This window comes from Rosa rugosa, chromosome 1 (genome assembly GCF_958449725.1).
Source record: "Rosa rugosa chromosome 1, drRosRugo1.1, whole genome shotgun sequence".
NCBI lineage: Eukaryota > Viridiplantae > Streptophyta > Magnoliopsida > Rosales > Rosaceae > Rosa > Rosa rugosa.
The window spans coordinates 36,026,229-36,098,052 of NC_084820.1; the positions used below are offsets into that span (position 1 = coordinate 36,026,229).

At 38.4% G+C, this 71,824-nt stretch overlaps 4 protein-coding genes and 1 long non-coding RNA gene across 7 annotated transcripts in view; 2 read left to right on the forward strand and 3 right to left on the reverse strand.

The window, feature by feature from the left end:
* Nucleotides 1-17,077: 17,077 nt before the first annotated feature.
* On the reverse strand, nt 17,078-19,381 carry LOC133736199 (uncharacterized). The gene is made up of 3 exons (XR_009859455.1): nt 19,076-19,381; nt 17,528-17,733; nt 17,078-17,423 (listed from the first exon to the last, which is right to left on the reverse strand). It is a non-coding gene; the product is annotated as an uncharacterized LOC133736199 (long non-coding RNA).
* Nucleotides 19,382-29,300: 9,919 nt separating this feature from the next.
* LOC133724762 (uncharacterized) lies at nt 29,301-32,520 on the reverse strand. The gene is made up of 4 exons (XM_062151611.1): nt 30,678-32,520; nt 30,259-30,516; nt 29,808-29,927; nt 29,301-29,719 (listed from the first exon to the last, which is right to left on the reverse strand). Exons 1-4 carry the CDS (start codon nt 31,848-31,850, stop codon nt 29,669-29,671), a joined length of 1,602 nt encoding a protein of 533 aa, XP_062007595.1. The 5' UTR covers nt 31,851-32,520; the 3' UTR covers nt 29,301-29,668.
* A 10,444-nt stretch (nt 32,521-42,964) lies between these two features.
* On the reverse strand, nt 42,965-46,583 carry LOC133724765 (uncharacterized). Its single transcript, XM_062151612.1, has 4 exons — nt 46,240-46,583; nt 45,995-46,153; nt 45,272-45,490; nt 42,965-43,999 (listed from the first exon to the last, which is right to left on the reverse strand). Exons 1-4 carry the CDS (start codon nt 46,474-46,476, stop codon nt 43,658-43,660), a joined length of 957 nt encoding a protein of 318 aa, XP_062007596.1. The 5' UTR covers nt 46,477-46,583; the 3' UTR covers nt 42,965-43,657.
* Nucleotides 46,584-50,399: 3,816 nt separating this feature from the next.
* LOC133724766 (tetraspanin-19) lies at nt 50,400-56,710 on the forward strand. 3 transcript variants are annotated; one of them, XM_062151613.1, is made up of 6 exons: nt 50,400-50,757; nt 51,602-51,701; nt 52,518-52,598; nt 52,710-52,814; nt 55,524-55,703; nt 56,291-56,702. In XM_062151613.1, the coding sequence occupies exons 1-6, from the start codon at nt 50,588-50,590 to the stop codon at nt 56,300-56,302; spliced, it is 648 nt and encodes a 215-aa protein (XP_062007597.1). In that variant the 5' UTR covers nt 50,400-50,587; the 3' UTR covers nt 56,303-56,702. The 3 variants fall into 3 exon arrangements, with proteins under 3 accessions (XP_062007597.1, XP_062007598.1, XP_062007599.1); XM_062151615.1 differs by having other exon boundaries at nt 50,700-50,757; nt 51,602-51,684; nt 56,291-56,710; XM_062151614.1 differs by lacking the exon at nt 52,518-52,598 and having other exon boundaries at nt 56,291-56,708.
* Nucleotides 56,711-70,666: 13,956 nt separating this feature from the next.
* Nucleotides 70,667-71,824, forward strand: part of LOC133736204 (expansin-B3-like) — a 1,523-nt gene continuing 365 nt past the window's right edge. The window contains exons 1-3 of the mRNA XM_062163653.1: nt 70,667-71,288; nt 71,419-71,548; nt 71,656-71,824. The exon at nt 71,656-71,824 is cut by the window's right edge and continues 365 nt beyond it. Coding sequence (XP_062019637.1) covers nt 70,855-71,288; nt 71,419-71,548; nt 71,656-71,824 — 733 coding nt within the window. The 5' untranslated portion in view covers nt 70,667-70,854. The remainder of the gene's footprint in view (nt 71,289-71,418; nt 71,549-71,655) is intronic.

The following is a 71,824-nucleotide window of genomic DNA, read 5'->3' on the forward strand; positions in this document are numbered from 1 at the left end:
TAAATAGATCATTGTCACTTGTTGGGTGCATCACGAGGAAGAAAATATGTGCAAATTTGTGTGATGTTCCCTACTCCCAAGATTAGGAGGTCAAGTTTTACTAATGGGAAAAAGTAAGAGTATCGTACCCAAGGGATTGAGTAACTCTATCCTAAGCTAGATTACCGCGAAAATAAAACCTAGAAAACACATGCAAGTCTATATTTTTACAAATTAATAGTCTCAGCTCTTTGGAAGCCAAAACTATCAATACTGATATTTACAATGGTAAAGTGGTGAATCGGCTTGGTTGATTTTAATTTCTATAAAGTAAAATAAGTTGCACAAAAATAAACTAATTAAGCTAAGGTTTGGGTTAAATTCAGTTTACCACCCTGAGGTTTGGGTCCAACATCATGTTAGTCCATATAGTTTCAATTTAACAAGTAACACCCCTAAGCTCTCTAATTTGATCAGCCGTGTCCAATTTCACTTACTCCGTCCAAATTGGACATTAACTTTGACGATATGACCCACTTTCAGGGCTGAAATGGTCATTTCAGGATTTTAAAAAAAAATCCCTTCACGACGTCCTCTCTCTCTTTCTAACCTGGTCTGACCTTGATTCCCATTTCACCTCCCTCTGAACCTCCCTCACCCAAAAACTCCAACTCCTCCAAACACTTTAGTGTCCCAATCCTCAAACCCTTCTTCCTCTACCTCAATCCCACAATCCCAACATCTTCTTAATCAAATTTACAGACCCAGATTGCAAAAGGACTCATCTTTGGAGCTCAAAACACCAACCCAGATATCAAATGATCTGAAATTTTCGTACCCAGGCAGCAAAGGAGTTTCACCGGCGACGCTAAAGTCTCTGGATAACAGAGACATGGAGGATGAGGAGGAAGAAGAGTTGGATCCCTCGATGGATTGTTCGATGATGAGCCCAAGAAGATTGTTGATATCAAGAAGCAGCTTGAGTGTCTTGATCAGGTCTATGGATTCAATCTCTTATTTTCATAGCTAGGTTTTTGTTCTTAGTTATGTTTTGTATTGATGCATGTTTGTGGTTGTTCATATTTTCCCGTCTGAGGATTCTCTAATTGAATTACTTCAAAGCCTAGTTGACATGGATATGTCATTCCAAAACCTCAAGGTAATTAGTGGCTTTCTTTGATCAAACATTGGAGATTGTTGAAATCAGATTCATTCATTTTGATTGTTTCGGGTGTTTAGGAGGTAAGTGAATTAATTACTCAAGCAACATCAAAGCAGTGAGGTTGTTCGGACATTGGCCTAGCAACTTATCTGGTTTAAACTTCTTCCATTGCAATTGACTGATTAAATTCTGAGTTCTTCATTTTCAATTATATAATTCATTTTGGGGTTGGTTTTTTTCAAGAAATGGAAAGGTACCGTGGATAAATGGGTGAAATTACTTGGAGAAGAGCCAGCTAATTCAATCATGGGTATAATCACCGTGATAAGGCATTTAATTCTCTTCTTGCAAAAATAGTTAGTTGTTCAGAAATCACTTTTGTGAGTGAATGATAACTTGGGTTGTTCGCAGTTGATGAAGAGGAGAATCAGAGGAAGAGGAAGAAGATGATGTTTTTTTTTTCCTGGGTATTTTTCTTTTGAAATGACAATCTTAGCCCTGAAAGTGAGGTCAATTGTCAGAGTTAACATCCAATTTGGACGGAGAGATCGAAATTGGACACGGCTGATGAAATCAAAATGTTTAGGGGTGTTACAGATCAAATTGAAACCACAGCGACTAACATGATAGTGGACCTAAACCTTAGGGAGCTAAACTGAAATTAATCATAAAAACAAAATAATGTAGAGACTTTGATCAATGAGATAAATAAGAGCATGGGTTTTGCACCTAGCCTCCCTCATGCATATAATGTAACCCATTTTCAAATAACAACATGCTTTAATAAATTTCCCCATAGTGCTTTGATGAAGCTACGAAGAAACCAACTAGTGATGCAATTTAACAATCTCTTCTGAAGCAAAGCTGAATTACATAACCTTTATACCATTCAAATCTTCTGGATCCTAAATGGCCTTTGGTGCCGTGAGCCTAAATTCTTTTGGAACCTAAACCCACAACATCATGCTTTAATTTCTAGGTAAGAAACCCAAGAAATCTAGTTCTTCCCATAAGAATAAGCTAGACCACCACCCTATTAGCTACACATGCTTCTCGGTTACAAAAGATTGTCAAGCTTAAGTTTCTGATTTCATTAATTCCTACAACATGCTTCTAGGTGACAAATTCAGAAACACATGTAAGAAAGCATTAAAGTAAAGTAACTAAAGGATTCAAAACATGCATATTCATCAAAAACATGGCATCACATTATTTTATACATGAGTTCGGCTAGGGCTAAGGCCAAGCCCCAAATTTATTCTACTCACAACCTATAGTTACATACATCAAACCCATAAACAAAATAACATCAAGCAAAAGAGAGGAAGAGTAGAGAAAGTGGGTGGTTACCAAACTAGCTCCCCTTGATGCAAAACTAGTGAGAGATGTTTCAAAGTATGGAAATCTCGGTTCTTTCAAACCCAAATTGCCACACAAATCCACAAAAGTCTTAGAAACTTGAAGAACAAAGGCTTGAGATGACGAAACTAAGGTGTGATTGATCAAAGATGTATAGACTCTTCGGTTTTAGAACAAAACCCAAGAAGCTATATACTTTTCTCTACACAAAAGCTAAGAACTATAACTACATGATGAAGAACTATGGAAAATGGAGAGAGAAAAGAGATGAAATGGATGAAGCAATACATGAAAAACGTCCAAATGAGAGGAGGGTGCTTTTATAGGCCAAAATTGATGAATGGAGGGTGGAGATCAAAGGAAATTAAGGGCTAGATGTGATTGACAAATGTGTAAGCACAAAATGTGGATCTAGTCTTTAATTCCACACATAAATGACCTAGAAAGCCCATAGATATTATGGTGGAGGAGAACAAGTAAGGGTAGAATGGTCATTATGTAGGGGAACAAGGTAATAAATGGGAGACAAAGGTGTAAGGTGTAAGAATGAGACCACTTGTCATCTTTCAAATTTTGAATTTCAAAATTACCTAGACCTAAGGTCTTCCCACATAAAGACTTTAACTCTAGTCAGCTCTTCCTTGTCCTCCACACATGTTCTCGGCCAGCCAACTCGGTCGGAAATGTCCAAAATCTGGCGTTGACCACCGTTGACCCATTATTTTGTTTGTTTGCGCATTTTCTTCTCCTTTCTTCCTTCAATTTAATCTCCACCGAGAGTTCGGAATTGGCCTTTAACTTCTTCATACCAAATGTTACTCCATGAGTTTAGATTATCTTGGTAAAATTTCAGAGCGTTCACCATGATTTGGCAGGAAATTCTGCCGGAATCAGTACAGGTCTGGTTTTGCAGTTTTCATCTTTTAGTCTGAAAGTTGGACCGATTATTTGAAAGCCCTCCACTCTGAACTAGCTCTTGCATTCTTCATGCAAAATGATTGCTCGGATGTCTAGAATGGATCTGACAAGTTTCAACTCATTTGGAGTTCATTTGGTCAGTCTGCCGCTCCTCCCAAGCCTAGCTCGGTTTCTCCTAGCCGGAGTAGGAAAATGTGCTAAAGTTGAGTTTTTAGGGCATTTCCAAGCTTTTCCATTATTTCCTGGCATGATAAGGAAAACACAATAAATATATATAAATAAACACAAAGGTTAAGCAAAAGTGCAAGATTAGGGGAATAATTACTAGGTAATTATGGACCTAACATCACTACTTTTTCGAATTATATAGAGATTATAGCTCTTCACGAAGCCGTTTGTAAATGTATATGACTTCAATCCATAGTTCGGCATATTCGAGGAACATGTGATTTGAAGTCTATCACAAATGAACCTACACGCATTTATGAGGATAATGTTGTTTGCATTGAACAAATGAAGCAAGGGCAACAACACTAAGCATATATCGCCTAAATTCTTCAACAATCAGCAACAACAAACTCTTCTCATGATCAAAGTGAATCAAGTTCAATATGAGGAAAATGTGGCAGACTTATTCACTAAGTCATTGCCTAAATCCACATTCGAGAAACATGTAAAAACTATTGGTCTCTGGAAATTATCCGAACTCCCATGATCATTGCCATCAACGGAAGACGTTGACATTGATGAGACTAATATTGACAATGTTTTTAGTGCATTTCTTTCTACATTTTGCTTAGTTATTTCCTTAACAATATCATTTCTAACTTAATTTGTGTTTTTAGGTACTTTTGAGTCTAGAAATGGAAGGCAAAGAGTTATTTGCGCAGAAATGAGAAAAAATGGAGAAATGAAGTTTTCCAAGTTCTACCAGGAAAAAAATCCAAGTTGAAGTAGGAATCCTAGGTCAACTAGGAGTGATCTCGGAAAAATGATGTTTGGAAATGAGAAATGACATAGTCCTAGTTGAACTAGGAAACCTAATCACACTAGGAGTTCTGATGCTATTAGGAGACTTGGTGAGACTAGGAGATGCTATAGCTTGAAGATGACTCAAGAATGTTCAAGAATGAAGCAATATGGCATCACTTTTCAAGAATGGACTTTGAAAATGTCCAATTGAAGAAGCCTAGCCCAAAGATTGAAGCATGTGACTTGCACATGAGTCTCTAGATCCTTCTTGACATCTTGAAGAGTCCATGTTCCAGATTTATTGGTTTTTGCAGTGAGAAATAAAGAAAATACTAGAAGATTTCGGCAAAGGCATAAAAAGGGAGAGTTTTGGAGAAAATCTACTTCGTGTGAATTATGGAAAAGAAAATAAAGAGAATAAATATTGATTTAGGTTTCTTGATTCCATGAAGGCCAAAATAGAGTCTAGATACATGGTGAATTCGGCAATGACAAAGGTGACTTGTTCTCCAATTCTCATGTAATATTTTTATTGGCCGAATGATGCAGAAGAAGAGAAATCCTAGGAAACCCTAGCCCTAGCCTTGCACTATATATAGGGGGTTTGTGAAGATGTTCTAGACACCACAAAATTCATAATCAAATACACAAACACTTCCCCTTCTCCTACAAAGTTTCGGCAACTTCATTCAATCTCCAAAGTTCAAGACCGTGAGCATCTATCCATCCATTCAAGTATCCTTGCCGTGATCCTCATCTATTCCACTACCTTTTGAAGCTTCTTGCGTCCTTGAAGATCAAAAAGTGTAACCATGAACACCTTTTTATGTTTTCAGTTTTGTATTGAAAAACAATTTCGGTCTCTATGCAATTTGCGATTTCTTTTGTGGATGAAGTGTTGATTTTAGATATGTAGTTTTTGAATACTATGAAGCATGATTTAGGTTTTAAGTTTTCAATCTGAAAATTGCGATTTCTTATATGTTAAGCATGATTGTTAATTTCAAGCTTCAATCCTATCTTTTATGTGTTAATTGATCTTTGGATGCACACTTTGGCTGATGAACATGTAATTGAATCCATATTAAGATGCTAGCATTCTAGGTCTTAATAATTAAAGTGAAAAACCTGTATATACTTAGGTAAAATAACAATGAGTCTTGCATGCTTGATTAGCGTTCTAACTTATGTTTTGGCTTGAATTGATCAATCTTCCAATGTGTTTAATGTGTTGATTGTTGACTTGATACACATTTACGCAAGCCTATGTATCATTGTTAAGATAGGGAAGTATTATGTCCAAAGTTATCATACCATGGGGATTAGTGGCTAACCCACAATCCTTGGGTAACCGGAAATAGAGACACTTAGCAAACAAAAGGAAAAGAAAAAGAAAATAAATAAAAATGCTACTCTAAGGCACCAAGTGACAGGACCCGCCCCGAATTTCACCCTGAAATCCGAGGTGGCACTGTGGGGCCCACCTTAGGAATAAATCTACCGAAAATTTAGCAGAGTCACCCCTAAAAATGGACTACCCAACCTGTAGAATTACAATCACACTTCTAACAATCATCCATAATATCCTGGAGCCACCCTGCTCCCCAAAATCCAACAACTCCACAATTTACAACTAAAATCCAAACAATACAACATAATTCAAACTTACAATATTTGTCCCACAGGTTATCAGAGCAACCTAAAGGAGGAAAAGAAGTCAGGATACAAGTGGGTTCAATAAATAACCTACAATATAGAAAACAACAGCAGCAGATGCTATGCCCCGAATCCTACTATGCCGAACCAGCTATTCTGCAGACTGGGCATTTGAAAACGAAGGGCCCAGGGGAAAAGTATATAAAAGCGTTAGCGTGAGTGGACAAAAATAAGTAATTGCAAAATAAAAAGAGTTTATACTTTCCCACGTATAATTATTTCATTAAAAACAGATGCACGCAACAAGAGTAAAGACAATTAACTTTAAAAACAAGCATCTCGTAAAACCAAGCCAGCCCCGCTGGTATAAGTGAAAACCGGACTAGCCCCGCTAGTCAAAGATAAATAAAGAGTATGGGGAAAGTGTTTTCACCATACGAATAAAAGGGAGCCTCCCAGGCTCGGGTCGGAGTGTCCTACACTCTTGAGCATCCCATGCTCTGCTCTACTCACCCACAAATACATAGTAAGTGGGGAGGAGTACTGATAGGCTAGCTAGCAATATAATATAGCGACCCAGGTATGGTGGGTTAAAACCACGAAAATCGAAAATAGAAGGGCTTCCCCAATATTTCACAAGAAGTAAAATAATATTCCAATGACGTGACCCCGCATGCCAAAACACTCTTGAGTTCATAAACCAATATGCGAGGTTAAAGTAAATTCATGAATCCCAACGAAAATCCCAATTTCAAAGATCCTTTGGGAAACTCAAAAACGGACGAATGAAAACAATATTTAATTCCAGAAATCACCTCGGAAAATACTTCATTGAAAATCAATATAAATCACAAATTCAAAATCGAGCATAACAAATTTTAATTCAAATTACAATCGATATGGTAATGAATACTCAAATCCAATTAATATTCTCGATAACTTAAAACATTAATTTAAATCGCTAATCCATTTCCCAAATCAAAATCAAGATAAATCAATATCAATTTCCCGAAAGTGAATTATAATAATATGATAATTAATTAAATAATTACTTATTTAGAGAAAAACAATTGCATGCATCATTATTTAGAAAACAAAAGTCCACTCACAGTATACGGCTAACGTGGTATCCAAGTATAAGGATCCTCGTCGAGTGATGAGTCAGTACCTCGTCCTGTACACAATCATTCATGCATAAATAATTACCGGACAGAAAATAATTTTACGATAATTAAAATTCAATCCCAAATCCCATAATCTCAACTCCTTCAATCCTCTTCAATATCCATCCAAACTTCACCAAACTTCAAATATAAGTTCTACGACATTTCTAGGATTTAACTAGCCAGAAATCGCAATTAAAAAGCTGCCCTGCGCACCGCCGGCGGCGGCCACAGTGGCGGCGCCACCGCCACCGCCACCAGCTCCAATGGCCACCAAATTTTGGCAGCAGCTTCGTCTCGACCATCCAAACTACTTTCTCAACTACAACAATTTCAGAAAAAGGCTAGAAGTACCTCAACAATTAGGGAGAAGTTTGAACCCGATTTGTGAATAGTGACCCCAAACTTCAAACCGTCGATTCTTCCTCCCCAGTGAGAATTTCAGCTAGAAGCCTTGAGGGAAGATGATCAGTGACTCGAGGCGCTCCTAATAGACCTGATTTCACCACCAGAAGTGGCCGCAAAATGGAGAATTTCGCCGGAGACCAAACTGCTACAATAACGGTTTTGCCCAAAATTGATGGTTTCCCGGCCAAATCGTCATAACCCACGGCCACAGCCGTGTAGAGGAGGAGGAGGCAGTCCTAGCCTAGCCGGTTTTGCGTCGATTGGTCGCCGGATGGTGAAGAAATCCAATAAAGAAGAATGGAGGCCGACACGGAGGAGAGGAAGAAAGAGAGAAATCGGGGAAGAGGAGAGAGGAAAGGCTGGGTAGAAATCTGATCTACCCACAGTAAAATTCTATATATATACTAATTACCATGAACAGTAACTTTCGTATTTTGCTTATAACTTTCGCATACGAACTCTGATTTTTACGTACCACAAATGCACACGCTCAGTTTAACGTCCTCTACAACTTTCATGAATAACATTTTCTCAAATTTTGACCCAAACAAAAAGTCAACTTTTAGGGCCACTAAAAGTATCGAAACAAGGTAAAAAGTGAAAGTAGTTGTCGTTTACCGTCCAAATGACTAGTAAACGGGTAAATTTAGGTTCGGGACGTTACACCAAGCCTTAGCAATGCTCGGCTTTGGTTTGCACCGAAGCCTAATCAAAGCTATGAGCCTAGTAATGACTATTTACAATTAAGTAGAAATTGTCATTGAAAATAGTAATTTGAATTTCTAGAAATTAAAGTACAAGAATTTAAATGAAAACTCAAATAACAACTAAATTAAATAAAGTAATGCAAAGTAAGAAATGAATATAAATTGGGGATTGGTAGCTAGGGATGAATCCTAACCCGAATTCAATGCTCTAGATGCTAATTTAATTGACATGCAATTTACTAAAAATGGTAGAGGTCGTACCCAAGGCTTTTCAAAGCTCAAGGACCAAAATTCCCTTTCATGGTATTCCTACTCTGGTTCAAGGGCCATAGGAACTCACTTGACATGAATTAGAGCCGGTTCAATGGTCACTAATTCACATCAAGAGGCCTAGAGATCGAGGAATTAGGCAACCAAACTCACCATAATTGCGATCAAGCTAATTATGTAGTGAACCATGCTTGGACTTCCCACGAATATTAAATCGGGGTTCTAGCCCTAAAATCTATGGATGTCATCTCCTAAATTTTAATCTAGACTTATTAAAACACATACCCAAGAGTTGACAATTCCTAAGAATGCATTCTAATCAATTATCACAAAACACAAGCATCCTATAATTAACAAATTCCATATATAAATCAAATTAAGCATCCATTAGATCAAATTTGGGCTAAGGCACACAACCCTAACCCCCAACAAAGAAATTACTCACAAGTCACAACCCATAATTGATAGGAGCACAATGTGCGACGATATTAATGAGTATATGCCCCATTTTAGCCTTGTTTCTCCCTTAAGTTTTGTGTTTTGAGTCATCGAGTCATTTTAAGAGTCTTGTAGAGTGTTTGGCGTGAAATAGGCAAAAAACGCAAAATTCATGAAGAATCCTAGCTGGATCAGGATTTCTCACCGTCATGCTAAACTGTGGGCCTTAAGAGAGAATTTATGGGAGTATTTTTCTGAAATTAAATTGTTTTAATTCCTTTTATTTTCTCTAAAAGAATTTAATTTTGTGCCCTTTATTAAATCAAGTTGACCAAGCAATAGAGAAGGAAAATAAGGAGAAAGACGTTTTCAGTTGGGGAATAAATAAGAGAAAGACGTTTCAGCTTGGAAATTAAAGGAATTTCCCCATTATGAGAGGAGTTAAGGCCATAAAGGAGACGTTTCAGTTGGGAAATTAAAGGAATTATGATGCAATCCCATCCATCCAATGATGAAGGGTATGATCGACAAAAGCCAACCAATGCTCCCCTATAAATAGGCAACGTCCAGAACAGAATTGGCATCACTTCCTGGCCAAAAACTTTTCCGAGACTCTGCCCAATTCACTCCTCAAACTTCCATCATCTACAAGACCGTGACCACCACCCATCCATCAATCCAAGAAGCTCCTAGGCGCTAAGTCAAGGACGCTCTACCACCATAGCAGAGACGAGTTCATCACCTTATTGCCAAGCCGCTAAGGAAAACGCTTCAAAGTATAATTAATATTTTTATTAATATTTTTGAGATTTTCAGTTTATTATTGAGTTAATTTCGAGAATTCTTTTATGATGCATGTTACAATCTTGTGCCCTTTTATGTGTTTAGGTAATTTTCAGAGTTAGGTTCATAAGTTTGCATGCTAGAATAATGGTGAGAGTTCTTGTGTGTTTGCTTAATTTGCCAAGAGTAATTGTTATTTGTTAAGGCGCTAAGTTAAACAAGTAGCAATTAGTTCTAAAAAGTGGTAAAAACCATGTTCAATGGTTAGACGATTCTGGAAATTACGTGTTAAATTCTATGTCTAATGGTTAATATGCATGTGTGAGTTGATTCGAGGGTTAGATAATACTACTAGTTAAGAGAATTACGCTGAGTGTTTTCGAAAATTAGTAGTATTAGACTTGGTAAGGACTTTTCCAATCCAAGCCTACATTAGAACGAATTAGATAAATGGATTGACCGCTAAGGCTTTTCATTTGGGCTCTTATCTAGGCATTTAAGATGGGCACATTTTTGTAGCATGTTGAAATGGATTTTCTATTTTTACACTCAGTAATTTCCGAGTGGTATTGGTCTAGGTTAGGGAAGTCGATCATTGTATATAGTTTTATTTTTTTTCGTTTTTATTTTAAGTAGATTAGGAACCAAATCTCAAAACCCCCATTTTATTCTTTTATTTGTTAATTGACCTTTTTGTGCAGGTGTACCCTACAATCCCCGGACTGAACGATCCTTGCTTGTGCTATACTAACCTCGATATTTTTGCAGGGTTAAATTGTGAGGCTATTTTAGCCGCAATTTTTGGCGCCGTTGCTGGGGATTGTTTAAATCCCTAACGCTTAAAGTGTCATCGATTTTGTTGTTAATATAGAATGCATGCCAAATTTTTGTACTACGCTTGTGGAATGGTGACAAATTGCGATTTATGTTAGGCCAAGCTATAATTGTGATTTAGTTTAAGTTTTATGAGTACTACGAAATTAAGCATGTCTTTTATAATTGTTGTGCAATTTGTAGAAGTTTTTAAGCATGTTGTAAATTGTAGAATGAGTTTTTTTTTTTAAGAATGTTGTAAATTGTATGTGTTTTACTTAGATTAATATATTTAGGTTGTTATTAATTTAGTTAAATACTTAATTGTTGTAAGTGTGTAAAATCGTATGAGTAGACAAGGGCCCTTTTGTTAATATTGGCCTAAACCCTTCATTAGTACCTTGCTAAGGTCTCTTAAGGTTGAGGGCGGCCTTTATTAGCACTTGGAGAACGGTCTAACACATAAGTTAATTTCCCAGCTGAGTAAGGGGCGCATACGGATGGTGTCTTAGGTTGGGACCCTGGGTGATGGGTTCAATTGTATCTCAGAGATACTATATAATGAGCCTAAACCACCATGTGGGAGTAGCCAATAGGGGCCTAAACCTCAATGAGGGAGTAGCCTCCGTAGTATCACCAAAATGAGTCCGCCCTCTCACTTACCTCTTAATCTGGCCATCCGGCCTTCTGAAACAAAGGAAAGAGACTTATGTCTAGGCGACTATCCCTATATTGTATCTCACCAATAGTAGTGGTTTCTATTGGGATCGACTTACAACTTGGAATCAATTGAGATATTAACTAAGTACCCTAAAAAAAAATTGATGTGTGACATGCTTAAGGTATATTGGATTAAACATGACCTTGTCGAGAGTAGCTGTTCTATAGTCCCATTGCACAAACGATCGAGGTCCTCTGTTCCAGTACCTAAGTATGTAAATGTCAAAGTAACTTAGAAAGTAGGAAAGACATAATGTTTGTATCTCGAACCTTGTATATGTTACTAACACTTGATTTGGTCTTAAAGGTCCATGAATGTCCACTGTCTCTAATAAGACTAAGGAGCTCTTTGAAAAATTGGAACGTGCTAAGGAAAGGGCAGAACTCACTTTTTCAGACCACCCTCCTCTAGAAAGGAGGGATTCTCAGGACTCTAGCTATTCAGGTTATAACTCCTCAACTAGATCAACCGAGGAGATCAACAAACCTGACCATTCTGAAGAAGGAGAAGAACAAGTCTTTGAAGAGGAAGAAGAGGAGGTCACTGAAGAGGACGTTACAGACACAGAAGAGGAAGAAGAGGAAGAGCACGCCCTTGTAGAGCAAGTACAAGCACCAATGGCTGAGACTATTAGGCAACTGTTTAATCCCACAGGTGGGGGTGCTGCGCCCTTATGCATTGCCTATCCACAACTAGGAGAGGGGCTTATTGATGATTTTGAGTTAAAGAGTGGGTTTCTGCATCACCTCCCCAAGTTTCATGGGTTGAGTAGTGAAGACACCAACAAGCATCTCAAGGAGTTCGAGTTTGTCTGTAGGAGTATATGCCCTAGAGGAGCTGATAACAATATCTTGAAGATGAAGGTATTTCCCTTTACTTTGGAGGACAAGGCAAAGACTTGGCTATTTGAGCTGCCTGCTGGGCCTATCAACACTTGGGATACGATGAAGGGTGAGTTCCTTACGAAGTACTTTCCTGCCTCAAAGGTCACTGTCTTGAGGAAGCAGATTAGTGGAATCACGCAAGGACATGAGGAGAATTTCTGCAATTATTGGGACAAGTTTAAGAGCCTTGTAGCATCATGCCCTAACCATGGGATGAGTAAGGGGTCCCTCCTTACCTATTTTTATGAAGGACTCACCGCTAATGAGCGTGGTCTGTTAGATGCTGCTGCTGGAGGGTCCTTTATGGATAAGACACCTGCTGATGCCAAGGAGCTACTTATTTATCGTGCACTAAACTATCAGCAAAATGAGGGGGTGCTTTCCTCTCAAAGGAGGGTACATGAGGTGTCCACTAACTCTGCTCTTGAAGACAAGGTCAACAAGATGTCTACTCTGCTGTCTCAAGTCTTAAACATTATTGAAGGAGGAGCAATGGCTCAAGTGTGTGGGATGTGCTCGACTCAAGGGCACCCCACTGATAAATGTCCCCAGCTTGCCTCTCCAGAAGGATGGGAATCCGTTAACGCCCTAGGGTATCAAGGAGGTCAAGGAGGCCCAATGTACAACCCTTACTCCAATACGTACAATCCTGGGCTCAGAGACCACCCCAACTTTCGTTGGGCCAACAATGATAACACCTTGAGACCACCTCAAGGTCCAGGTCAGAATTCTCAGCGCCCACCAGGTTTGTTTTTGAGGCCTCAGGTACCTCAAACTTTTGGTATTCCCAATTCTGTCCCTCCACCTCCTATTTCTAATACTTTGAGTGCCCCTAATTATGATGAACTGTTGAAGTCTCTTGCTGCGGGGCAACAACAACTTAACACGGCTACTCAAGCTTTGGTTGTAGGACAGGCGACCCATTCAAAGGATATTGCAGAGCTCAAGAATCAACTGCGCCAAGTGGTGGATTTTATGGGTCGGATTGCTGAAACAGGGATGCTACCAAGCAACACGGTACCTAACCCAAGGAATGAGCAAGCCCAAGCCATCATCACTAGGAGTGGACGCGTGCTAGTGGACCCTTCCAGAGCCCACAAGAAGGCCCAAGCGGCCCATAATGAAGAAGAAGACGTTGTGGAGGTGTCTAAGAAGGATGTTTAGAAGGACCCAGCTACATCAAGGGTGGAAGTTAACGTGCCCCAAGCTGAGGCACCCAAAGGTACAATTCCTAACTCTAGTGGTTTAGTTCAGACTAACCCAGTTGTTTCTATACCTTTCCTGAGCAGGTTTGCCAAGACGAAGAAAGATAAATCTGATCAAGAGATCTTGGAAATCTTCAAGAAGGTTCAAGTGAACATGCCCCTGATCGAGTGCATCAAACAGGTGCCTAAGTACGCCAAGTTCTTGAAGGAGCTATGCACCGCAAGGAGGCAGACAAGAGAGAAGGAGGTGGTGAAAATGAGCGAGACGGTATCAGCCGTTATCCAGAGGACACTACCCCCAAAGTTGAAGGACCCAGAGAGTTTTTCTGTTCCTTGTATCATTGGTGACACCAGGTTTGAAAATGTGATGTTAGACTTAGGGGCGTCCATAAATGTTATGCCTTATAATTTGTATGTGTCCCTAGGTCTAGGCCCTCTTAAAAGGGATAATGTTGTCATTCAACTTGCTGATAGGTCTAACAAATACCCTCAAGGGTATGTTGAGGATGTTCTTGTGCAGGTAAACCATCTGATATTACCTGCGGATTTCTACATATTGGACATGGAGGAATCGCCCCTAAATACCACTCCATTACTTTTAGGGTGTCCCTTTATGAGGACTGCAAGAACGAAGATCGACGTGTACAAAGGGACTCTCACCATGGAGTTTGATGGTGATGTTATATGCTTCAACATTCTTGAAGTCATGAGGTACCCTGTTTCTGATTTGAAACCTTGCTTTGCTATTGATGTAGTTGATTCACTCGCGCAGGTTTTCTCTGAAGCAATGGTTGAGGATGAATTGGCTCTGACCCTAGAGGAGGGGGTCGGATCTGATGCAAATGGGGAACCTATCCCGAAGGTTGAGTGGGACGTTGAGGAGCCTAGAGTGATCAAGACTGTGGCCTCACTGGAGGCTCAGCCTATAAAGAGGTCAATTTCCTATTTGTCAATTCTGGTTTCTACTAATAAAATGCTACCCTCTATGGTTCAGGCACCCAAGTTGGAATTGAAGTTACTCCCTGAGCATTTGAAGTACGCGTACCTAGGAGAAAAGGAAACCCTCCCAGTGATCATATCATCAACGCTGGAGGTAGAGCAAGAAAGGAAGTTGGTGGACGTGTTGAAGAAGCACAAGACTGCCATTGGTTGGACTCTAGCAGATATCAAGGGAATCAGCCCAACCACGTGTGTCCACCGGATCCTGTTAGAAGATGGTGCCAAGACCACAAGAGAAGCCCAAAGACGTCTACATCCGCCCATGATGAAGGTGGTCCAAGACGAGGTGATCAAGTTGCTAGATTGTGGGGTGATCTACCCCATTTCTGATAGTAAGTGGGTCTCTCCAGTGCAAGTAGTGCCCAAGAAGTCTGGGGTGACAGTGGTGAAGAACAAGGATAATGAGCTAGTGCCCCAGAGATTAGTGACTGGTCATAAGGTATGTATCGACTACCGGAAGCTAAATGCCATAACGAGGAAGGATCATATGTCCTTGCCTTTTATAGACCAGATGTTGGAGCGCTTAGCGGGCCATTCCTACTATTGCTTCTTGGACAGATATAGTGGGTACAACCAGATCTGCATAGCCCACGAGGATCAGGAGAAGACGACCTTCACATGCCTCTTTGGGACCTTTGCTTATAGGCGCATGCCCTTCGGCTTGTGCAACGCACCAGGTACTTTCCAAAGATGTATGCTTTCCATTTTCTCAGAATACATTGAAAATATTATTGAAGTCTTTATGGACGACTTTAGTGTCTTCGGTAAAGATTTTGATACTTGTTTAGAGAATCTAGGATTGATACTTGAGAGGTGTGTAGAAACTAACCTTGTGTTGAATTGGGAGAAGTGTCACTTCATGGTGACACAAGGGATAGTGTTAGGACACATAATATCTGCTAGGGGCATTGAGGTAGATAAGGCTAAGGTTGATCTTGTACGTCACTTACCCTCCCCCACAACTGTGAGGGAGGTACGCTCTTTTCTTGGCCATGCAGGATTTTACAGGCGGTTCATCAAAGACTTCTCCAAGGTGGCGAGACCTATGTGTGCCCTATTGCAAAAGGACATGCCCTTTGTGTTCAATGAGGATTGCAAGAAGGAGTTTGAAAAGCTCAAGGAGTTGTTGACCACGGCCCCCATCATATGCCCTCCGGATTGGAGTCTACCCTTCGAGCTTATGTGTGATGCATCGGACTATGCTGTTGGAGCTGTGTTGGGCCAGAGGAAGGATAAGAAGCCCTATGCTATTTACTATGCTTCTCGGACCCTCAACGACGCCCAGCTCAACTACTCCACCACTGAAAAAGAACTCTTGGCTGTAGTTTTTGCTTTAGATAAGTTTTGTTCTTATTTATTGCACTCTAAAGTAATTGTTTACTCTGACCATGCAGCCTTGAGATATCTGATGATCAAGAAGGAGGCCAAGCCCAGATTGATTCGATGGATCCTGTTGCTTCAGGAGTTTGACCTAGAGATCAAGGACAAGAAGGGCAGCGAGAATGTGGTGGCGGACCATTTGAGCAGGATAGTACATAAGGAGGACGTCCAGCCCCTACAGGAAACTTTTCCAGATGAGCAGCTCTTTGGGATAGAGGTTAGTGTTCCCTGGTATGCGGATATAGTTAACTATTTAGTCACTAGGACATTTCCTGACACACTTTCCAAAGCTAGTAAGGATAAATTGAAGAAAATGGCTAGGCGGCAAAGAAGCTAAAAAGACAGGCGGCGAAGGAAGCAACACTCCTTGGAATGCAGCACTTGTGAAAAGATCCATTCATTGTAGTAGATGCAAAGGTGCTGGGCACACATATTGTACATGCAAAAAGCTGACTTCATTGTGAAGTAGTGAGTAGAGATTGTGATAACGATCTTGTGCCAATCTTAGTTCTAGTTGCAAATAGTAGTGAGTAGAGATTGTGATAATGATCTTGTGCCAATCTTAGTGCTAGTTGCAGGTCAAGTTCACCTGACACTTGTAGTGATTTTGCAGTAGTGCCAATTTTATGGGTTAGTGTATGGTCTACTAGTCAAAGCATTCATGTCTCACAAATCGTGTAGGAACAAAATTGGACATATTTGTCACTAGAAACAGAGGCACAGGTTCTTAAGAGCATATAATACAACTATAGTCCGCTGGTTTGGATGTTTGCAAACTCCACCCCTCTGCTCCCCAGCAGCTGAAACAGTAGCCCTGGACTTAACAGCACAAACAACACCACCGCTATCACCACCAGTCCCCAATCTGCAATTACTACTACTGCAGTCTACTTCTTGATCACTTCTGTGTATAGTTGATCAGTTTGTGTGTGTAGTGAAGTTGTCAACTTAGGAACTAAGACTTAATGTTTCTCTCTAGCTGAGCTAGCAAGCTATATATACTGAATCTAAAAGTACAAGGAAAAATGTGTTGGCAATTGAGATACGGAAGGAATATGAAAAAGAGAGAGCAATCACAGTATTAGTGTAGTAGAAGAAATCTTCAACTGAAATAGTATAAATGTGTGTGAACAAATAGTCGGTGGCTTGTGGTGGGATGCAAAAGACACATGGGCCAAAGTGACATGGTCTTGAAAATGAACCCTTTAAAGTTTAATTAACAGGTGTTATGAGTCCTTATAATTTAGACAACATACACACAGAGTTAACTAATCACTCTTTGTAATAATCCCCTGTTATGTTCTTCAAATGAACCATATAATGGTACCAAACAGAATCAACATCTTTCTACATTCCCTTTTCTCAGATCATTTTAGACTCAAAATTCAAAGCACTGACAATAAAGATTTACCATTTTTCGAGTTTCCTGAAGATTTGGGATTGACACCGGGGCTCTCAGTCTGACTCCCGGTTGCATGACCACTCTTATCACCTACCTCATCATCTGAACCGTGCGAACACTCTCATCACCTTCCTCCTCTGTAACCAACCTAACATGTGGCTCGACAACCTCAAGTGACTTGAGTCCTTTCCGGAAGAAGTTCAACTGAATACAAAAATAGAAGAGGTTCTGGAGTGTTAGTTTTGCTTCAAACTATTATAAGAACCGGAGGTGATGACTTTTAAACTTATTGGAGATAGAAAGAAAACCTGAGCAACATGGTGGCGAGCTGCTTGTGTTAGAAGACTTCGGGCTTGCCCTTGCTTCAGGGACTTCAACCGGAAAACACACAGTGTAGCTTCCTCATCATATTCCTCACGAGCTACTTGCAGTTGCTGCAAAGTAAAGCTTTCGCCATTCCCACGTTTTGATCTCCCTTTTTCTTTCTGTTGTGCTACTTGCAGTTGCTACCTCTCTGAAGATAATGTGCCAAACCATATTCAGAAAAACTTTACTTCAAATAGGTAAAAAAAGAAAAAAAAAAGTTAAAAGAGAAAGGAATAAACCGTTTCTCATCACATTGTCGCTTCATTAGGCATCATAGAACAGGAAAGGGACATCTAGTTACTTACAAGCCAATGAACAGAAGGGAACAAATAATAAGTAGGTGCAGAGAACTGGGACCTCCAGGAAGGCAACAACTCTAAGGTGAAAAAGGGCACATCAGGCATTCCTTGACTTTTAAAGCCTACATTTTGATATTACCAGTTAAAGTGTTTGAAAAGCACATAGCCAAGCATCGACCTAGCAGATGGCACATTATGCTCACTGCTTATTTGGCATGCCTAGCTCATCACTATGCTAATCAATTAGTGAAGGACCTGGAAGATCCCACCAAGTTAAATGGTGGCTTATGCAAGTCAAACAAGGTTTTGGTGCAGGTGTGGATCCACCAGACACTAAAAAATCCTTTTGATTTGTAACACATACAGAGTACTTAATGCACAGCAGAAATACCTATCATAAAATTTGAATAATCTGTGTTGCTTTTTGACAAGCATCTCTTTTTATTTGGGCATAGTATTGAAACAAATGAGAGAACGATCACAAATTTTAAGTTTATTATAGTTATGGACAACCAAACATCAACTACCAACAAAAAATTATTACAAAATTGAACTGCAATATGAGGAATCTACCATAATATATTGCAGAAAATCTAATAAAATACTGAAACCAAATCATATTGTGCTATTCACCCCAAGAGAATCACACATATTCTGCTTCTAAAACCCAAAATATGCCCTCAATATATAAACCAGCCCCAAAAGCCACTCTCCGTGTAAACCCCACAAAACCCAAGACCTCATTCATCAAATCTACATAGATAAGCAACTATATCACACACTTGCAATTTGAAATAAAATAAACCCAGTTCCAGACCGAGAGCAATCAACCAAAACCAAGTCTAGAAACCAAAACCGAGCAAAGAGACCAATAAAGACACAAACTTGGCAAGCATAACTCACCAAAATTTAAAGCTTTAAGCTTCGGACTATCAGAAAAGGAACTGAGCAAAACAGTATCACAAACCCAAAAGAACGAGGCTTTATACAAGCATTGAGTCCTTGAGAACCAAACCCACCACCAGAAAACAAAAGTAAACCCAAAACCTAAAAACACCAATCAAATCCTTGGAAGCAAATTAAGAAACAAAAGCAGATCGGTGAATTTTTTTTTTTTTTGAATAAGCAGATCAGTGAATTAAGGACTCACAAGTCCTTCGAAGACATGCATTGAACATAGTCGTGAATTACCTATGAAAGAAAAGCTCAAATTTTCTCCAAATCACCGGCCTCAAACTCGGATTATGTTCACCGTCTTCAAGCAGAGGAGCTGGTCCGACACAAAAAAAAGAAGGAGGACGAGGAGGGTCGGGTTCTGGTTGGAGCTGGAGAACGAAGACGAGGAGGGTTTTGGTCAGAGACGGAGAACGAAGAGGAGGACGGTATTGGTCGAAAGAGGAGAACGAAGAGGAGGAAAGGGAGGTTTGGTCGAATAGTGTTAGGGCAAGCTGAAGTCAATGTTAGTCCAAATATGTCTAAGTGTGGGAATGAGCTTTACCTTCCCCGCGCTTCTTTAAAAATTTTTAACTTAGCCGCTCAGCGTTTTTCTGAAAATTCAAATGAAAGTTTTGTCACCGGCTAATTTCAAAACCGATGTCAGTTATATGCATACAAATCGGTTTTTGAGGAATCGATGTTTATAACATTGTTTTACATCGCGTGTATTTCTCACCGATTTAATTGTCATGATGTCTATGAGCATAATTCTAGTAGTGGGTCTACTTGTAAGCTTAATGGTAAATTGGAAAATAAGTAAACATACTTCAATAAGGGTTTAGAGGTGGAGTTATCCTATTGTAATAAGGAAATCAATATACATCATATGACATTATGTAAGAGATGATGTAATAGCTAATTTTTGTCATAATACAACATAAATCGTACCATATCCCATGACGGATCATAGCAAATATGGATCATCAAGCACAAGGTACCTATTTACAAGGCACCTCCTACTTGTAAATAGTTTGCCTCTATGGTCACTAATGAAGATCCACTATGTCAATCAATTGACTTAGCCCATTTAGGGATTAGGATCAAGGGATAAGTTGATTTCCTACTTGTAAAGGGTTTGCCTCTAGGTGTCACAATGAATCTTCATTAACGTTGATCTATATGCCTCTTATAGTTTAGGATTATGGTTTAGGATCATGAAGCACAAGTATCCTCCTACTTGTAATGGGTTTGCCTCTAGAAGTCACGTCTAAAGATTCATTATGCTATGGTCCATTATTTTGTTCCTTACGGTTTAAGGATCATCAAGCACAAGTGACCTCCTACTTGTAAAGGGTTTGCCCATAGATTTAGGGTTTTAGGATCATCATGAAGATTCATTATGTTGATCAATTATATAGTTGGAAATATGATAGGATTTAGGGTTTAGGATCATCAAACACAAATAACCTTTATGGTATAGGGTTTAGGGTTGACACTTGAGGGAAAACCCTAAATTGCCCAAAACCACAGTTCCCATCCTAGGCAAACTAAAAGTCAAACCCGCAAACCACAAAGACCCTGGTCAAACCTATAAATATCCAAAACGATGTTCAAATAATACAAAACGCTGGGCAACACAGCCCCTTTTTTTGGCAGAAAACCAAGGCAGCAAAGCAAAATTTTGAAATTTTACCATCGAAATTTTGAAATCAAGGCTGAAAAGCACCTTAAATCCCATCGAAACACCAATATAAATCACACTCCACCCTCCTGGTCTGTTCTCTTCACACCAATATAAGTCGCACTCCACACTCTCTCATGTTCTCTTCCATGGCAAAGGTTTCAGCTTTTATCAGTTACTCCTCCTGTTCAGCTAACACTAACTCTCTTTGATCAGTGGCTCGATTTCAAGCACAGAAACATCAAAAACTGTTGTTTAGGAAGTCTGGAGGAAGGCTAGAAAGCGTTTATTTTAGTTCAAGGTCAAAGTAAGCTACTATTATTTCTCTATTTTGTTCACTGCTTTCATTTTGTGTCTCTCATAGCTGAGAATCATGTATATTAATCAACAACAAAAAGATGGTCTACTTGTATTGTTTATGTAGTTGGTATACTCAAAATGAAACAAAGTAGTAAAGATTTGGAGGTTCAAATGAAAATGCACACCACCTGTTCGATTAAATGCTCAACTTTGAGATGTGGCTGTTGCTTTGATGATTGCTCAACCTATTCGATAAATGTAACTGTTAACAATTTCTTGGTTGTTTTGACAGGTATTTTTGGTCCTTTCGCTGTGGCTGCCTATTCTAAAAGCTTTGCCAGATCTTCTTCATCAGGTAAATCATTTTTCCTGAATTACTGAAGTTGATTTTGTTAACTGAAGGAATTGTATACAATGTTCTTTGGCTTTCGGGTTATAACTAGATCTGCATTTTAAATATCATATGCATTTTAAATATTTGAGTTGAGTTTCTGGTATTGAAACTATACGCATGCTTTCCTTATAACCACCACAGTTGTGTGCAAGATGTCTTCACTGGAAGAAACATCCCCCGATGTGAACTCGGATCACAAGAAGCCTAGACTCGATATTGCAGGTAGCCTTATGGTCCCTGCATTGGATAAAAAGCAGAAGCATATCTCTGATGAATATGAGAAGGAAGACGACTCAAACCCAAGACATGCGCACACATGTTCCGTTGCTGAATAAGGATTTTGCATCCATATCGCCGATGTCACTACAAGACCATGCGGCACATGCGCACACCTGTACAACGTCGGTCCAGACAACAAAAAGAGATGTAGTTGTATCTTATGCCACTAGGAAGAGGAACATGATGGGAATGCCAATTCACCTCCCTCAGGTCATTGGTGGTGGCCTAGTGACTCTGAATTCTCTCCAGATATTGATGATTTTCACCAAGCAAGTGTTCTGTAGATGTGACTATAGTCTCCTTAGATTGTTTGTGTAATCATTTTAATGTTAGAAGCTGAACTTCCATCTTTTTGGCATTTCGTTTACAAAATACTAGCTGTATTTGCCTTATAATTAATGTATGTAATTTTTAACCATTAGCCAGTAACCTTATGATGTAGTTCCCTTTTATTGGGCTCCTCAATGGTGTCTACTTGCCTAATGGTGTTGTAGAGTGAAAATGAGTAACCAAAAAAATTACGTTGTTTTGAGTTTCATATGTAGTTCTACTTGCCAGAAAAGTCTACTGGTTTATGTATCTCCACTACTTGGTCATCAATACGTATCTTGATGAAGAGGTGAACCAGGTCTACTTGTATTTTGATCAAACTAGCCCCATCTTGTTGACACGTGGACTGCAGTAGGCCACAGGCTACGAACCATCGAAGATTGGTCTACCCACACCACACTGATACGCTAAAAGCAAGCGCATAATTTAACCCTAAAAATATCATTAGTAGTATAAGCAAGTAGGGATCGTTCTATTCCGGGGATTGAGGGTACACCTGTCAATGTAGGACAATTAAACAATTAAAATTAAAACAAAGTAAAATATTTACAAAGATATTTACAAGTATAAACATTTTACACGAAAAAGGGGGGATTTTGATTTTTAGTTTCCGAAAATTAAACTAAGTAAACAAGACAAATAAAACACAAAAAAAAAACATAAATAAAAGGATGGAATGAGAGAAACAAAGATCAAAACTAAAATTATAATCAAATTCGATTCAACCCTAATATTGTTCATCTAAGTCATGAGAAAGGAGTTGATCATGTGAACCGTTAGAAAGCAAACGATTTCCCATATTTTACTTTTCAATGCTAATTAATCTAAGTGAAAGCACAAAGACTAATCCTATCAAACATGCATTCAAGCTCTAGAAAGCTAGACAATCATAACATGTTAGACGCATTAAAAACATAGAAAGGCTATCAACTCAAGTGTGCAACTTAGTATGAAAAAGTCCACCTAATTGCAATCCTCTTTAATTAAATTCGGTTTTTGCACAAAACTTTTACTACCTTTCGATTTAAGTTACACAAAACCAAAAAGTTGATTCATGTTCTTAAATTCTAGCATCCTTCATATAAAAACCCTAAGTGTTTCGAAGCACATAAGATCAAAATACAAAAGATATCTGTCAAGCAAATTTAATCAAACGAACTCACAAAAGCAACTAAGAATTACAATATAGGATTTGAAAATACTCATTCAATTACATAAATTTCAGAATTAATAATTCGTTCAAACATATATGTCAACTAGTTCATAACCAACGAATTCAAAACAAGGTTTACAAAGGAGAATCGGATTACACCGTGGATGATGATGAGGACAAATGATTAACGTTCTGGCCTCTTGAATCTCGAAAGCAAGCTTCAAGGATGGTGATGGATGATGGATGCTCACGGCTCTTCTTCTCCCTTGGCCTTGCTTGAACCCGTGGAGATGACTAGAGGATGGAGAGAGGGATGAAGATGCTCACGGCAACAAGAGGAATTTTCTGATTTTCTAAAGTGTATGGAGAGTCTAAGGTCCTTTAACGTCACATATGGGAGAGTATATATAGGAGCATGGCCTCCTTGCTCTCCAAGCCGTGTACTTCTCTGAATTTCTCATGGAATTTATGTGATAATTCCACATAGCTTCCTCCAATGCTAGCTTGCCACATAAGCCCTATGAGGTGATCCAACCAATCACAAAATTCTCTAAAATACCTCCCTATTATTTAGTTGCCGAAATTCCTTGATAATATTCTGATTTTCTCTTTTATTTCGGCCAACTACCTTTAGGGATTTTAGCAATGTATCTAGACGCCATTTAGCACTTTTCTTGGTCTCCACACTTTTGCTTTCCTTAAAAGTCTCTTCTCTTGACGTCAATTGCTAGGGTTTCACGTTGCTTCCTTCCTTCTTCTTAGTTTCTCACGGCAAATCCCCAAGATAAGTCTCCAAGTATATTTTCTTTCCATAAAAATTTGCCCTAGAAAATCTCAACCAAAATCTTCTTTTAATTTATGATTTTCACGCCAACTTCCTTGTTTATCTCTTGGCTTTGGACGGCAACATTATCTCTTTGAGCGACACACTAGGGTTTTACTCCAACTCTAACTCTTTGACGTCACAAAACCCTAGTTCACATGGGCTTTTATGGGCCTTGATCCATTTTGCCGAAGATCCAAGTCAATCCATAGAGTTCTTGGGCCTTGTTGCGTCAACTTCAAGCCTTGTCAACCTCCAACGTCATGACACTTCATTTTTCCATTTCCTTTTCATGGTTGCGTTGGAAACTTGCTTGGTAAGCTCTCCTCCTTTTCGCAGGGTTTCCTGGTTGGAACAGGAAAGCTTGTTTCTTCATTTCTACTCATTTCTGCATCCCTTTGTATCTCATTTTTGCTCCCCTTAACGTTCTCTAGCTCCTCTTTCCATTTATGAGTTCATTTCCACTTTTTAGCTCCGAGTTCCTGAAAATAGAAACTTTCCTAAAATGAAAAACGGAAACTTTCCTAAACTAAAATGGGAAACTTTCTAAAAATAAAAAATAAAAACTACAAAATGGAAACTTTCTACAAATAGGAACTTTCCCAATCGAAGAATGGAAACTTTCCTAAACAGAGTTTTATTAAGGAAATAACGCAGAAAATATAGGGAGATAACAGTTAAAACGTTGCATTAAAATGCTCCTATCACACACACACTGCATCGCTTTTCACGTAAACATGCTTTCCTTATGATGTAGTTCCCTTTTATTGGGCTCCTCAATGGTGTCTACTTGCCTAATGGTGCTGTAGAGTGAAAATGAGTAACCAAAAACATTGCGTTGTTTTGAGTTTCATATGCAGTTCTACTTGTCCAAGCATCTGTGTCTCCCTAATTGTGTAGACCTTTTTGAAAAAATTAGTTTGCCAGAAGAGTCTACTGGTTTGAGCAAGGAGGTCTACTCATTGGGGAACACAGATATTGCTGGAAAGGTAAACACGTTCAGAAAACATGTAGGTCTGTTTGAAGAAATCAATTTGCCAGAAAAGTCTACTAGTTTATGTATCTCCACTACTTGGTCATCAATACGTATCTTGATGAAGAGGTGAACCAGATCTACTTGCATTTTGATCAAACTAGCCCCATCTTGTCGACACGTGGACTACAGTGGGCCACAGGCTACGAACCATCGAAGATTGATCTACCCACACCACACACACTGCATCGCTTTTCAAGTAAACATGCTTTCCTTATGATGTAGTTCCCTTTTATTGGGATCCTCAATGGTGTCTACTTGCCTAATGGTGTTGTAGAGTGAAAATAAGTAACCAAAAAAATTACATTGTTTTGAGTTTCATATGTAGTTCTACTTGTCCAAGCATCTGTGTCTCCCTAATTGTGTAGACCTTTTTGAAGAAATCAGTTTGCCAGAAGAGTCTACTGGCTTAAGCAAGGCGGTCTACTCATTGGGGAACAATGATATTGTTTGAAAAAGTTTTCCTCATATGTAGATCTACTAGGCCAAGGATTCATGTTTAGAAAACATGTAGGTCTGTTTGTACAAGGCATCTGTAGGTCTAGTTGTGAGCTTAATGGTAAATTGGAAAATAAGTAAATGACTTCAATGTTGCACAAAATTACAACTCACTTGCCAAAGGATTAACATATTAGAAAGCAAGTACAGTAGGGTGTTACATTCTTAGCCTATAAGTGAACTGAACTAGATCCCAAAAACCTGCAAGTAAACTACATTGCCTATCGAATTGCAAGTACAGTAGGGTGTTACATTCTTAGCCTACAAGTGAACTGAACTAGATCCCAAAAACCAACAAGTCTTCCACAAAACCACAAAAACTTGCAAGTAAACTACATTCCAAAATCACAAAATCCTGCAACCTTCCCTCACCTGCTGCGACGGACATTTGATGCCACACCCCTCTTGGATTGAGCTCTAGTGTGAGGTGGTTGGACGATTGGGTTCTTCACGGTCCCTTTCTTCGGTGCTGATTTAGTTTCCCTTTGTGTCATCTTAGGTGTAGAACATATTGGTGGTGGCCGAGTTTTGATGGCTTCCTTGATCCATTTCCAGCACTCATTGAATTTGTTCCTTACCAATTCAATGGTTAAGTCTATGCGTACCTCTTCTGAGTTAAACTGCAGTGTTATTTGAATAAGTAATGTTAAGCTAAGTTATTACCAACATGCCATCCAGATTCATACCTCATGCAGAAATGACAAACATACCTGATGACACCACTCAGGATTCCCCCACACTTAGCTTTTGTTAGTCCCTTAGCAAAATCAAAACAAAGACACAAACTTAGACTCAACGAAAACAAAGAAAAAGACAAAAACTCTATACATACAATGACTCTATTGCCCTTCAACATTTTGTCTCAAAAATCTCATACTTTCACAACATCAAGATTAGCACTCAACTAAGAATCAATACTTAGATATTCGAGAGTTAATTCAAACACATATTCTACATATAAACAAGTAGGATTTGGTTGTAACAATGGTGATGGGAAGGAGCTCAGCATGTTCGTCTAAGTATGATTCAAATCCTCACAAAGTATATCCACTCTTTCTTCTCACATATTCATGGCAATGCTTAAAAGCTTATTCACTCAATTATATGTGAGAGAAAATATTTTGAGGCAATCAAATAGCTCACATATATAAGAAACGAAAGGCACTTTGTGAATATAATTTTTTAAAACGATCTCATGAAAGATATCAACTACTTGCACAAATGGACCCAAGCCATAGGTTCAACTCTTATAACTCATCTCCACACATCAAAGGCTGTCCCATCTTAAGGATCAAAAAGGTCTTATAAAGGGTTATAATGGGGCCAAGGCTCAAGGTTTTAAGAAACAAAGGGTAAGAAATTTCATAAAGTATCTTAAAAACCTAGTAGAGCTCATATTGATGTAGAGAGACTTCTAGAAATCCACCAAGGCATACAAAACGTCATAACCCATAGAGGCAAAAATAAAAGGGCCTAATGTCTTTATGTTGGGCACAAACTTCATTCTAAACTTCCTTTGAACTCTCGTGAACTGGACAAAGACCAAATTTTTTTTATAGTGGGCCTTCAATTCAAAACAAACTCCAAATCCACCAAGTATGGGGGACTAAAATCCATAAACATTTTTCTTTATCTTTTCTTTTGTCATACACAATATATATTTATTTTTTTTCTTCTTGTTTTTTTTTCAAGGCACTCACATAATATTTTCTTTTCATGGACAAGTCTACCCCCACACTTGAACTTTCACCTCTTCTCAATCTCCATCCTTGTTGCCATCATGTAGTAAGTCTCAAAAGATAGCTCCACTAAGTTTTTAGAAAAAAGGGTAGGATTGTAACTATACTAAGGTTCAGGGGTTAAGGATTTTAAGGGTGATAAAAGAAAAGGCTTAATGTAGGCTCGAAGGGTGCACATCTCGTGTACATAATTTGGGCACATGCTTATTTGGCAATGGTGGTAATTCTTAGGGTGCCTCTATCCTTTCTAGAATCAGGGACATACAGAATCAGGGCATGACATACATTCCGGCTTGTTTTCTGATTTCCAGCCAAACCGTCGACATTTTGGAGAAACCTTGAGATATTTCGGTTGAGCGATCTTCCGATGATGATCTCAAGATGGAACTCACTTAGTAACCCTTTATTGTGAGTGGACCTTTATTTTAATTAAATGCATGCAATTGGATTTTTGTAAATATTTATTCATATTATTTTCGATATTATAATTGGTTTGCATTAATTTGATTTTAAATTACCTTGAGACAATTCTTATGCTTGGATTTGAATTGCGATACTTATGAATTATAAAATATCTCGATGAAATTCATGCTTTGAATTTAAATTATCAATTTAGTAATGAATTGTGATTTCATTAAATCTTTTGGATTTCGAGATTGGTTAAGATTAATTGTTGCGATTTTGTATGATTTTCGACAATTGATTGAGTTGATTTCAAGTATGAAATATGATGATTAATGAAGTCTTGAATTCGGGTTTTGATTATACTTTGAATTGTCTAGATCGATATACGCCTCAGGATGTTAGGAATTATGTTCTTGGAATAATTGTTTGATAATTGGGTTAGTGTCGTATTTGATATATTCGATTGTTTATAGTGTTGGTTTCCAATATTGTTTTGGAATTGGGATTTATATTAATCGAGACACTAGAATTAGTGGTGTTGAAGGAGTTAAGCACCAGGACAGAGGGGATGTACTGGTAGCTATAAATTGATGCGGAGACACTAGAAGATAAATGATGGACTAGTGGTCTTGAAGGAGTGAAGCACCAAGAGTGAGGCGATGTACTGGTAGCTGTAAATTGGTGCGGAGACACTAGAAGAGAGGGGATGGACAAATAGTCTTCATTTGTGGCACCAAGAGAGAAGGGATATACTGGTGGCTTAGATTTGAATGTCATGATGTGAGACTTGTTTGATTTTGGGTGTATGTGTTTCTAACCCAATTACCACAATTGGGTGCTTGGGCGAAGTACTACTCGTTAATCTTGTTTTTTCGGTTTCCGCTCTCGATAAAAATGTTTTTCATAATTTGTTAATCAACGCTTTCCTTTTATGCTAAAGTGAATTGCATGCGTGGTTTTCAAGAAATAACAAGTGGGAAAGTATTAAATTATTTTCGTTTCTTATTTTTACAATATTATTTTTGTCCACTCTACTCTATCTAACGTTTTTCAAATATTTTTTCCTAATCCCTTCGTTTTCAAATGCTTAGTATACAGATCAATTGGTTCGGCATAGTAGGAGTTGAGGCATAGCATCCTTCCGCTACTACAGTTTTGTTGTAGGTTACTCGTTTAACCTACTTGTAATATAATTCGGTCTCTGATTACCTATGAGATATTTGTATTAAATGTGGGAATTTGTATTTGTGTATTTGAAAATTGTTAAATCTTGTTGGATTATTGTTATTGTGTCATTGTGGAGTTGGTGTTATATGTGAGGAGCATGTAGACTCCAAGTGTTGAGGTTGGTTGATGATTTTAGAAGTGTAAATTGAATTTTTACAGATTACCCTTCATAAAGAAACATTGGGAATGTTCAGGCAAAAGTTTAAGAAATGTTACGAATAAAACTATGCCAAAAAAAAAAAAAAAAAAGGGTATCAGACCGTCTAGTTTTTGTTCACCATGTAACATGCCTACGTTTAGTAAATTCACTTTCAGAAACCAGAACAATCAGACGCAGATAACCTTAGGACAGGAATTTATCTGTGTATAGAAAAGATCCTAAAAAAAAAATTTAATAAATAAATAAAAGTATGATGCCGATGGAATACTACTGTTGTTCCAAGTTAGGACAGACGTTGCCTTCTCAACAAGTCTGGGTACCGTATCTCCCTCAAGCTGCTCAGCAGGCTCTGCGTTTCTATTCAATTAACTCCGGCTACCTGGAAAGTTTGGTACTTTATAGTATTCTTTCTATTCTTTGCCCACCAAACAAAAAAATAAATAAAAACAAGCCAAGAGTGCTTCGAAAAGGGCAGAAACCAGAAATATTGTCACATGTCCGTCAGGCATAGCAATAACTCATTAAGTTGCCTGAGAAGGTATTTACAATATAATTACATATATTTAATTCCACACTGAAATGCAGTCTAAGTAGACATATGCCAGGCCAGCAATGTACACCACATATATGTAACCTGTGTTAAGAACACAACTAGGGAACATCCACAAAAGCTAACTGCCCTTTACCAATCTACTTCTGTCCACTCCAAACTCTATTCATCATGCATATACACCTGGGTTACGCATGGAAAGTAAAAGTGAAATATAAATGCTACTCTGAAACTAAACACAGTTGCAGGGTCCCTTCTATTCTTGAAGCCAGCTCTCTATTCATGTGCTCTATAGAAATGCAACAACTTCAGCGTTTTCACCTTCTCCTAGACAAATTAAAAAAGTAAATGTTAATTGGGAACGATGATTGTTATTCTCATTTATAATGGGAATATAGCAAAACCCTAAAGCAACCTGGATTCCTGCTTCAGATTGGGAGGGAAAATGAAAACCAGTCGAGCAATTCTGCAACATTTCAGGACTCTTCATCCATGCTCTACGTGCATCACTCACCTTTATCTTATACGTGAACATCTGACATTAACAATTACAACACAGGTTAGAAGCAACTAACCAAGGTTTTGACCTGCCTACCACTTTATTTCATACAAGAAGGTTTGAAAAGATATCTTATAAAGCTTCACAATACTTGTATTATAAAGGAAAAAACAAAAAACTAAAGAAAAAAATGTGAAAAATAAATGCACACTCATCACAAATCTTGTGTGCTTAATTATTGGGAAACACATTTTCTTTATATTTCTATCCACTTAAAGAGGAAAATAGTGAAAGGAAAAGAAAGAAAGAGGGAAGAGTATAATTGATAAGTTAGACTCAGTTTAAAACTGTACTGCAGAGAGCAAACCTGAGACAAAGGAAGATTCGGTTTCTCCAGTTCATCTCCATCAACGACAATACCAGTACCCTGGCACTCTGGGCAGAACACTGAATAAATTTGTGGGGTCATAGATTTCAACTGAGCATCTGTTCCATTGCACTTGGCTGCAGTTTTTCTCCTAGACCTTCTCCTCACTTTTGAACCAGTATTCTGATTTGTGATTATCTCAACTTCACACAGAAGAATCCAGTGTATAAGGCAGGAAGTATGAAACACATGAAAAGCCTGCATGTAAATAAATTAAACGATGTGAACTACTTGCCAATCCAGATGCACGGACAGACTGTAATGTGGAATTATGAAATAAATAAAAAAGATGGAATTACAGAACATTGGTAAAGGACATGGTCAAAAGCAAAAGGATGCAAGTTGTGTAGGACTCTCACCCCATTCACATTTCGACTACTGCAAGCAAGCCTTCCAGTCTTCACATTCATGAGAGTTGCTACATCTTTCCCAGGAAGCATCCTCTGTTGACAGATATCACACATTCTCCCTGACGCTAAACGCTGTTGCCGTCTTAGCTCTCGCCTTATAGATTTGTTCAAAATAAATCTTGTATTCAGTGATGGTAGCTGATCATCATAATGGTCTAGAAGCAACCTAGATGCTGGACCACTGGAAGCAGAGGAATCTTCCCCAAACAAATCATACTGATTACTTAGAGAGTCACTGATATCCTCAGGGTCAGAAAAGGATTTCTTTCTCTTACAACCGGTGCCTTCACCATTCCCTGATTCCATTGTAGGGCTGGATGAGAGCAACATCCTTACATCATCAAGTAAACCCTTTCTACCCAAATCAATATTATAACTGAAGGTAACAACAGCGAAATCATGCTCAGGAAGTTTGCAAAAATTCTCACTGTCTAAAGATTTTACCCCCAACCATTCACACCATATTCTACTAATGCCATCTTTCCCAAGGAACCTTGCAGCAATTTCTCCTAAACCCACCTCTCTCACTTCTATATCAGTAATTTCATCCCTAACCACAACACCAGGGATCACCACAGAGGAAATTGCTCCATCAGCAGTTGAATTCTCAACAAAGGATTTAACTCCAACATTTGAATGCAAGCCTGGCAAATCTATATACCCATTACATTCACGCCCATCAACACCGCAATGATCATAGCCATTGGTATTCAAATTTTCCCCATATTTGACAATAGCAAGATTGTTCTCATTGTCATGAGACTCCAACAGCCTAAATTTATTGTCATCTGGAGTCACTAACACTCTATCAGTCTCATATGAATTGTCAAAGAAAACCACACCATCATTGAAAGGCCAAGGATTTGGTCGTAAAAGAGTAACCTTAGCAGCAGCCAATCTCTCATTGTGAAGATTACCCTTCAAGTGATCAAACAGCACCTTATCGCTATAGCACGGTGCAAGGCACAGAGTACAGAAGAAAATGAACTTCTTCCCATCTTCCCTGACCTCAACATATGTGTGCCCTTGTGACCTCACATTGCGAAGAATTGTTCTTGTTGCTTGCTCTCGAAGACTACAAGCTTTAGCCTTTGGAAGCCCAAGATCCCACCTTCCCGCCATTAAAATTTCCAGACCACCAAAGATCAACTTCAACCAAGATTTGAGTTCAGAGTGCAGTATCCATGTACAAGTTCAATTTGTATTCAATCCCAAATTTCCTTCTTTTTCAAGGGAAACTAGGCCACACACAATTCACCCTAAAAGCCCAATCCAAACAAACAAACCCTAGAAATTTACCGACCTCAGTCTATTCTTCACAAACATCAGCAATCTAAGAAGAAATTCACCAGAATCTAGAGCACAAATTCACAATAACCCGAAGATTTCCGCTCTAAGTACAACTTGAAAGCGAAAATTAAAACAAGGTAAATCTAGAAATAAGCTTGGAAAATCCTACAACTACATATTCGAGGCGTACTCTGTATAGGATTTTTCAGAAAGCGAGGAGTTCGTCCGTCGTGGCGGGTGAGGAAGAGAAGCGAATGAGAGCACGACTCCTCCATAGCCATCTCCATTGCAATCGAAGCTCAACACAAACTCACTCCGTAGGTCAGGTGTTTGGAGACTCGGAGAAAGTTGAGGGAGAAATCAAATGCTCCAACCGATTTCGCAAAGGGCTGGTCGGAATTCGGGATTCTTTTTTTTTTTTTCAGGATTTTTGGATTTTACCTTTCTCTATAGATTAATAGATTATCCCGGTTAATACGAGTGGTATATTCGTATTCCGACCCAGCATATGTGCCTTTAGTTTAGGTGTGTTCCATTCCATTTCAGATAAGGCGTTGAGCTGTCAACGGTCAGGATGCGGTTTTTGTTAGCGTGAATCAGTTGTCAACCACCCGTTTGCTTGTTCGAAATTATTATTCAAGCAAGAGTAAAACTGTAAAAGAAACTCCTCATTATTATTATTATTATTATCACGATGTGTCTCTCCCAAAACCCAACACGTGTTTTTCTCCTTTTTTTTTTTTTTTTTTTTTTCCCAAACATCTAATATCCTTCCCTTCCTCCACCCATTTCCTATTCATACACAACACCTTTGTTTTCTCTCCCTCTCTCCCTCATCTCTTTAGGCACGTTGATCGGTGTAGACCATAACCATGAGATGTGGGGAAGAAGAGCTTGACATCAAATCAACAGAAACTTGGGATGCAAAATATCAGAAGCGTGGTAGAGGAAGTTGCAAGAAACCCCGAGGAGCATTCTCATGTTTGTAGCAAGCAGAAGCAATAGAGGGAATCTTAGAGTCCTATAGCTTAAAGGAAGATGAGGCAGTTCTGGGGAAGAAAAGTTGTGAGAAGAAAAAGAGAAAGACTGAAAGACTTTGAATTAGGATATAATAAAAGGATTTGAATCGAGTCCGATTCGAAACTGGTAATATCGGATTTGAATCGTCCTCACGCATGCAAGCATATATTGGAAAATCTATGTAATATTGGAGGAAATTCGAAGGAAATGTAACTGGTTTGAGAACATTACCTGGGATTGGATTCTCCGAAAAGCGAATCGAGCTGCGGACATGGCAGCCTCGCTTGCATGCCCTTAGGCCACGTTTGGTTCGCAGAAAGTAAGTATCAGGAAATGAAACTTTTTCCTTTCCTACATTTGGGATGCAAAAGGAAAGGAAATCATTTACTGAAGGAAGGGAAAATAAAGGGGAAAGTGGTTCCTTCCAAACCCCAAATGAATCACTTTCCCCATTTCTTTCCTTGCATTTATTACTCACAACATATTTTTTTATTACATTATTTAACAACTTTTTAACAACTTTCCTGATAACTTTCCTTACGTTACCAAACATCGGAATGGAAAGTTGTTGGGAAATTTCATTTCCCTTCCCATGGGAAAGACAAAAGAATTACTTTGCTTTCCGTGAACCAAACGAGGCCTTATGACGGTGGATACTCAGCGATGGGCTGCACAGCCACCACCATCCTTAATGCTGGTTCTGCGAAATGTCGGGCTTCCATGTTCCCATGATGATGTCTTGGTGGACTGACCACACCTGGAGATCTTTCTCCAGCTTTTTGTGTTCTTCGCTGACTTTATCCTATTTCAATCCGATTTAGGGGCGCATTGGTCTTTTTTTTTTTTTTACTTATTCTCAGTGTTTGTAGCCTTCGTGGCTTCTCAGGGACTGGCCCTTTAATGAAATCTTTCATTACACCAAAAAAAAAAAAAAAAAAAAAAGATATAATAAAAGGAAAAAAGGACATGTGTTTAGCTGTAGGCATGATTAGAAATGATCGACAACATATGGTCAGGCAAGTATTGTCCCAAGTTAAATCTCTGTAGTATGCCAAATCATGTATTGTCTTTAAAGTTGACTAATGTTATAGATAAGTAATCTAGATCTTCCTTTTGGGAATTGTTGGGCACAGGTTTTGTTTGGTTAAAAATTTGAAGAACTCGAACCCAATCCTAAATTTCAGGTCTAGCCCAAATAATGTGCTGCAATTAACGACAAGTGGTCCGTCGAAAGAGTATTGGTAGACAGTGGGTCCGCCGTTAACGTTATATTCAACGGATGCGACAAGCAACTACAGCGCAACAGAATGCTCCTGTAAGACCACGAGCCGCTACTCAGTTTCTCCGGCGATGTGACCCAGCCTCTGGGGTCAAATTATATGCGCCTATCCATTGGGACAGCTTCATATACAGCGGAAATACACACGGAGTTCATTGTGGTAGATTGCTTCAGCTCGTACAATGCCATCATCGGTCGCCCAGCCCTCAACAAACTCAAGTGCATTATCGCCGGATACATGTTACTCATGAAGTTCCCCACCCCTAACGGCATTGGTTCTGTCAGGGGAAGCCAATAAGTTGCACGAGAATGTTACTCAACAACAGTGTCAAGGTCAAGAAGCCGCCATGAAATTTTAACGTAGCCAACACACCACAGTTGATGGACAAAATTGATGACCCTAGAGATGACGAGAAAAAGTACTTCAAGAAAGAGCTCATCAACTCAGAAACATCGCACTGCATTGTAAGCATCTCCGACGAGCACCCAGAGAGAACTGTGTGCATCGGAGCCTAACTCTCCCCTGAGATAGCAGCTGAGCTCACCAGTTCCTAAAAGAAAACGCTGCAGTCTTCACATGGTCATATGCCGACATGCCAGGAATCTCTCCCAACATAATTCAACACAAGCTCAGCATCAAGCCATCCTTCTATCCCGTCAAGCAGAAGCGACGAACCTTTGATGAAGAACGATACAGGGCCATCAGGGAGGAAGTCACCAATAGAACATTTAAAACATACCTTGAAAAGTGTAGCAAAATTGCCAGAGGTGGCTGGAAATCGTCGTCGGAATTTGGTCTGAAATCATCGCCGGAGGTGGTTGGCTGGAATCGTTTGGCTGGTGGGTTGTCCTTCCTTTTTTTTCTTTAGCTTCGGCCCAGGCCTACTGAGGATTAGGTTTTTTTCTAGCTGGGCCTTGACTTCAGCTAAAAATTGTGGGCCGTTCCCTTTTTTTCTTTCTTTTCTTCTTCTGACAGTGGGGTCGTTCCCTTTTTTTCTTTTCTTTTCTTCTTCTGACAGTAGGGCATCGTCCCCTTTTTCTTCTTCTTCCTTTTACTAGGGCGGGGGCAGATGCTTTCTTCCTCTTTTTCTGGGCCGCTACTTCCTCCTTTTTTTTTCTGCCTTCTTGGATCCTAGTTCTTGGGATCGAGAGCTTCAAGGTGGGGGTCGGTGGTTGCTAGGGTTTGAAGGCTACGATTTTAGGGTTTCAGGGTTAGGGCTTCGTGTTGATAACATGTTTAAAGAAAATTGAAATTGGGAGAGAATTGAGTCGTGCTTTCATTGATAATAGGGGCCTCTTTATATAGAGGATTACAAGCAGAGTAATAGAGTCGTATATGGAAAGGTAATCGTACATTGATTGGATATCTACAAATATCTCCGAGAATATCTCTAATGTTAACCATATTACAACTAAAGCAAGTAACCTAAAGTTTAGGCCAGACACATATTCTGGATTTACTTGAACATCTATTAGTTAATTGTTCTATTTTCTTTTTATTGTTATATTGTTCTCTTTTATTTTGGGGAGATAAGAACGGCTAGTGGCTAACTAAAGGAGGGAGAAGGAGACGGGAAAAGGGAGAGGAGAAGAGAAGAAGAAAAAAAAAGGAAAGAAAAAAAAAACAGAAAGAGAAGACAACATACAGAGGAGAAGGGGGAAGAAGAAGGACGCAAGAGGAAAGGAGAAGAGAGGAAGAGGATAGAGTTGGAGAGTTTGGGTTGTTATCGAAGGCTGCGAATTGGGTATTTATGATTTTTGAGGGGAGAGAAGCTAGAGGGTCTAGATTGATTTTCAGAAGCAAAGGTGAACATTTGAGAGTTTGGCTTTCTGCTTTTGATCAGATTTGTAGAAAGGCAAAAGGGGAGAAAGTTTCTGAAGTGGAGGGCTTTGTTTTAGTTTGTTTACTGTCTATGTTTGCCTTGCCTTACGATGAGTGACTTTGTACTTGGTTATGCTTTTGTTACATTGTGTTCATTGTTGGTTTTACTTCGGAAATCTCTGGAGTTTTGCAAAACTATTGAGGTGTTCACTATTGATTATGATAGATGTTTGATAGCACGGTTTTGGAATTATTTTAACTTGGTTGTTCGTTTATAGTTCTATTAGAAGTCATTTAATTGATTATCACTTCTAGTTAGTATTGGATTCATGTTTCTGGAATTGATGCCTTTGTTCAATTGTATAGTTGTGTGAGTGCCTTCGAGGCTTGAAATTGGGTTTTCTTGATATTATGCTTTCCTGATTTTATAGTGTTCATTATGTTCTCTCTGAAATTATTCTTGTGGCTATGAGGTCTCTTATCAATGACTTATTAGACTTGGATTGGGTGGTTTAATTTCCTTATTTTCTCCTTGCACTTTTTCTTGAGAGTCCATTTTTTCACTTTTTGGGTTTTGATCAAATTATCTTTTGTTGCTGCTCGTACATGGTTATTGACTGCGGTTAAAGATGGTAGCTTTTTCAACTTCTCGATTGATTTTCTATGATTATATTGGAAATAAAGTATAGTGAGGATTGGCTGATTTGGAGCTACTGATTGTATGTTTGCTTCATATTGTATTTTTGGCCTAAATGCATCATTCACTCTAGCTTTGTATATCTGTACCTATGTTCATAAACTGTGCCTTTTGGAATTTTCAGATTGGTTAGATCATGATTTTACTTCACTCACTCTCATGACGAGCTTGAGATGTTGTTGTGAGTTACTTGTTCTAGTGATAACTTTGCACAATCTGTAGTTTTAGATGTCTGATTCTTATCATGCAGTTAGTTTAGTGTTGAGTATATTTTGGTCATGAGGTTTAATTTTGGAAACTAGTGTTCTTTGCTTTGTGAGTTAATTCATTTATGATGTTTGAATTGGCTTATTCCAATTGTTTTAGTTTTCTATCTTAGCCTTTGGTTTCCTTGCTAGTGTGACTTCTATGTTTCTTTTCAAAATTGGTATCCTTGTTATTATTATGTCTCTTGTTTTCACAATTCCTGAAAATTGGCCTTGGCTTGCCTACTTGATGGACTACTTAAATTGTGTTATCATTGGTGACATTCGAGCCTTTGAGTGTGGTTTGATTTCAGTGTGTTTTAATGATTACGAACTCTACATTTGATTTTCCCGATTTGTGTGGTGGGAACATGAAAACTATTTATTAATTTAGAATCCTCTAGTCAGTAAGAGAGTGGTACTGGCAATGTGCACATTACTATTATGACGTGACCATGTGTGGCACGATCATTTGGGATGTGCTAACCCTGGGTTGTGGTAACCCATTTTAGCTAATAGATTTGCCGTGACATTCCTAATATTATTTTAGTTAACGGGTTTGCGGTGGCATTCCCATATGATATTCAACCTGTGGCATATCAAATTGATTTATGAGCTTGCAGTGGCAGCTTGATTCTTTTTTATGAAATGATTTTGATCATTGTGTTGATCTGTGGGTATGCAGTGGCATCTCAATTGATTTATGAGCTTGCAGTGGCAGCTTGATTCTTTTTGGTGAAATGTGTTGATCTATTTTCAAGTGGCTGTTTGGTTAGCTAACTAATTACTTCTTGGTGACTTGTTATTGCTATGATTTTGAATCTTGTAGCTGTGATGTTCTTGAGTGATGTTATTGGCTTATTATTCAAATAATTCACTAAGTGTGCTTTTTGCTCATTCCTCGTTTTGTTGTGTTTGCGGGTTCTTTTAATTTCAGTGTCGAAGGAGTGCCCATAAAGTGGAGAGTAGTATTTTCTTATTTCGGTCAACTCTTGTAAAAAGAAAAACATTTTTGTTTGTAAATAGCACTTGGAGTCCTTTTGGAATCTAATTGTTAATTTAGTTCTGCTGTTAACATGTTCTTTACCTTTTTATTTACAGCAATTGTTCTTCCTACTTTTTCTCGTATTTGAAATTTTAAATTCAGCCAGTAAAAATGCTTTGGTTCAGTATTGGGCCAGTGTCTTTACAGTAATAGGCCCAAATTGTTTACTACTTTTATGTATGATAAAATAAAAATTATATACCATCAGTTGAGATTCAAAAAAGTATCTTAAATATCAGTGATATGTAACTTATTATTTAAAATAATCGATATTGTAAAAAACAAGCTAAGCCATTTGCATACAAGTTAAAGAAAAAAAATTGGGTACTAGCATCATAATATTAATATGGATGATGTGTTCTCCTAAAAAGAATATAAAACATATCTTAAATAATGTTCAAGATAGCACTTCCTATAAGTGACACCATGACACTCATGAAATCGCTTTGGACTGTTAGGCTATGTTTGTTTCTCGGAAAGTGGGCATTGGGAAAGGAAAAACTTTCATTTCCTGCGTTTGGGACAGAAGGGAAACACTTTCCCATAGGAAAGGAAAAAGTAGAGGAAATTGGTTCCCTCCCCCCCCCCCCCCCCCCTTCGGATTCACTTTCCCAAAGGAAAGGAAAGTGATTCCTTTCCTTTCCACCAACCAAACAAGGCCTTAGAGTGGTACTGTTATGACGTGATTCCTTTCCTTTCCTTTCCCCCTTCAGTGTGTTTTAATGATTACGAACTCTACATTTGATTTTCCCGATTTGTGTGGTGGGAACATGAAAACTATTTATTAATTTAGAATCCTCTAGTCAGTAAGAGAGTGGTACTGGCAATGTGCACATTACTATTATGACGTGACCATGTGTGGCACGATCATTTGGGATGTGCTAACCCTGGGTTGTGGTAACCCATTTTAGCTAATAGATTTGCCGTGACATTCCTAATATTATTTTAGTTAACGGGTTTGCGGTGGCATTCCCATATGATATTCAACCTGTGGCATATCAAATTGATTTATGAGCTTGCAGTGGCAGCTTGATTCTTTTTTATGAAATGATTTTGATCATTGTGTTGATCTGTGGGTATGCAGTGGCATCTCAATTGATTTATGAGCTTGCAGTGGCAGCTTGATTCTTTTTGGTGAAATGTGTTGATCTATTTTCAAGTGGCTGTTTGGTTAGCTAACTAATTACTTCTTGGTGACTTGTTATTGCTATGATTTTGAATCTTGTAGCTGTGATGTTCTTGAGTGATGTTATTGGCTTATTATTCAAATAATTCACTAAGTGTGCTTTTTGCTCATTCCTCGTTTTGTTGTGTTTGCGGGTTCTTTTAATTTCAGTGTCGAAGGAGTGCCCATAAAGTGGAGAGTAGTATTTTCTTATTTCGGTCAACTCTTGTAAAAAGAAAAACATTTTTGTTTGTAAATAGCACTTGGAGTCCTTTTGGAATCTAATTGTTAATTTAGTTCTGCTGTTAACATGTTCTTTACCTTTTTATTTACAGCAATTGTTCTTCCTACTTTTTCTCGTATTTGAAATTTTAAATTCAGCCAGTAAAAATGCTTTGGTTCAGTATTGGGCCAGTGTCTTTACAGTAATAGGCCCAAATTGTTTACTACTTTTATGTATGATAAAATAAAAATTATATACCATCAGTTGAGATTCAAAAAAGTATCTTAAATATCAGTGATATGTAACTTATTATTTAAAATAATCGATATTGTAAAAAACAAGCTAAGCCATTTGCATACAAGTTAAAGAAAAAAAATTGGGTACTAGCATCATAATATTAATATGGATGATGTGTTCTCCTAAAAAGAATATAAAACATATCTTAAATAATGTTCAAGATAGCACTTCCTATAAGTGACACCATGACACTCATGAAATCGCTTTGGACTGTTAGGCTATGTTTGTTTCTCGGAAAGTGGGCATTGGGAAAGGAAAAACTTTCATTTCCTGCGTTTGGGACAGAAGGGAAACACTTTCCCATAGGAAAGGAAAAAGTAGAGGAAATTGGTTCCCTCCCCCCCCCCCCCCCTTCGGATTCACTTTCCCAAAGGAAAGGAAAGTGATTCCTTTCCTTTCCACCAACCAAACAAGGCCTTAGAGTGGTACTGTTATGACGTGATTCCTTTCCTTTCCTTTCCCCCTTCAGTGTGTTTTAATGATTACGAACTCTACATTTGATTTTCCCGATTTGTGTGGTGGGAACATGAAAACTATTTATTAATTTAGAATCCTCTAGTCAGTAAGAGAGTGGTACTGGCAATGTGCACATTACTATTATGACGTGACCATGTGTGGCACGATCATTTGGGATGTGCTAACCCTGGGTTGTGGTAACCCATTTTAGCTAATAGATTTGCCGTGACATTCCTAATATTATTTTAGTTAACGGGTTTGCGGTGGCATTCCCATATGATATTCAACCTGTGGCATATCAAATTGATTTATGAGCTTGCAGTGGCAGCTTGATTCTTTTTTATGAAATGATTTTGATCATTGTGTTGATCTGTGGGTATGCAGTGGCATCTCAATTGATTTATGAGCTTGCAGTGGCAGCTTGATTCTTTTTGGTGAAATGTGTTGATCTATTTTCAAGTGGCTGTTTGGTTAGCTAACTAATTACTTCTTGGTGACTTGTTATTGCTATGATTTTGAATCTTGTAGCTGTGATGTTCTTGAGTGATGTTATTGGCTTATTATTCAAATAATTCACTAAGTGTGCTTTTTGCTCATTCCTCGTTTTGTTGTGTTTGCGGGTTCTTTTAATTTCAGTGTCGAAGGAGTGCCCATAAAGTGGAGAGTAGTATTTTCTTATTTCGGTCAACTCTTGTAAAAAGAAAAACATTTTTGTTTGTAAATAGCACTTGGAGTCCTTTTGGAATCTAATTGTTAATTTAGTTCTGCTGTTAACATGTTCTTTACCTTTTTATTTACAGCAATTGTTCTTCCTACTTTTTCTCGTATTTGAAATTTTAAATTCAGCCAGTAAAAATGCTTTGGTTCAGTATTGGGCCAGTGTCTTTACAGTAATAGGCCCAAATTGTTTACTACTTTTATGTATGATAAAATAAAAATTATATACCATCAGTTGAGATTCAAAAAAGTATCTTAAATATCAGTGATATGTAACTTATTATTTAAAATAATCGATATTGTAAAAAACAAGCTAAGCCATTTGCATACAAGTTAAAGAAAAAAAATTGGGTACTAGCATCATAATATTAATATGGATGATGTGTTCTCCTAAAAAGAATATAAAACATATCTTAAATAATGTTCAAGATAGCACTTCCTATAAGTGACACCATGACACTCATGAAATCGCTTTGGACTGTTAGGCTATGTTTGTTTCTCGGAAAGTGGGCATTGGGAAAGGAAAAACTTTCATTTCCTGCGTTTGGGACAGAAGGGAAACACTTTCCCATAGGAAAGGAAAAAGTAGAGGAAATTGGTTCCCTCCCCCCCCCCCTTCGGATTCACTTTCCCAAAGGAAAGGAAAGTGATTCCTTTCCTTTCCACCAACCAAACAAGGCCTTAGAGTTCATTTTGGTGCTTGCACCGATACGAATAAACGGCTGTTGGATAACATCAAATATTTATTTATTATTATTAAAAAAAGATGGTGATTATAAATATTAAAAGCTGAGATTATCTATTTAGATCACTCGCGCCGCCTGGGCATAGAAAAATTTCCAATTAAATACCTAAAATATATAATCTGATAATCAACTTGGGCACTATTTTAGAGTTTTATGGCACGTTTACTTATAAATCGGAGACAAATGGAATGTGAGAAGAAAGGAATCGGTATTGATTCCGGAGGAATTATTCCTAAACTCATCTCCCCCCTTCGTAATCGAATTCCTGAGTATTCAGGAATCGATTCCTGATAAGGAGGTGGGACCTACATCCATTCTGATTCCTTCATGTGTTAGTAAACGCAGGATTTCTTTTACCCGGAATCATTCTGATTCCTTTATGTGTTAGTAAACGCAGGAATGTTTTTACCCCGTAATCATTCACTTTCCTTCCAAGTAAATAAACGTGCCCTTCGTCGGAACTTGAGAAAGAGCAGAGTACGACAAAAACAAAAATTATGTCGGCATCTCGATCCGGCCTGTCTAACAAGGTGTTAAACGCAAAAGAAGGCTGAGATTTATGTGCTGGAGTCCTTTAACAAAGACAAGCTGCTCATGCAGCCGATATCTGAGATGAATGGCCGAGATTGGGTCAAATATGCCTCGGATAAAGGGCTTGTTAATTTCTCGGAATTCAATCAAAGAAAAACTAGTAAAGAGTTTTGTTGGGCGATTCAAAACCTAAACAGCCTGCCTAATACTCAAAAGTTAGTGAATCGTATAAGCTGTAAATCATATATTTGTTCAAGAGATGTATTCATGTATATATAAACCGGTCGATTGCCGGAAGATAGCCAATAACATGGATCTGATCAACGTAACTCTGGTGAGAAGAGATTCAATTCAAAAGGCACAACTTTGGACAAAAACAAAAGAAGCTATATATATGAACAACAGGTTACTTTGAAAATCAAAACCAAACCAATACAAGAACCAAAAATAAAAAATTCAATAAACTTTGAGACAAGCAAAATTCAAAGAAAGGATAGAGCAGATGTTTACATAAAAAAAAAAAAAAAAAAAAGCAAAGCACACCTACAGATAGATGTGAAAGTAATGGGGTGGCTAGCGTCTGATGTGCTTGACCTTAAGCCAGCCTTTCTTGCATGAATCCCCCACAACCCTGACACCCTTCTTGACTATGGTCTTGAGCTCATAGGCCCTCTTCTTCACTTGCTGCTCAAACCCACCCATTACTTCCTCTTGATTTCTCTTTCTTTCTTATGTATTAGTCTCGCACAAACTCAGAGCAGGGCGTTGCTTCTGCTTTACAACAAACAGCAAGAGGGACAGGAGAAGACAAGAAGAAGAAGAAGAAGAAGAAGAAGAAAGAGGAGATGTGGTGGTCACCTAGATATCAATGATTCACAGGGGCACACGTGGCGATCATCCAACGGGGAAAGGCATCCATCGTAGTCAAATGACTCATAGGGGCACACGTGGCGGCCATCCAACGAGGAAAGGCTTCCATCGTAAACGTGCTTACGTTGATTGCGGAATAAGCATTAGGTGTCTTTCCACTTACTTATTGTTGGGCCCGAACAAGACGCGTCATTGTGGGTCTTTTTCCTTTTTCTTTATTTGAAAACCACGACCCAACTATGCACTAGTTGCCGATGCACAATTATTGGGACCGCTCCTTCGGCTTCATTTGAATTTGGGTGGGCTGTCAAAGTAAATTTTGACAGGGTGTCTCTGTCTCAACTTAAGGCTTTCTTTACGGTCACAAAAGGTAATAAAAGTAAAGAGGAAGAGACTGGTTTTTGGGGATTAAAACTAGGATGCCATGGTTACAGTGATTAAAAACTCTTAGTCAATGACCTGAGGCAAAATTAGGGTTCCCTTTCAAGAAACATGACAAAACTCTCCATGAGACTTAGATGTGAGCTTAGGATAAGAATGTTATCATTAGGGTCAGGGCGTTGTAAAGGGAATGTATTAAAATGGAGGAACCCAAGTTTCCAGTCCAACAATAAGAGCATCCAAGGACACATCCAATAATAAACAACTGTAGGAAATTCTCACCAGAGAAGTGAGCTGCACTAAATATAGCTGAGCTTATCAAAACAGCTGACTGCCATTTCATGGTGGATGACATTGATGTCAATAAAAAACCTCGGTAAACAGTCTCTTCCAGCAGGGGAGTAATAACGCAGTATACAAAGAAACATGCAGCTTTTGAGATGTCGCTGCTTAGCAGGATTTCCTTCAGTACAGGGTTGTTTATATCCTGCAACCGATTAGTGTAAAATAAATTACTTGCCAAATGGTTAACTCTACAGTGGTTGTTATAGACTGCGAAAATTCTGTAATACACATTATTAAGAACAGCTTCAAAGCAAAGAAATAGCTTCAATATTATTAAAGAGTCAGATCCATCATGCATGTATGAAAAGTTCAGATGCATAATGCTTCGACACAGAGCAATAGCTTAATATTTCTGTTGTATAAATGATATAGAGGATTAGCTGAGAACAGAATACGTGTGCTAGTCTGATCTCACAGCACATACCCTTTCTCAAAGCAATTAGTTTGGGATTAAGAGAAATTTGCTTTGACAGAATAAATCTTATCGAAACAGACTCGAAGATTAAGCCAGAGAACTGATCCGAAACTCAGGTCTAACTTAAAGCTTGGATTAATCCTGAAAATGTCCATTCACTTAGGATCACACTACCATCCTTTTCTTCATTTCTTCTTAGGTCCTTTCAAAATATATCTTCTTGTCTGAAGTAGTTTGAAGATGAATTTAACATAGTATATTTCTTTATTTGAATTCTACAAGCCACTTCTAGTAAACCTAAATGAGCACAAACTAGTTGAAAGTAAACCACAGGTGATTGCCCTTAACAGTGATGAACTTGAAAGGTCCTAAAATCAGCGACATAAACAGAAAAACTGAAAACATACTATTACATCTAAAACATTTTTTTGTTTAATCATATGTAGTTTTTATTTTAGGAAAAACTTGTGAATGAAAATGAGGTGCCAAATAGTGGCCTTAACAAAACTTTGCCCATTCCATACCCAGTGGATAAATTCCAACCGAAGGGCTACCACATACCCAAACACAATAAAATACAAACAAAAAGCAAGTAATCTGGAAGATCATCGGTGATTAGGTCCATCAGCCAAGGACCTCCTCTCTAAAATCAGTCTTGCATAATGCTGATATTACTCATCAGATTGCTTGGATTATTCTCAAAACCATTACCTTATTTGTATACCTATATAATTAGTATGCTTTCTTTCATTATTATGACATTATCACCATCATTTATTTTTTCTTTTTCTTTTTTTGGAACAAGGACAGAAAAATGATAATGCCTCACTTGTCTTCCGATTTTCCTGAAGCATGAACTACAGTTCTGGAAAGATAAAAAGATAAAAACTAGGCAATCATATGTGTTTTCATTTATTCAAGTAAGTTTGGTCCTGTTTGATTCATTAAACCTTATAATAAAAGCAAAAAAACAAAAGCAGATAGGTTCAAGATACCAACCTTTGGACCAATGAATCTATCAGCAAGAAAAGACGTAAGGAAAACCAACACAAAGAGAAACCCAAATCCTACAGCTGATACCAACAGCCAGCTCCTCTCTTTTGACAATTTGTTAGCTTTGAAGAAGTTCGCAAACTTATACTGTGGCTTAGCAGTACTCTGCAGAAGAAGCATTGCTGCAATGAGCTCTAGAAACTGAGCTCCAAGCAACGATATTGCCTACACCACCAAAAGAAAAAAAAAAATCAATACAAAACTAAGCTCTTTCAAATTGAGAATTGCAAAGAGTTCCAGCAGTACACTCTCCATAGATAATATGTTCAACCTGAGCAACAGTGGATAACAGAATCCTTGGAGGGCCACTACCAAGAAAGTCATCCATTGAACCAAAAACTAAGGGGGCAGAGGACACAATGTTATGTTACTTGATACTTAACTGTTGCTTGTTTCAATTTTGAGTCATTAAGTGTCGTAACCAAACAAATGAAATCATATTTTGATGCAAACAGAGGGATTGGATGAGCTACTTGATTTGATTATATGGTGGTTCATTAGCCTCAATTCAATATAGAGTCCCTAAATAGATATACCAACATTTAAATGTTAAAATGAGGGTCAGGGAATTATGATTAGCCAACACCTTTTGATTAATACAAAAAACAAGTGTTGTGCAAATCCAAGTTCTGCTCAATTCTAATGACATGATAAAAGAAACAAGGTCACCTCAATCTGTGGATCAAGAACAGGCTGATTCAGTACATAAGCAACCACAGACAAACCTCCAAAACTAAGAGGAATGTGCAAACTGAAGATATAGAAAGCCAGAGTGCTCCACACAGTTGCAATGTCCCATGGACTATCTGCCGCCAGTGCTGAGAAGCCCTGTAGTTTAAAATCACAAACAATGGGGGCATTCCATATTAAAACTGCTGTCTGAATATGAATGAAGAAAGTTTCAAAATGGGTACCTGAGAAGAGGGAGAGACTTGTTGGGTGTTGTCAGTTTTGTTACAAAAGCACTTGATAGAATCTGGTTTTGAGGTTAAGCTGGATTTGAAATTCGTGCAAAGGAGAAGAGCACTAGGAGATGGAGATGGAGATGGAGAGGGTGACGGGAGTTTGAGTTTTGACGTAAAATCCCCAATGGATAATTTTGTAGGTGTGGTTGGATACATCAGCTTCAGATGGCACTGTAACTTTATCATTCTCGCCCGCCCAAACTCTCTTTTTCTCGCCTCCTTTCCTCTCCTCGTCGCTCTGCGCCATCTTTATAACCACCAGTTTTTCATCCTTCATTCAGTCCATTGCCTCATTGGACCGATCACCAAAATATCAAAAATTATGAAAATATCGATACTTGAAAAAATAGAAATTTTAATAAAAATATCAAGAAATTATCCATCGATAATATTGAGAAATTATTGATTATTGATGGAAATTTTATCAAAATTTTATATAAAAGTTATATGATCAGCTAAAAATGTATTAAAAATAAAATATCATAAAGATGTTAAAATTAATATCAATGCATGGAAAAAACAGGCACTAAATTATAATTGTACATCGATGGTTTTTCATTGCAGTTAGAAAACCCTAGACTAGAGAACTCTCTCTAGCCCGAGCACCGCAAGAGAGCACAAACCCACCAGATTGTTCCCTGTCCGGCGGCGGCCATGGATAGCGCCAGCTTCAGCCGCGTCGTCTGTTGCTGGCTGCCGGACGGGCACTTCAATGCCCTGGGCTGAGGTCGGGAGAAGAGGTGGCTATGGCTTGTGGTTTGGCAGCCTGGTTTTGACGGCCAACGTGGGCGGTCTTTCTGGGCGTCTGTGGTAGTTTTCTGTGCAGGGACGGTGCGATCCGGCGACGGCGAATCGTGGGCGTCTAGGCGACGGTGTGGCTTGCGGCGATCGGGGTTGGGAGCTGTATCTGCAGTGGCTTGGGGCTCGAGGCGGTGCTGGCTTGTGACGAAGCTAGACGGTGCGGCTCGTGGCTGGGCTGGTTCATGGCGGGGATCGTGGCGAGGCTGGTTCGTGGCGGGGTTGACTCGTGGCGTGGCTGGTTCGTGGTGGGACTCGAGGGCGGCGCTGCACAGGCCACTGCCGGCGTGGTGGATTGGTGGTCTGGCTTTGGGTCAACCATGTCTTACTGGGCCTTGAGTTGGGCTTCCTCTCTTTGGGGCTGCCCTTTGGGCTGTCACATTTAGGCTGGGGTTTTTTAGCCCTAAGCATTTTCTATGTTATTTAGGTTTTTGTCTAAATTACAATAATGTTCCGTTTTCAGAGACAGTCTAGGCACTTTTGTGCATCTAGTTTTAGCATTTGGTCTGGTCTTGTCGATTTAATTCTCAGTGGATCTAGTTGTACACCAATTGAGGTCTCTAGGCAACTAGATTGATTGGTTAAGAGTTAGATTGGGAGGGTCGGATCTTTCTAGCGCCTCCAGCGTAGTACCAAAGGGGAATCCCTCTATGTCTACGTATTGATTGTACAATGAGTGGGTCTATTTTCTATGTACCATTGTGGGTACTGTTTGGACCCAAAATGAACATTTTGGCCTGACAAGGCATGTGTTGGAGAAATTGAGCCAATGTCAGTGGCTCAAGCTATATATTGTCGACAAGCTCGAAATATATATTTAGAGGCTAAATAAAGCCTACTATGGAAGCATGGAAGCATGAAAAGTTAACTTTAGCACATTTTCCTACTTCGGCTAGGAGAAACCGAGCTAAACAAGGAAGGAGGGGCGGCAGACTAACCAAATGAAATCAAAATGTGCTGAAACTTTCCAGATCCATTCTAGACAGCCCAAGGATCATTTCTTATGAAGAGTGCAAGAGTTTTTTTTTGAGTGGAAGGACTTCAAACAATCAGCCCAATTTTCTACAGAAGCAAAACTGGAAAACTGGACCTGTAAGAGGTCCAGCAGCATTTCGGCCCAACCACATGGAATAAAAATCTGAAAATTTGTCATGATGATCTACACTCATAGTGGAACATTTCATATGAAGAAGTCGAAGGCATATAATGAAGTCTTGTTGGAGAAATAATTGAAGGAATAAAGGGGCAGAAACTGACCTAAAACCAGCTCAATATTCACATGTTCATGTTTCCTACCCACATGAAGAAAGCTAGATGCTTTTCTCTTTTTCCTTGGATATATTTTTCTTCTACAATCTCTTTAATAGATCATCACCACTTCCATGTTGCTGCACCTTCATGCTTTGCTTTCATTTCATCTTTTCTCTATCTTTTCCATATTTTACAAGTGAACTTAGATCTACTTTCATTATTTTTCTTCCACTCATCGTTTCACTCTTCTTTTTCTTCCCTATATAAACACCTTCTCCTCTCATTCTAAGACACACATTCACATTCAACAACAACATCTCTAAGATGATCTAAGTTCTCTCTAGAGCAAACCTCTCTAAGAGCAACTCCTCTCCTTCTCTTTCTCTTACCGGTGATCAAACTCCTAGTCCTAGTCTTCTCAGAAGCCGACTTTCAGTGCCACCAAACCCTCTGTCAACGTGCTTCGGTCCTAGTCTCCTCGGGAGCCGACGGTAGTGCCGCGACCACAACGGTTACAGAACCAGCCAAGCAAGGGTAACGCCCTAGCAACCCAGCCAAGCTAAAGTCACGCTTTAGCAAGATCTCAACATTTCCTGGTGATTTCGCTCTGCTCAATCTGCAATATTGAGTATCGACTTGTGAACAAGAAGAAACTTCAGCAAAGTCCTCACCACGAGGCACAAAGAATCCCACGACGAGGTTGGTGCTCTCCTCGTCTACAATCGCTTGAAAGAAGTCAGGTCAAGGGACACCCCCGACGACCGCACCTGAACGGTGCTAGCACGCCCGCGCAGAAAAGAGACTGTTGACCAGCTGCAGCAAAATTGGAGCCAAACAGGTACTACCACTATCTTCTTGTCTGTCTAAATGGCAGCGGAAGGGTATGTAACGGTCTATTCTGGCTTTTGATGAATATATACGCCCTACTGGCTCTTTTATCAAAAAAAAAAAAGCATGGAAAAAACAGAAATTTCGAGAATATCGAAGATATTTTAGTCCTTGCACTAGACCCTCCTGTTACATTCTGTCAAAGAAAAAAAAGACCAAAAAAGGGACGACTCTTACCATTTTTTTATTTTTCTTTTTTCTTTTTTATTTTAGGTGGTTTTATTCAAACCTCCATGTTTATTATTTGAACCTGCAGATATAATTTTTTCCTTATGTTCAAGTAAACCCTAATTTGTGTTTGGCCCAAACTCTAGGTTACTTGACCTAGTGGTAATAGGGTTTAATTAGAAGAATCTAGAGATTATCTTTCCTTGTATAATTCAGACTATATGCATTGTAATCCTCGGCCCCTATTATCAATGAGAACACACAGCAAATTTCTCTCAATTTCAGTTTCTCTACAACACGTTATTAGCACGAGCCCTAACCCTAGCTTTAGAAACCAAAACCCCAGAAATTGATCAAGCTCCACCAGATTTGCCTTGCCTGCGCTACTACTGCCCCCGCAGCCCCCGCGTCGCAACTCAACGCTAACCCTACCAGGTTAGCCTCGCTGCCCCTGTAGCGCCCGCAAGCCCTGCTTGCCTTCTACCTTCGCGCGCGCTCGCCTGCCCTAGCAACCGCGACTCACTAGCGGCCCCGCGGCATCTCCACAGCGTCCTCACGGCATCTCCACAGCATCCCCGCAACTGTCCTCGCAGCCTCACGACATCCCTGCAGCCCCGCAACTGTCATCGAGACCTCGCGACATCCCCGCAGCAGTCGCATCCCCGCAGCGACCCCGCAACAGTCCTCGCGGCATCTCCGTAGCGTCCTCGCGACATCCTCGCAGCGACCCTGCAGTATCACTGAACAGCCCAACCAACATCTTTTCTAGTCAAGAATTTCAGCATCTTTTCAAGGTAAATTCTTCTAAAAGTTCCCGTTTTTGAAGTTTTTCAATTTCTTCTTCCTTTTCTCGGGGACTTCCAGCATCCCTTCTTCTACCTCCCTTTCTTCTTCATAGGGGAGACTAATAGCCGAACTGTGGGGGTTCGTGCTCACTCCAAGCTTGGAGCTTGTAGAGTCCTCTAAGCTTGAAGTTTATTTTGAGTGGATCCAACTGGGCGGGCTTTATTTTGAGTGGATCCAGCTGGGCGGTTAATTATGTATATGGGCTTTAAACTTTGGAAAACAAATTTTGCGAGCGTGTAACAACCAATCCACCTGAAAGTGAAACACGTAAACTTTGGGGCTATAGATGATCTCAACTGAAGCATTCCAGTTTGATTAGCAAAAAGGTTTGGGGAAATAATCAAGCATGGGTGGGATGGCGAGGAGCTGCGTACAATCAATTCTAAAGTTGGTGAACTCGGTGAATGGGATGGTTGGGCTGGCCATGGTTTTGTACTCGTTGTGGTTGATTAGAGCCTGGCACAAGAGCATAGCTGATTTGCCATTTGAAGATTCTGATTATCCAACAATACCTTGGTATCATCTTCTTCCTTTCTTTTTGAAATTCCACTCTTGGGATTAATTGTCAACAATTTTACGCATGAGGTTTCGGATTTTTGGATTCTGCCCATGCAGCCTTCTTTGTTTCCTCAGAAGATGTTGGGTATTATTTGTCTGAAAAGTTAATATAATGGCTTTTACAGTTTTAGGCCTTTCTGTTCTCTCTTTACGCTTTATCTTGTGCTATCTGCTGAACAAATTGAAAGATGAAAGCAAAGTAAATATTTGAGGTATGTGGGGTGGCTAAACTTGAAAGCTAATTTGTTTGTTGCCAACCCAAAGTTTCTTTGGGGATTCAAGCACAAACAGAATCTGTAATATGGTTCCTTAAAAGTTCCCTGAATCCCTGATTAACGAACAGAAATGAAAAAAACCATACGAATGCGCCTAACCTCTCTGGTTATGGGTTCCTCATTATCCAAAATATCCATAGGAGACCTGGGATCATTTTATCATGAAAACAAAAGTAAATAGAAAAAAAAAAAAAATGGAGCTATATTGTACTTTCAAATACTAGAAAAACAACACATGGTTATGATTTGGTTCTTTCTTGGATCTCATTTATTGGAGTGGATTTGGTTTACATTGTGTTTTTTGTTGAATTATGAATTGCTGTATGAAATAAGAGGAAACAGGCATGCTGGATGTTTACAGGATTAAGGATTTTTTTTCTTTTCTTTTCTTTCTTATTCATGATTTCTGGTGAAGGATGTCTTCAGTTTTAAATTTTTCTATGGGTTTCTGATTTTTTATATTTTTCTCAGTTTTGGTTTAACAATGCTACTTTTTATTCTTTTATTTCTCTGGGCATGAACTGCAGGTTCATATACATTTTTCTTGGCCTTGGGGTTACTCTGTGTGTGATCACATGTTCAGGACATATTGCTGCAGACACTGCAAATGGTTGTTGCCTTTATTTGGTATCCCTTTGTTTCTTTTATCTTTATATATCTATTTATTTACTTGGGGTCAATTTGCTTTCATGGCCTGCAAAATTTGTGTCCTTCTTGATTAACTTGTAAACGTGTGGATATTGCATTTACAGTGAGACGTATTGTATCTCATTACAATTGGAGTCCCTTCACTTTTGTTTTGTCTAACTACTGTGATCATAACAATTCAGTTGACTATCTATATTGCTTTTATTGTTCTCTCAAATTCTAGTCATAGCCATGTATGCAAATGTCCCAAGATGGATCAAGCAGTAATTTGAGAAAGCCTTGAAGTTTTATAAATTATGAAAACTATACTCTTAGTACTCTTCCACCTTGTTTAAAGGTCGAGTTTAACTAGCTACTGCAGTGCTTACTTTTCTAATGAGAGAGGAGGTGTGGGAAAATTAATCAACACTAGATATTTTACAGCTTCCGTTATGGAAGGAATGTCCAGTTGTTGCAGCCAGAAAGGCTAGGCTGTCATCATAGCAATTGGAATTAGACTCATTGCTTTTCATTTATCTGAAAAGTTTGTAACCCTTGTTGGTGACATCTATTTTGTGCAAACTTCAATTCTCTCTCTCTCTCTCTACACACACACACACATGCTACATTGGCAAGTCTAGATCTTCCATCTTTCTTAAAATTATCTATAACTTTTTTTTTTGTTTAAAACTTTGACTAGAAAAGTTGTTAAAGACCACTCCTTTCTAAGAGTATTTTCAGCATGGGGCTGCACTTTTTAACATTCCTTGATAAAATCATTTAACACTATAACTGTCCTTCCTTAATTGTTTACAGTACATGCTGTTTGTCTTTCTACTCCTCATGCTTGAAACTGGAGTGACTGCTGATATATATTTAAACCATGACTGGGAAGAGGTATTTATTTAAAGAATACTCTTATCTTGTTTAATCAATCAAATGAATAAATAAGAAGCATGTTAAATACTTACTTGCCTGTTGTGCTGATAGTATTAAATTATTAACCAGGACTTTCCTGATGATCCAACTGGGAGATTTGATCAATTCAAAGCATTTGTAAGGTCAAACTTGGACATCTGCAAATGGATTAGCATGTCAGTTATATGCGTACAGGTCTCTCTCTCTCTCTATTTACGTCTGTGGAAGCACATTTTTGCATGTTTGTGTATTTGTGCGAGTTTTGCTTCTGTCTGGGTTGATTTGTCTTTCCAAAACTAGTGGAAGAAAGAAGTTTTCAATACCTTTCAAAAAAAAAAAAAAAGAAGAAGAAGAAGAAGAAGAAGAAAAAGTTTTAGTATAATGTATTACAGAGTCAACAAAATTACTGGCATATATGTAATCAGTAGGCATCAATATTTAGATAATTATGTTTAGCTATTCAGTAAACTGACTATTTTCTCTGTGAATGACAAAAGTAGAAAGCAGAAACAATTTACAACATATGACCAATTAGATGGCAGGGGGGATTAATCATAGGAAATGGGAAATGTAAGTCTTATAGAAAATGTAACGGTCAACATTTTATTGGAATCTAATTGAAAATATTATGAGGCTCTCAGCAGTCCTCTCTACAAGTGTACCATGTTATAGGCTTAGAAATAGAGAGTTCGGTAAGACAAAACAAAAATGTGATTGGTGGTGCATGGCATTGTGAGATAGTCAGCGAACTAGCTGCAATGAGGTGGCAAATAGAGGGGCCAATGCCTCACAAGTGAGGTTCTAGTTTGTTGTGTTTAGTGAACTCTTGAAATACTTGAGGCTAGTTTGTGATTGCTTTTCTATAATCAAACGTACTTTTGAATTATTAAACAAATTTAATTATAAATAAAAGAATTGCAGAAAAGAAAAAGAAAAAGAAAATAAAATGTAGCTTGGGTGAGTTTTGAGGAACTTGAAAGTGGTTTTGAGAAGCAGTGTCTCATGTGCTTCTTCATACAAAAGCCTTTTTATGCCTGTCTTAAGCAATTCCAACCGAATTTTTAATTGTGTGTGACCTGTAAGGCACTTTTGTTATTGAAAGACGTAGGTGTAGGTGTAGAGAGATAAGCACTGGTATGCGCAAGTAACCACAGAAGCCAAACAATCACAGAAGTAGCTGAACCATGATACAGTACTATGTTGCAGCAAACTAATGGGTATTAACTGTTTCTTTAGATTTGTGTCATCACAATAATCAGGATCAATATAAGAGCTTTCTAGAAAGCAGAAGACTTTGTTTTGTAATGCCATGGAGATGGCTCTGGAATTGAACAGCCAGTACGTAGGTTAAAAATGTGAATGACATGTAATGTCAAGGCAACTGATGCTGAGATAGATGGACCTGGCGGCCAACTATAGACAGTCTCTCACCTGCAGTGAGGGAATAACACTTGATGGTGAAACTCAATTGTAGGTGCATCAAAAAGGTGAGCACATTGAATAAGATCAAATGCATACATGGCAATGATAGAAGAGAACCTTTAGGGAGGAAGTCTTAATGGCATCTACCTAATTAATGCTGTATCATGTAAATAGGAGGAAGTCTTAATGGCAAAAATGCAGCCCTTGTTTTGACCATATTTTCAATCTGCATCCCTTCCTTCTATTTCAGAAAGTTTGCATCCCTGGGTATCTGAATCAGACCAATGGAGGTCACTCCATCAAGTTAAGGGATTTCCAACCATATACTAATTTTATACCATTCTATTGAGACATCAGGGACTGGTTTGCAACTTGTAGCTTGCTATTTGCAACAGGTACCAAGCTGGGGAACCAGCTCCAAGTTGCTTGGTTTCTTTCAAAACTACGGAAAAATAAGAGGAGGAGTGGTGAAGAAAAGTGGAGAAGATGGATATTTGGAGGCAGATTCTTGAAAGCATTGAGCGCCTGTTCGTGGATGATCTTCGGGTGGCATAATAATGTCGCCCACTGTAGAGGACTACACTATACATTCAATCTCTTACACAGATGCACATAGATTGTCAGGCTGTGGGGGAAGAAAAGTGGAAAAGAAGCCGCACACAGATTCTTGAAAGCATTGAGCGCCTGTTCACAGATGATCCTTGAGTTGGGACCTAGAAAATGTATCTAGATCATTGCCTCACCTTTTAGGGTGGCATAATAATGTCGCCCACTGTCGAGAACTACACTATAAATTCAATCTCTTACACAGATGCACATAGATTGTCAGGTATAATCCAAGCGTTAATTTTGCTAGCAAAAGATAGGTTGTAGCCCTGTGAAGCCAACTGCGTTGATTCCCAGGCAATCCAGCAAAAGAGAGGTTGTGCTCCCAGGAATGGACCGAAAGGTCCCTAACCTCTATAATATCTGTTTTGAGGAATGACGGCCTCCCATGACCTCTCTAGTCTCTATTTCCTTTTCCTACTGTGTTTCTGTTGATTTTCTTTATTTACCTGGTACTCAGTTAGCTTTGCTGTATTTCTTCTTTCTGCAAGTTTTATTTCTGCCGACTTTCGTGGCTTTGAATGAAGTATCTATCATTAAAAATAAATAAACTAAAAAGAAGACTACTTTTGCTAATTTTTTGTCAAATAACAAGAGGCTCTGAAGAGATTTATAGTCTCGCACTGGAGTAGTGCCTGCTTCTTTGATCCTTTACCTCCTATAGGAACTTTATCCTTTTTTATAATGAAATTATTGTGTACTATTCGTGGAATTTCTGGTTTGTAGATTCCTAATCCATTTGTATTTATTTTTTTCTCTTTTGTCTATTTTGGAAATTCCATGGCTGATTGGGTTCTATAGAGTATAGGCTGAAATTTACTTTTGTATTTTGTCTGTCCAATTTTCTGTTGATCATCCATTGCCTTTTCTTTGCAGGGACTTACATTGTTATTGGCAATGATACTCAAAGCTTTTGGGCCACATCATTATTATGATAGTGATGATGATTATGTTCCTGAGAGGGTTTCACTTCTGAATCACCCCAATCCCTATGTCGTTGGCGACCCTATTTATGGTTCCAAAAATGATGCTTGGCATATAAGGATCAACAGCAAGGTAAAATTGTTAAAAACCTTTTAGTTGTCTTGTGCAATGTTCAGGGCATATGTGTTTATGAAAGGTCATTCTGAAATTTCTTCTTCTTATTCTGATTCTTATCTTCTGCATTAACTTTTAAGATACTACTTTTCTTTAGAGTAACTGAAAAGGAGAGCAAATTGAGATGTCTGATTCTTGAATGATAGGCTGACAATCATCTGATCCCAATCAGACAACAGAGTGTAATAAGAAATTCTGGTACTTGTATAACACACAAACACACCCCCATATGATCTTACTAGGAAAGGAGTAACTTTACTTGTCAACCAATATATCATCGTCGGTTACCACTGTTGGTTAGTGAAATCATGAATGAAAGCGTGATCCTTAGTTCCTAAATCATACTTTGGTAACATGGCGCGTTTCTTGTTAATCTAGTCAAGATATTTGGCAATAGGATTCCACATTATCAACCTGAGATGAACTGGATCTCTTATTAGATGGCTGTCACAGGTTTTTACTGCTAATTTGAGTTTTCAATGCAAGTACTGTTTTTTTTTTTGGTTATTAGTTGATTAATTCCTTGTGCATTTTTCGTCAATCAGACAAACAGGTAAATTGGTTTGCATCAAGTTGCCCCTACTTGTCGCTCATGCAGAGGCAAATTCATCTGCATCTGATGTTTGTAGGACAAGTCGGTATTGGAGGTTTAACATGCATCATTCACTTACAAAAGACGGGAGGTGGAATTACTGTTGTAAAGAAGTACAAATTTGTTCAAAATAAATTTGGTCCATTGCAATTGTTGATATTTCACAATTGATGTTTACTAAAGTTAAGGTAACACTCATATCGGGAGTTGTAGATCTTGTTTTGTGGCTCCGAATGAACTACTATCATGTTACCTAATTTGAAGTATTGTCGCACTAAGTGCCTCCAATGTGGTTAGAGAATACTATTTGCTCTCTCATGTCAAATTTGTATAGTAAATTGAGCCATATAATGTCATGAACCAGAAGTTCATTGAATCAAATACATTATTTTGGCATGTGAAGTTGCGTCATCTTTTGTCTACCGTGTTGTGTGGAATCACTTACAAGTTTTGATGACTGCTAACCTTACACACAAGAAAAATTGTTTATCTACCGCATATTTGCGAGTTGTCACTTTAATAAGACAATCCTCCTGCAATGAGGGGGAGAAAGATTGTTCCTGAAGAACGATATGAATTGGTGTGAGATATTTATCCATGGTCTCATTTTGACTTCGAGAAATATCTAAACTAGTGAATTAATAAAAGAAAGTGACAAAATTATATGCTAAATGCAAAGACCATTTGCTTGGGTTAAAGTCCCTGAGACCAACCATATTAATACAAACAATGTAGACTCCATTTGATTTGTGGGATGCAAGTATATCCAATGACATGGTTCTCCTAAAGAGAATGTCATAAAACAATGTCAGAGCACCTAATATGGATACACATACAAAGGTTGTAAGTACGCCATTAGGGAATGATGTACGTATTGGTGATACAATAATACACCAATATGGTTACTGCTCATGAATTAAATGTTTTTGACCTAAATCTTGGTTTGGGTTCGCCACCAACCAATGAGCATCTTCACTCCAAAGAAAGTGATAGATTTTTGAATGCATCTCTTGAGCATGGTCAAAATAAGACAGTCTTCCTGCCGTTAGGGGGAGGAAAGACTATTGTCATTTAAATAACGGCGTGAATTTGTGTGGAATGTATCCACCAGGTCTAAAGTTATAAGCTTCCAAAGAGGGAAGTTCATACAAGCCCTATAATGCTCTACAGGAGATTATAAGTAAAATGATCCACATTCTCTACATGATTCATCTATGAGAGATGATTGTCCTAGAAGCGACAGTGTATGCCCCAGAAGTGGCATGGGTACCCAATATCAATAAGCTTATTATAGCATGCACGCATATAAGAATGTGTGGGATCTATGATTAATGATCATCGATGATAATTTACACTTGGTAGCTACCAAAAATCATTAAGGGTTGTACTGATGCTATACCACGTTTCACCATGAATGTCGACAAAGTATATTATTGGCCAAATTGGAAAGAGGCAATTCCAATGAAATTGAATATTTGAAACGTGATGAAATACTTTGACCTTTAACCCTACAAGTTACAAAAGGGTATTTATTAAAGTGAAGATAAATCACTATGACACAATGTCTATTTATAGAGACACGAGATTATGAATATCTTCCCTTATATGAATGACAATTTTCTATAAGTACAGTGTTACATGTAGCTGTTATATTGACGAGAGATTTATGGCATGTTGTCACCGTATATTATGAAGATCTTAAAGAGACATTGCTAAAAGCGAAATCTCAAAAGTATAGTGTCATTATAAGCGTATTGCTTATCAAACCCTTGAGGGATTCAAATGCAAGTCCATGAATGATTGAAAGAGCCTGAAGCTCACTCATGGAATCAAAGAGTCTAAAGCTAGCTCATATATACTAATTCCGTTATAGTTAACATGACCTAAATTGCTTCAATGAGTACTATGACAAGACTACGAAATCGAATTCGAATTATGATTATAATGTTGCAACATATTCTAATCTAACTTTCGCAAAGTTATGAATTATTTAGAGCTCTTGAAGAGCTTAGATGAGACGTATCAATACATAAAGATATTGATATGTATGGCTAGGTATGCCATGATGATTTTTCAATGTTTTAAACTATTCAAAGTTAAATATGTCAATTTCTTTATATTGTCTAGCTTTGTTAGTATTGCTTTAACTTTGCAAGTATGAAAATTTGTGATGAGCTCCTATATGCAAGGCACACATGGTCTCACCAGTGATAGACACATCAAACCACTATACATGGTACATGTAGCTTATCGCATACATAATTGAGGCTTGCAACAATCAGGGGAGACTCTCATCAGGGGGAGCATCCAGAAGTATGCCACCTAGGACATATGCGCGTTGTGCTCTTTTTGTCCTTCGACCAGGGTTATTTTTCTCCCACTGGGTTTTTGTTACCTGGCAAGGTTTTTAATGAAGCAACAAAAGCGCGTCCAATACTATCATTCATTGGTGGACATCCAAGGGGGAGTGTTGTAAATATTATTATCCATGTGGATGTCCATGTAAATACTCATTAGTTATGTACTTTGATGTAAACCCTACCTCTATATAAAGGAGGCTAATGAGACTGAATGATAACACTTCTACTTCCTCCCAACTATTCTCTCTCTATCTTCTCTCTACTTCATAACACAAGTCAATTATTATGTAATTAATCTACTTTTATTTATTGTGTAGGAAATAAGTGAAATTGAGGAAATCAAGAGAAAATGTGGAAAATTAAGCAAAATTGGAGTTTTCGAGAAAAAGACAAAATAGTGGCTCCGGTCAATATCAGCGAGAGAAGTGAAACCCGACTACTTCCTGAATGATTGGTGTGAAAATATATTGAGATCGTGGAGAAGATTATATATATATATATATATATATATATATATATATGAGAGAAAATAAAGAAAAAGAAAGAAAGAAGCCTTTGGAATGCTGCACACGTGTTGGCAGTTGGCCTATCAATTAAGCAATTGGTCATTTGCTTAATTATGCCTTGCTGACCAATTTCAAACCATGCTCTTCCTTTCATGTAGTGCCACGTACCCTTTTCTTATCTCCTCTTCCTCTCTTCAACAGTAGCCGCACACCACCTTTACATCCACTCTTCTTCTCCAAAACACCACACCCACCATACCCACTTTATATTTTCTTTTAATCTTCACTACTCCAAATCAAATCCTCATCAATTTCTCAAGGGATTTCAAGGAGCATCAATATTTGAGATTGGGTAAAAGTGAAAAATCATATAAATTAAGGCTAGTCATACTTGCTCCATAGCAATTTGTGATTTGTTCTTGTTGCTTCTCACTCCTCTTCACTTTTACCTCTTTAATTGATGTATATTTTTGTTGATTTATTGATGGGTTGTGACTTGTGAGTAGTCTATTTAGGAAGCTAGGATTTGAGCCCTAGCATGGATTTAATGTAATAAATATATTTTGATTTAATGGTTTTCAATTTCGTGTTTGGCATATGTTCCATTCTATAATATTTGGCTTAGATGCATGCTTAGGAGCTTGATTAACTCTTGAATGTGTAGATGAGCATGTCTAGAACAAATTAGGGGAGTTAATCATTTCTCTAATTTATGGCTAGGACACTTGTTTAGAACATGGTTAGTTACAATACCAATTTCGATTGCCGTATTGGCTAGCTTGAGAACCTTGATTCTAGGACTCTTCGCCTTTTGGTGCAACTAGAGGCCCTAATAAGGCTTTAGATTGTCCCAATTGAGTTTCTATGACCATTGATCCGGAGTATGAATACCATTTAAGGAATCTAATGACCCATGAGCCTTGAAAAGCCTTGGGTACGGTTCTTGTTAGAGTTTGAATAGAAATCGGTTTCTATTGAGGAGGATTAGATCTGTCTCAAAGGGATTTTCTTCCTCACTCGGATCTATCTCAAGGGGATATTACCTCTCCAAGATTTTCTTCCTCACTCGGATCCATCTCAAGGGGATTTTCACCTCACTTGGATCTTCCTCAATGAGATTTCCAAACGGTGGTGGAATAGAATTCAGTTTTTGACAGTTGAATTCAAAAGCACAAGTCTGATCAACTTACCTTTTGAATTTGAACTAAAGAGGTTATTGAAAGGCAACTTACCTCTTCAATTTAAACTGAAGTGGTGTCTCAAACATTATATAAACCCAACAGGTCTTCCTCTCCAAAAAAGATACAGATTTATTTTTCCTTCCTTTCCTTCAGAGAGAAAAACACTTAGTACGTTCGCTAGAATCCAAGGTCTGGTGCTAGGCTCTTGGATTATTGATAGTTGTATCCTGGTGGACAGAAGCCTAACGAACTACAAGCACTGGGGGTGAAATTCTGTCTAAAGGACATTGCCAATCTGCAAGCCTCTATCGAATCACAAGTCAGTTTCTCTTGCAATTACAATTCATTTATCTCAGATACATGTTGTGTATTGTAATCTATATATTATTGTTGTAATTACTTATCTATTATAGAAGCATATTTTCAATTCATTGATACAATTCCAACAATCTTTAGACAGAAACTTCATGGATCAAGTATCAGTGAATGGTGTGAAAACTCATGTTGAGAAACTAGAAAAATTCAAGGGCGTGGACTTTAAACGCTGGCAACAAAAAATGTTGTTTTATCTGACAACTTTGAACCTTGCTCATGTCGTGAAGGAAGAAGTTCCAAAGGCAGAAGGAGATGACGTGACTGCAGAACAATTGAATGCAATTGATGCTTGGAAACATTGTGAGTTTCTCTGCAGGAATTATATTCTCAATGGTCTGGATGATACTTTGTATGATGTATATAGGTCATACACCACTGCAAAGGAACTCTGGAATTCTTTGGAGAAAAAATACAAAGTTGATGACGCAGGTTCAAAGAAGTTCATTATTGGAAAATTTCTGAACTATAAGATGGTGGACAGCAAGACTGTTGTTAGTCAAGTTGATGAACTCCAGGTGATTATTCATGAACTTCATGCTGAAGGTATGTTGATTAATGAAAGATTTCAAGTTGGTTATGTTATAGAAAAATTACCACCTTCTTGGAAGGATTTCAAAATGCATTTGAAGCACAAGAAGAGTGAAATGACCATGGAGAATCTGGTTTTGAAACTACGAGTTCAAGAAGACCACTTGAAAAGTGAGAAGCAGCCTGATGGATTTGTCATCGAAGCCAAAGCAAATATGGTTGAGGGAGAAACTTCCAAGCCAAAATTCAAAGGTCAGAAATTCAAACGCAATAAACATGCTGTCAAATACGCAGCAAAGACCAAAAATTTCAAGAAATTCAAAGGTAGTTGCTGGGTGTGTGGAAAGCCTGGACACAAGGCACAAGAATGTCGCCACAAGAAAGATGAGCCTGCTGCCATTAGGAACAACAACAACAACCAAGCAAATGTGGCTGTGGCTATGGAGGATTTTGTGGCTGTTGTTTCTGAAGTCAACTTGGTGAATGACAATAAGGATTGGTGGATTGATACTGGTGCGACAAGGCACATTTGTGGAGATAGAAATCTGTTTACTACATATCAACCAGTTAATGGTGAGGAGCAATTGTTCATGGGAAATGCATCTGCATCAAGTGTTGCTGGAAAGGGTAATGTGGTTTTGACATTCACTTCTGGGAAAAACTCACTCTAACTGAGGTGCTACATGTTCCTGAAATTAGGAAGAATCTTGTGTCTGGTCCTTTGTTGAGCAACAAAGGATTTAAGCTTGTTTTTGAATCTGACAAGTTTGTTCTCACTAAGGGAGGAACTTTTGTAGGAAAGGGCTACCTGGCAGAGGGGCTCTTCAAACTCAATATGTATGTGTATGATGTTGCTAATAATAATATAGATAATGCTTCTACTTACTTGCTTGAGTCTTCTAATTTATGGCATGCTAGATTAGGACATGTCAACTTTCGTTCTTTACATAGAATGATTAATCTTGGTTTGTTACCAAAATGCACTATAGATGCTGCACATAAATGTGAAACTTGCACAGAATCAAAATTTGCAAGGCAAACTTTTAGATCAATTTTTGGTAGATCAAATGAGGTGTTGGGATTGATTCATAGTGACTTATGTGACTTTAAATCCACACCAACTCGTGGGGGAAAGAACTATTACGTTACTTTCATAGATGATTGCAGTAAGTACTGCTATGTTTATCTAATACATAGCAAAGATGAAGCTTTGAATATGTTTAAGACATATAAAGCTGAAGTTAAGAATCAACTCGATAAGAAAATTAAAATCCTACGATCAGATAGAGGAGGTGAATATGAGTCTAATGCATTTGCAGAATTTTGCTCTTTACATGGCATCATTCATCAAACTACTGCACCATATTCTCCGCAACAAAATGGAGTTGCTGAAAGAAAGAATAGAACATTTAAAGATATGATAAACTCCATGTTAAATAGCTTTGGACTTCCTCACAATTTGTGGGGTGAAGCATTACTTACTGCTAATGCAATCTTGAATAAAATCTCACACAAGGGAACTAACAAGTCTCCATATGAAATATGGAAAGGAAGAATGTCCACGTATAAAACATTAAAAGTGTGGGGGTGCCTTGCTAAGGTTCAAATTCCTTTACCAAAGAGGAGCAAGTTAGGACCAAAAACAATTGACTGTGTGTTTATTGGATTTGCCAATAATAGTGCAGCATATAGATTCTTAGTATTTAAATCAGAAGTGATTGATATACATGTAAATACTATTATAGAATCTGTGGATGCAGAATTTTTTGAAGATATATTTCCATACAAAACTAGAGTATCTTCAAATAAAAGGAAATATGATTCAAGTCATGTTGATGATGCTACATCATCTGGTGTACAAGGAAATAATCTGGAACCAAATACTATCAATAATGACGATCAAGAATCAGACTTGAAACCAAGAAGGAGTAAGAGAATCAAAATTGCCAAGGACTTTGGACCCGAATTTCTTACTTATATAATTGAGTCGGAGCCACAAACATACAAAGATGCAATGACATCTCCAGATGCTCCTTTTTGGAAGGAAGCAATTAATAGTGAAGTTGAATCCATTTTGCAAAACAACACTTGGGAATTGGTTGACTTACCTCCTGGTAATAAACCAATTGGATATAAATGGATTTTCAAAAAGAAATTGAAACCAGATGGTACCATAGACAAGTATAAAGCTCGTCTAGTTGCAAAAGGATATCGTCAAAAAGAAGGGTTGGATTTCTTTGACACTTATTCACCGGTCACAAGAATTACATCTATAAGGATGCTAATTGCAATTGCATCAGTGTACAATATGGAAATTCACCAAATGGATGTGAAGACTGCATTTTTAAATGGTGAATTAGATGAAGAAATATATATGGAGGAACCGGAAGGGTTTGTGGTAAAAGGTCAAGAAAAGAAGGTTTGTAGACTTGTCAAATCCTTGTACGGACTTAAACAAGCTCCCAAACAATGGCATGAAAAGTTTGATCACACAATGATTACACATGGTTTTAAGATCAATGAATGTGACAAATGTGTTTACATAAAGAATTTTAAAAATTCTTGTGTCATTATATGTTTATATGTAGACGACATGCTCATCTTGGGATCCAACTCCACAAAGAAAATATTGAACTCTAAGTTTGATATGAAAGATATGGGAAGAGCTGATGTGATTCTTGGCATTCGCATTCAAAGGAGTGCAAATGGATATGTTTTAACTCAATCCCACTATGTGGAAAAGGTACTTAAGAAATTTGGTCACTTTGATAGCAATCCTGCCGTAACTCCTTTTGATGCCAACTGCAAGTTAAAGAAAAATGTTGGTGAAGGTGTATCACAATTGGAGTATTCCCAAGTAATTGGATGTTTAATGTACATTATGAATAGTACTAGGCCAGATATAGCTTATTCCATAAGTAGGCTTAGTAGATACACCAACAATCTTGGAAAAGATCATTGGGAGGCTTTAATAAGAGTACTAAGGTACTTAAAGTATACCATTGATTATGGATTGCACTACATAAGATATCCTCCTGTATTGGAAGGCTATACTGATGCTAATTGGATTTCAGATTGCAATGAATCTAAATCCACAAGTGGATATGTCTTCACTCTTGGAGGAGCAGCAGTATCTTGGAAATCATCAAAGCAAACGTGTATAGCACGATTAACAATGGAATCTGAATTTATAGCCTTAGATAAAGCTGGAGAAGAAGCAGAATGGCTTCGCAATTTCTTAGATGACATTCCATTGTGGCCTAAGCCTCTTACACCTATTTGCATACATTGTGACTGCATGTCAGCAATAGCTAGAGCAAAAAGCCATATATATAATGGGAAATCGAGGCACATAAGACGTAGGCATAATACAATCAAGGAAATGCTCAAAAATGGAACTATTTTCATTGACTATGTTAAATCAAAAGAGAATATTGCAGATCCTCTTACAAAGGGTATACCTAGAGAGCAAGTAAAGTATACATCGAGGGGAATGGGTTTAAAGCCAATTCAATGAACCAAACTTGGCGGAAACCTAACCTAGTTGATTGAAGATCCCATGGTCTAGGTTCAATAGGCAAACTAGTTGAGTGAGATTCAAAACTTTGAACACACAACAAAACTCATTCCTAAGATGGAGAAGTGTGTTACCTGTGACGAAGTGAAAGGTTGAATTCAATATTCTTAATGACACTAATCTCTTACATTTCAAGAGGAATATAGCAGGATATTCATAAATTAGGTGTCACCTATATGAGAGTAAATGTGGGATCGCATTTATGAGAATTACATGGCTAAATTCTCTAAAGCTCTCATGAATCCGGGATTTGTTCAGGACCAAAATGAACACAAACGTATGAACTGAAGAGTGTCGGAAGTGATACGTGTGATGCTTGTTGTCTTGGCCTACTACAACGGTGAACAGTTCAAGATTTTATATCCACTGCGTCACCAAGTACGTCCGATAAGTATTCACTAAGGTAGGTTCAAGTCCAAAAGACACCTCTCCTGATGCGTATCAATTCCAAATTTCTCTCGGAAAGTTTCATCATTAGTACAATTCTGCCATAGTTCCTTATATTCATCTTTATATTCAAATGTGGGGGACTGTTAGAGTTTGAATAGAAATCGGTTTCTATTGAGGAGGATTAGATCTGTCTCAAAGGGATTTTCTTCCTCACTCGGATCTATCTCAAGGGGATATTACCTCTCCAAGATTTTCTTCCTCACTCGGATCCATCTCAAGGGGATTTTCACCTCACTTGGATCTTCCTCAATGAGATTTCCAAACGGTGGTGGAATAGAATTCAGTTTTTGACGGTTGAATTCAAAAGCACAAGTCTGATCAACTTACCTTTTGAATTTGAACTAAAGAGGTTATTGAAAGGCAACTTACCTATTCAATTTAAACTGAAATGGTGTCTCAAACATTATATAAACCCAACAGGTCTTCCTCTCCAAAAAAGATACAGATTTATTTTTCCTTCCTTTCCTTCAGAGAGAAAAACACTTAGTACGTTCGCTAGAATCCAAGGTCTGGTGCTAGGCTCTTGGATTATCGATAGTTGTATCCTGGTGGACAGAAGCCTAATGAACTACAAGCACTGAGTAGGGGTGAAATTCTGTCTAAAGGACATTGCCAATCTACAAGCCTCTATCGAATCACAAGTCAGTTTCTCTTGCAATTACAATTCCTTTATCTCAGATACATGTTGTGTATTGTAATCTATATATTATTGTATAAATTATTGTTGTAATTACTTATCTATTATAGAAGCATATTTTCAATTCATTGATACAATTCCAACAGTTCTTGATGCCATTATGAATTGAATGACCATTGTCGGAATATATTTGTGCATTAAATTTGGTTAGGAGGATACCCTAGTGACCTAATTTCCATTTCTTGATTAGTTTCTATTATCTTTATTTTTAATTTTATTTTTAATTTTCAATTGTCAATTTTATTTTCTTCGCAATTAGAAAAATCAAATTTCACAAACTACTTTCATTGTCCATACCACTTGGTTGTGAGCTTCTGCATTTATTTGTGGTTCTCTTGACCCATTTTAGGCTTGGTTGTTCCGAGCCGGGCATGTAAATAGCTTGGTGCTATTTTTCTAGGTTATTTGTTAATTGTTGGTGACTTAGTAATCAGCACAATCAAGGATTGGAGTTAGCTTTTCAATCCCCGTAGTACGATAATTTCGGGTCCAAATATTTCCCACTTCTTTAATAACCGTACCTTTATTGGGCGTAAGTTGCATTTAAGCACCAAGTCAGCTTTGCACGATTTTTATGGTCAAGACTCAATGATAGTATTTGCTAATGCATTTTGCATCATTCTCGGGGAAGACTTTCCCCTAATCACACTACTGAAATGATTCAATCTCATGGCATTGCTAGCAAACAAAAGTATTATTATGGGGTATTTGACTTTAACAAAATTTAGAAATCCAATTTGGGTTCGTAGTTTGTTTCATTAACGACTTATTAGTGTGGAAGTGCGGCAAAAAAAAAAAAAAAAAAACTGATTGCTTCACATGCAGCTTATATACATTGACAATTATTATTGGATTGATCAGTGATTGCTCCAATATTTACACTTCCATCAAAGGCAGTGGTGTGTACCTTTAGAAAACTGTGTCTGCTTTTGTAAAGCTGGATCTGCATGTGCCCAGATTTCAACACGACCTAAGTACACCTTTTAAAGCACCTACAAAAATCAGGTCCCAAACCACAAAGAATAGAAAAGGGCAAAAAAAGGAGAAGAAAAAAGAAAGGTAAAACTTAAATACTTTTAAAAAATATTTTTTCCTTTCTAGAAAATATGAATCAGATAATCAATTCACACCCATTACATGTTCTTAATTATAAGTATAATGGACTGAGCATTGAGAAGAATTATATTCTTTGTGCTAATTGCTGAATGGATTCACAGATTATATATTCTCCAAAAGTTGCTGCTTTTAACTACCAGAAAGTCGTTAAATACAAAAGAAGACACAGTGTCTGGTCGAAGGGGGAGAAGCATAACCAACCTAACCTAACAAAGGCAGAGCGGGAAAAATGCCTTCCATCTTGTTACATGATTTTATTGTGTTCTGTGCCACCAGAGGCCCTATCTTATTATAAAATAGTTGGTCAAACAACGGAATGCTTTATATAAAGGTCTTGAGAAATATCTTCTTTTTAAGAGCACGAGGTAACTCTTTATTTCTTCCATGTGGTGTATTTAAGCTTTATAATATTATACAATATAGATGTTAATTCTGCTGGACCAATGAATGCATGGGGACAAAATAGAGATAGTGTATTGGGGACAGCTGATTTCATCCCTTTACTCTTTTAAGTCTTAAACTAACTTCTCAGTACAACTTTAACTCATGGATGCCTTTAAAATTGATATCGATTGGGTGATTTGGGTCCAAGCCTCACACCACATACTGCAATATATGAAACCCACGCTCTCTATTTTACAATCTAGTTTAATTTTTCAATTTTTAATTTTTTTATATTCTTATAAAAGACAAAATGTATGTTACTAAAGACAAAATTTAAGTTACTAAGAAGAAAAGAATGAGCTTTTCAAAAAAAAAAAAAAAAAAAGAATGAGTGTGAATTTTACTTCTTCATATAAAAATAAGGATTAAATTTAGTTTAGTCCCTCAAACTTTACGGCTAAAATCAATTTGGTCTTTTTTTTTATTTTTAATTACGTTGTTCCCTGCACTTTCAAATCACATCAGCCGCGTCCAATTTTTAAATTACCTTCTAAATGTGATGTCATGCGCTGAGTTGGAGACTACATGGGGCCTCACTTTTCAGATTTTAAACCTCAATTTGGATGAAAGTCCAAACTACCCCTGGGTTGAAATCTATCTAGCCTCTTCAAGTCTGGAATCCCAATTCAGGACATTTCGTCCGCCGCGGCCCAATTCTGGAACGACTTGAGCTCCGCCACCGCGGTCTAATTTTGGACTTATTTTGAAGAGAGCCCTCAAAACCCTCTCTCTTTCCCTAAAGGCTTCACCTTTATCCATAGCTCCTCCTATTCAATCCAATCCCAATTCCCAAACCCAGGTCCTGATTTAACCTGAGATGATTGAGATCAAGTTCCCCTCCCAGCTCCGCGACTCCCTCGACTTCTTGAAATTCATCGAGGACAACAATCAGAATGACGACGCTTTGAGCTGTGTTGACGTCAGTCGATGCTTCGTGGCGGGAGAGAGTGAGTTCAAGAAGGTGAGGATGCTGGGGCTCATTTCGATTCAACCATTCTTCGACAAAGAGGAGATAACCGAATCAAAGATCCGATTGGGTCAGGGCGCATTGGGTGTGGATTGGACGGACTGTTGTTGGAGGTGGTGGAATATGGCTTTGGTTCATGAGTTGATGTGAAGTAGAGCTTGTTGTTCTTGATGATGGGTCGATCCTGGAAGAGGCTTATGGGCACGGAATGCAGCAGTTGGGGGTCGGGGAGTCTGGATCGGGTTAAATAAATGGCGGGCAACCCAGTTCTTTTGGAGATGAAGACAATTGATTGGTGGTCGTCGGTAAATTGGACGTTGAAAATTTTCCGGAGAGGTTTTAGGGTTGGATTTTTTTGTTGAGAGGTGCATTTTTTTTGGGGTTGGTTTTTTTTTTAAATCTTTTTATTTGAAAATGTCCATTTTGCCCTTCTTATGGGCCATGCTGTCGACTCCAACTCAACGCATGACATCTCATTTGGAGGGAATTTTAAAAATTGGACGCGGCTGATGCGATTTGATGTGCGGAGACCAACGTGATTAAAAAAAAATAGAGGGACCAAGCTGATTTTAGTCATAAAGTATGCGGGACAAAATTGAATTTAATCCTAAAAATAAAGAACCTAACATGAACTTCTAAAGTAACTCTTGCAAGTGATGTGAATTAGGTAGCTTCGTATCAATGGTTAATTAGGATTTTGCACCTTATCCAACACATTCAGAATGAAAAATTAATCCCTATCTTACTATCTACCTAGAGCTCTACTAGGGTGCTATGGTGAAGGGGTGAGTGCTAGTCGACGTCGGTCTGCATATTTTCTTCATTCTTCATGTACTTTGTGTGACATGGTGAAGGGGTGATTTCACCCTACAACAGTAGGTTTAAGCTGCTTTTTTTGTTTAGGTTTTTGTAAACTTGAGCAGCAAAAAGAGTGATGCATGCTTGATGACTTACTAGATTGATGGTGGATTTGGAGTGATGGTAGTTTTGACGACTTGGATCATAATCCCAACCTATTGGAATTGTAAAGCACAATGGTTAATGGCGAGACCACAAAGATGTCTCCCGAAAATACCCTGGTGCCCCTTGTTGTTTCTTGACAAAGACATGGAGGGCACGTTTACTTACTTGAAATGGGAGGGAATGATTACAAGGTAAAACAATTCCAACGTTTACTAACACATAAAGGAATCGGAATAATTCCGGGTAAAAGTATTCCTGCGTTTACTGACATATGAAGGAATCAGAATGGGTGTAGGTCTCACCTCCTTATAAGGAATCGATTCCTGAATACTCAGGAATTTGATTACGAAGGGGGGAGATGAGTTTAGGAATCAACTCCTCCAAAATCAATATCGATTTCTTTTTTCTCTCATCCCAGTTGTCTCCGATTCATGATTATTTTTCATTCCAAATAAGTAAACGCGCTATAGTGTCGTTGACCACTAGCTTGAACGCATGACATAGCCTTAGCCTCATCCTCCTGTTAGCCTGACACAACACTAGGAGTTGTAGTTATGATGAGCAGTGTCAACGAATCGATGATGATAAGCGTCAATGAACCACCAAAAAACAAAAAAAAAATTTATAAGTTAAACGACCAATAAAAATAATTTAGACCACGTACACGTGGTGATCTAGAACTATAGAATAATTTTGGTAATACTGTTGTTGCACTATCTCACGTTAATGTGTTTATAAAAGAATTAATGAATTATGTAAGAGAAAAGAGAATTATGACTCAAATTATTCATAAGAAGATAAATACAGCCAACAAGTAAACCAGCCAACAAATGTCGCAATCCATGTGTTTCTCCAAAGTAGGAGCAGCAGCTAATTGGGCGAGAGTTCACATTACATTCGTCAAGTCCTCACTCAGTCTGTTGCTCTGCGCCCACTGAGCAATCACGTGCAGCCTTAACGGTACAAACATCCTCTCCCAACCGAAATAACGAAAACACCCTCCTCTCCGGCCCCCAACAGATATTGTGTGTGATATCGGAATGCGGATTTAACGCCTTAACCGTTGGTGTAAAATAAAATAACTACCATGGGTGTTGGTGTGCTAGTGGTGTAGACATTACTTTATTAAACAACCCTTTCCTTCCTATATTCCTGTGCCACTATATAACACTACACTCCACTCCCCAAACCCTTCTCTCTCTCACTCACTATATTGTAGGCAGCGAGTGTCGGCAGGCAGCGGCAGATCGAGCTTTCTGTTGCCCAAACCATCTTCACAAATCACACTGGTGCTGCCGCTACCGCCGCCCCAGACCCTCTACTACTTAAGCTTAATTGATTAGCAAGCACACAATGCAGCCCCTCCGATTTGGCCTATTATTGCTGGTCAATTCTGCGATGCTGTTAATAATTGTTACAGCTCAAAACACGCATTGGCTTCCCGCCACAGCCACCTGGTACGGCAGCCCCGAAGGTGACGGCAGTGACGGCGGGGCATGTGGGTACGGATCCTTAGTGGACGTGAAGCCATTGAGAGCGAGAGTGGGCGCAGTGAGCCCGGTGCTATTCAAGAACGGCGAGGGTTGCGGCGCATGTTACAAAGTCAAGTGTTTGGACAAGTCCATCTGCTCCAGGCGAGCCGTCACCATAATCGTCACCGACGAGTGCCCCGGTTGCTCAGGTGGGCCCCATTTCGACCTCAGTGGCGCAGCCTTTGGCCGCATGGCTATTGCCGGTGAGCATGGTCTGCTCAGAAACCGAGGCGAACTCTCCGTTCTTTACCGACGGTAACTAATTAAGGGCTAATTGAGATTCCTTTCCATCTGTTTTTTTGTTTACTGTGTTGGCATTTGCTTTAACGGTCATGTTTTGTCGCCATGCCTTACTCATATTTTAACTTTTAACCACGAAACATAGGACACCATGTAAATATCCTGGGAAGCAGGTGGCCTTCCATGTGAATGAAGGTTCAACCAACTATTATCTCTCACTTCTGGTAGAGTTTGAAGATGGAGATGGAGATGTCGGATCAATGCATATAAGACAAGTACGATGCTTAATATCATTCATATCTTGAATATTAGTGATTATATATAAGTATGATCTACATGAGTGAATGGAATTATATATATGTATGCTTGATGGCAATGGCAGGCAAGTTCTAGTGAGTGGGTAGCGATGAGGCATGTCTGGGGAGCAAGTTGGTGCATCGATGGAGGACCTTTGAGAGGGCCATTCTCAGTGAAGATAACCACACTATCAACAGCTAGAAGCCTCACCGCCCGGGATGTCATTCCAAGCAATTGGTCTCCCAAAGCCACTT

Excerpts from the sequence above, each read along its gene's own strand:
- LOC133724762 (XM_062151611.1), bottom strand. The coding sequence starts at position 31,850 with ATGGCGGGAAGGTGGGATCTTGGGCTTCCAAAGGCTAAAGCTTGTAGT. Across the intron at positions 30,517-30,677 it reads GTAGTCGAAATGTGAATGGG|GCTTTTCATGTGTTTCATAC; the intron begins GTGAGAGTCCTA and ends ATTTACATGCAG. Across the intron at positions 29,720-29,807 it reads AATCTGAAGCAGGAATCCAG|GAGAAGGTGAAAACGCTGAA; the intron begins GTTGCTTTAGGG and ends TAATTTGTCTAG.
- LOC133724765 (XM_062151612.1), bottom strand. The coding sequence starts at position 46,476 with ATGATAAAGTTACAGTGCCATCTGAAGCTGATGTATCCAACCACACCT. Across the intron at positions 45,491-45,994 it reads TTCTTGATCCACAGATTGAG|GCAATATCGTTGCTTGGAGC; the intron begins GTGACCTTGTTT and ends TTGGTGGTGTAG. Across the intron at positions 44,000-45,271 it reads ATAGATTCATTGGTCCAAAG|GATATAAACAACCCTGTACT; the intron begins GTTGGTATCTTG and ends AATCGGTTGCAG.
- LOC133724766 (XM_062151613.1), top strand. The coding sequence starts at position 50,588 with ATGGGTGGGATGGCGAGGAGCTGCGTACAATCAATTCTAAAGTTGGTG. Across the intron at positions 50,758-51,601 it reads GATTATCCAACAATACCTTG|GTTCATATACATTTTTCTTG; the intron begins GTATCATCTTCT and ends CATGAACTGCAG. Across the intron at positions 52,599-52,709 it reads TAAACCATGACTGGGAAGAG|GACTTTCCTGATGATCCAAC; the intron begins GTATTTATTTAA and ends ATTATTAACCAG.